At 40.2% G+C, this 72,089-nt stretch overlaps 2 protein-coding genes across 2 annotated transcripts; one reads left to right on the plus strand and one right to left on the minus strand.

Moving 5' to 3' along the window:
* Window positions 1–13,054: 13,054 nt before the first annotated feature.
* LOC138742991 (C-C motif chemokine 28-like) lies at window positions 13,055–16,695 on the plus strand. Its single transcript, XM_069897846.1, has 3 exons — window positions 13,055–13,195; window positions 15,113–15,233; window positions 15,518–16,695. The coding sequence occupies exons 1-3, from the start codon at window positions 13,066–13,068 to the stop codon at window positions 15,618–15,620; spliced, it is 354 nt and encodes a 117-aa protein (XP_069753947.1). The 5' UTR covers window positions 13,055–13,065; the 3' UTR covers window positions 15,621–16,695.
* A 16,148-nt stretch (window positions 16,696–32,843) lies between these two features.
* LOC138742992 (C-C motif chemokine 17-like) lies at window positions 32,844–37,618 on the minus strand. Its single transcript, XM_069897847.1, has 3 exons — window positions 37,429–37,618; window positions 34,698–34,818; window positions 32,844–34,152 (listed from the first exon to the last, which is right to left on the minus strand). Exons 1-3 carry the CDS (start codon window positions 37,487–37,489, stop codon window positions 34,065–34,067), a joined length of 270 nt encoding a protein of 89 aa, XP_069753948.1. The 5' UTR covers window positions 37,490–37,618; the 3' UTR covers window positions 32,844–34,064.
* Between the last annotated feature and the right edge of the window lie 34,471 nt (window positions 37,619–72,089).

Raw genomic sequence — 72,089 nt, forward strand, 5'->3', positions numbered from 1 at the left:
TACACTTCAAGCAGAAATGTTGTATTGCGTGGGATTACTTAGCATTGAGCTGCACCCGGTTGCTACAAGGAATTGGGAGTGTGTATTGAAGAGTGCGTTAGTAACTGTATATTACTTAACATTGAGCTGTACGCTGTTGGTACAGGGAATTGGGAGTGTGTATTGAAGTCCCTGTCTTGTAAGAGTGTGTTAGTAACTGTATATTACTTAACATTGAGTTGCACACTGTTGGTACAGGGAATTGGGAGTGTGTATTGAAGTCCCTGTCTTGTAAGAGTGCATTAATAACCATATATTACTGCACAGAGAGAGATAATTTTAATGCTTAAGCCTTCCCTTATTGTTTGTTGTTGTTTTAACATTGATACAAGTGATTTGCTGTTACTAGGCTATTTTTAAAAAGTGACTAGTTATCCAAAAAATTCAGTCATCTAATTATAGGTGTAGTCCTGACTATTTCAGATAATCAGAGTGTACTGTAGCTACTGTTGCACGCACACTCAGTTGTACTGTAGTGTGTGTCTGGCCGAGACTTCTTGAACCCTACTCCCCATTACTGCAGTGAGAGAGCCCACTGGTATTGGAAATGATTGTATCTGATGTGAATGCGTATGTAGTTTTTTAATACAGTATTGGGTTAGGGTTAAGGGTTAGGGTTAAGGGTTAGGGTTAGGGTCCTGTGGTATTGGAAATTATTGTATCTGATGTGAATGCGTATGTAGTTTTTTAATACAGTATTGTGGTGTTTTGTGTCTTCCCCATTACAATTTCCCCATGTGTACAGTAAAGATTGCTCCTTGTTTGCCAGCTAGTGCCTGGACTTGCTTCTCTGTGAACCCACTGTACCTGATTTGAATTTCCCATAACATCCCTGTAACCCTTCATGCCCTATCTAATCAAATACCTGTCAATCTCTGCCTTAAATACAGCCAATGACCTCGTTTCCACAAGTTCCACAGACTCACAACCCTCTGGCTAAAGAAATTTTTCCACATCTGTGTTTTAAATTGATGCCTTTTTACTCTGAAGTGTGCCCTCTTGTTCTAGTTTCCCCTACACAAATTCAGCGAAATATGTTTTCTTTTTCTTGGATTATTGGATCACTCATGTGAATATTTGAGAAAGGCAATGGTTCCTAGTGATCTAACAAATTGTCTAAAATTCCAAAATGATCAGTGATAGGATTGATATTTTACAGCACATTTCAATTGATTAATTAAATGTGCCTTTCTCTTATTGTTACAATCTAAAGGTACATTTGCTATCTTACTATCACTTCATCCTTCTATACCTGAGTCTACATCACACGTCTTATCAGTGCAATAGTGTTTAATATCCGTCTTTGCAAATGTATGCACGCATTTGAAGACCCCATTATACAATGAGTTTACAAGTCAAAGAGGATGTAAGCTGTAAACTGACCACAATATATCACAGCTCGTAAGGTGCAGCTATAATTAGTGCCGAGATATTGGTGATAATTTCCAATGAAATTTGTGGGCAAACTGACCATTTTTCTTCCATGATTAGATAGCTGACTGTTGATGTACCTAATAGTGGGGAAAAAAAAGTTGCACCATTAGTGGGATTTTGACTCAAGCAAGTTACCAAAGGAATGGACGCACATTAATCATGAATTTCCATTTATTCTTGAAGACATAGTAACCATTGTTTTTAAAGATGGTTTTATAATTTTTAATCAACACCCCAATGAATTGAATCTGTTCCTTTCACAAATAAAAATGAAAAAAAAACACAATGATGTGTACTGATCTTTCACTATTTATTTACAATTAAAATAGTGGAGGGGTTTGCAGATAGACTCAGTTCTGAGGGGACGAAGGTTATGCAGCAAAACAACTCATGAGAATTGGCTCTCTCTTGTCTTTCTGTTTTCCATTATGGCGTGATAGGAAAGTCACATGATTTTTTTGGTTTAACTATTTAGACTCCGTGTCCTGGATTTCAAGGACTATCAACAAGGTTTTCCGGACTGGTTTTATACCCAATTACTAGTTGGTTCCTACTGGTGTTAATACTGTAGTTTACCCATGGACCCAGTCCAGAGTATGTATTATGAAAGGTTAAAAATGGCTGTAGACCAAAAGGTGAATCCCTAAACAGCCGAAGAATGATAAGGCCTCTTGGCTTCCCAAGCCTCCTCTGCTTTTGAAAAAGAACATGACTGATTGTATACTGTGCAACAAATTTGTGTGATCTTCTGGTCCAGATATGGCAACTACAATTACGAGAGGTGTTCCTTGCTCTCCTTCAGTCACATTCAGTGTCCTGGTGGAAATGTTTCCCTTCCATAAGTACTACCCATTATACCTCTGTGTTATCACCTTGATTGATTTCCTGTTTGTTTACTTCTTTCATGTGATATCTCTTGGCTGTCTTAAGTTGGACCTGGTTTTCTTCTTCTCTACTTCAAAGGGAAGTGCATAATTTCATGGTCACATAGCACAGGAACAGCCTCTTCGGACCATTGAGTCCATGCTGACTATCACTTACACTAACCTAGTTTTATTTTCCCCGCAACTCCTGCAGATCCTGCCACATCCTGCACACTAGTAATGATTTATAATGGCCAACTAATTAATCAATCTTCATATCTTTGGGATGCAGGAGAAAACCAGAGCATGCGAAGGCAAACCATGCAGTCCCAGGGAGAATGTTCAAACTCCACACAATGTCGATACAAGGTCAAGAAGGTTCCGTCCTATTTCTGACTGAAAAGGAAACAGCTGTTTTATCCTGACCAGCTCAGTGAATGGTCTGCCCATGTATGTTTCTGCAGCCATGATCAATTCTCTTCCCAGGACTTTTCCCTCACCCTTGCTCTGTTATTCTAATTAATCATTCCAGAATTAGAGAAGATATTGTGCATAAATCTCAATCCCTGATCACCAATCCTATCACTGATTGAAATATGAAGGATACATCATTACAAAACACCAGATGGTTCTATGAAATACTCAAGACTGGAGATGTGTGTTACTTGAAGGGAGATGAGAAGACTGCATGGGTACTGGGAGCTGTCCAAAGGGAAAGGACCAACACTTATCCTGTGGACAGGACGACTATAGTGGGAGATCATATCAGGGGGAGACTGTTGCACATGTATGAAAAAATACTTGGTGCCATCTCTCAGCTGCTGGAAAACCCATGGAAATTGTTTAGCAGCAGGAATAGTCCTTTTCCAAGATCTCGCTGGACTATCAGCAGAAGTGATCAGAAAGTGAAGGGCACTTCCCTAGCTGCAGGGCAACAACTGGTGCAAGAGACTGCTACCCTGCAGGATGAGGCAGACCTATATCCCGGTTGGACCTGCAGATCTGCTTTTGGCCAACTGTCTACTATCCAGATGAATGAGAGCAGCCTTCCACCAATCCAACTGAAGCCATGTGAGAGTACTACGTACTACATTGGAGTAGCTGGACCAGGAAACAAGTATGAAAAGCTGTCAATAAAGTAAATCACGTGGCACTGGGGATTATTAAATTAGCTCTGTTTAGTTCCCTGGTCACATTTTCAATAGTTGAGCAGTCCTGTGGGGTTGCAAACTTGTGTGTAGTTATTGATATTTTGCAATGTCACTTCTGCAGAGTATGGATATGGTCCTTCTCAACATTAGCAAAATGACAGACAGGCACATGGAAATGAACTGCGTTAAGATGTCCATGATATATCACTTCGTACCATGTAGTTTGGGAGAGAGAGAGAGAACATACAAACTCCTTGCAGACAGCATGGGATTCAAACCCAGGTCCAGTCCGAACACCGATGCTGTAAAGGTGTTGCACTAATCGCTACACCAACCGTGCTGCCCCAACGCCAACCATGCCACCTTAGTGGCATTCTGCAAGAAATCCAAGTAGGAGTCCCAAGAGAACATCACAAAGTGTTTATTTTCACAGAATCAAAGCAAAGATCAGCAGCACAGAATGAAACAATGCAACACTCCCCAATGAGTAAAACATGTTCTATTTTTGTTTTCAAGAAGGAACTGTCTGGGAAGTTACATCCACATAACATCCAAGAAGGCTATGATCATACCAAAGATACGGAGAAAGCCACATCAATGGCCTAAACGACTACTGGCCGGTGGCTCAGACATCCAGTATCATGAAATCCTTTGAAAAGTTGTGTGTCAGAATAGGTCACTGCTTAATTAGACTCCAAGATGCACTCTACCCTTTCCACTACTGATCTATTATTGTGCAGTGGAAGGTTGCGATCCCTGGTCCTCCTGAAGCCTACAATCACCTCCTTTATCTTGTCCGTTTTGTGTATCAGGTTGTTAACTCTCACACTACATCACGTAGAGTGATGTTTCGTTCCTGATGAGGCTAACATGTCATCTACATGAACAGGAGTGGCTGAGATGTACCAGTGCTCAACGTGATGGTGCTCGACTTAGTTCAGCCGACTTGGACAGACTGTGGTCTTTGTGTTTTAAAGTCTGGAATCCAGTTACAGAGAGAGATCTGGTGTCCCAGCAAGGACAGCTTCTCCACCAGCCCCTGGGGAATAATCATATTAAACGCCGAGATGAAGTAATTGAACAACAGCCTGATGTAGAGGCGTCGTTCTCCAGATGTGTCAGGACAGAGTGGAGGGACAGGGCTGTAGCATCATTAGTGGAACAATTCTGTCTCTAGGTGAATTGAACTGTGTCCAGTGTCTCTGGGATGTGCATTTTGATGCATTCTGTCACTAGATGCTGAAGGCATTTCCTAATGGTGGAGGTCAGTGCCACTGGGCAGTGGTTGTTGAGGCCCATTACTGTCACCTTCTTTGGTACCAGGATGATGGTGGCTGTCCTTCATTACCCGATCAGGTATATTGTCTGTTCCCGCTGCCTTGTATGGGTTCACCTTGAAAAGTGTTCTCCTCACTTCGGCCGTGGCTATGCAGGGGGCCTTTTCATTGGGGGACATGGAGCTTTCTTCAACGACAAGCTTATTTCTCATCCAAATGTGTGTAGATGTTCAGCCTATCCCGAAGGGAGGTATCATTGTCTTTGACTTCTAAGGTTTTCTTGTAGCCTATTATAGTTTGAATTCCTTGACATATGCTTCTCATTTCACCAGTTTCACACAACTATCTATGGATCTTCTGTGCTTACACAGATTGCAAGGGAGAGTTCAGCCCTGGCTGATCATAGAGCCATCTTGTCTCCTGTCCTGAAAACAGCAGCACGAGCTCAGAGAAGTGCCCAGACCTCTGCATCCATCTATGGTTTCTGGTTACCCTGATTGTGAAGCATTTGATCTTGTTCACATCCTCATTGCACTTCTGATGTCAGCACTGAGCTCGTGTATTCCTTGCTATTTACAGCCTGCCTGAAACAGCTCCAGTTTGTGGTTTCAAAGCAGTGTCACTGTGCACCCCCCTCACCCCCACCCCCAGGTCATGATCTCCCTGCAAATTGGCTTCATTTATTTTGCCAGCGGTCTGTATACCAGGGTTACCAGAATGGATATATGGTTTGAGTATCCAAGGTAGGGGTATGTGACAGCCTTCTATGCACCAGAAAGTCTGTGTATCCCCGATCCAGGATGCAAAGTTGACATGCTGTTGAAATAGTGAGAAAACCATTTACAGATTGAAGTTGCCAGCTACAATCAAGACAAAAATCAGTGAAGGTCATCTGGGTTTCACAGGTGGCATCATAAAACTCCTTGATAGCTCCACCTCGTTTGCTGAAAGCAGAACATCTACTGTGGCAATCAGCTTGGCCGAGAATTTCCTGGGCAGGTAGATGGATCTGTATTTCACTATCAGCTGTTCTATCTCTGCAACAGAGACAATTTGTGCATCAGTTCTCACTGATGATTCCTCCTTGAATCTTACCAGAATCTGCAATGTCTCTGTCCTGAAGGAGATAAGGCCATCCAGCTGGATCACTGAGTTCTGGAGCCACATCTCTGTAATCACAGAGCACAGCAGTCCTGCAGTTCTCTCTGGTTCAGATGCAGTGTCAGTTAATCCATTTCCTTTTCCACCAATCTTACATTTGTGTGTTTGTTTGGTCTGAAGGGGTTAACTCTCAGTTAAACTCTAAACCTAGCCTGCTTGCCATGCTTCTGCCTTCTCATGCAGTGCCTCTGATGGACTCCCTCAAACCTCCAACTCCCTGCTCTGTGGTTTGCTGCAGTCTGTGTTTTCTGCTTCAAAAAGTTATAACCACTGAACAGCTTATATCCGATCTGCTAGTTTGAGAGTCCGGTTCGAGGACAATACGTAATGGGTTGGGGATTTTTACAGTTGTCAGGAGGCGAAGTGGCCATCACAAACTTGTGCAGTGCCATTTTGTTTTGATTAATGAGCTACTCAAGGCTTCTGCAGGAAGTGAGAGAGTCATTTGCTGAACTCGTGACGATGATCTTTGCTACATCGAGAAGGACCAGAGGATTGAATAGTTGTGAAAGTTGCTCACCTGTTCAAGAATGGGAGTAACGAAACAGAAGAAATGAAACGATTAATGAAAGCCAACATACCATATCACTTCTTAATAAAACGTGTGTAGCAGCTGAATGCCCTGTGGACACAATCCCCAAGATCTCTCAGTATGTCCACACTGCTCAGAGTCCTTCCATTAACCTACCTTCAAGTTTGACCTACCAAAATGACCCACTTTGCATATTTCTGGATCAAGCTCTACCTGCCCCTTATTAGCCCAGCTATGCATCTATCAGTGTCCCTGTGTACTGTTGGGCAATCCTCCAGACTATTCTTAGCACCACCCACTTTCGCAATTTACCATCCCACCTTTTATCTTCCTCATCCAGGATATTAATTAAAAAAAATCACAATGATAAGGGGTCCCAGAACAGATCCCTGTGGGATACCTCTGGTTACCAACCTCCATGCAGAATAAGAATGATCTACAACCACCCTCTGCCTTCTCCAGGCAAGCCAATTCTGAATCCACAAAACAAGTCCTCGTTGGATTCTATGCTTCCTGACATTCTGGATAAGCCTTGCTTGTAGAACTTATCATATACCTAATCAAATTCCATGTTCACTACATCCAACTCTCTACCTTCATCAATGTTCTTCATTGCATTCTCAAAAAATTCAATTAAGCTCATGAGGCATATAATTTCTCTGACAAAATCCATGCTGATCATCTCTAATAAAATTCGGAACCTGCTGAGAGCCAGATCACAGGCAGTTAAGTCCGGAGATCCAAATCAATAAAGAATGAGCAGGTATACCCTGTGATAAGCTGTCTCCTGGGCCATGCGGAGATTTTGGATGAAAATGGAAACAACAAGGGACACCCGACAGCTGTAGCAGGGCCTAAATGCTATAACCTGCTACAAAGCCAAATCCAGTGAAGTAGCAGACAGCAAAGCTCCACTCCTAGAGGAACTCAATGTCTCCCACTCCCAATATGATGAAGGAAAGAGCGAAGAACCACCTCTCCACATCCACCCTTATGATCCCATCCTCTCCGAATTGAGGAGGACATGCATGCTGTCTTCAGGAGAGTGAATCCGAGGAAAGCATCTGACCTAAATGGAGTATCTAGCTGAGTATTAAAAATATTTACTTACCAACTGACCAATGTATTCATGGATATCTTCAACATCTCACTCTAGCACGACATGGAATCCACCCGTTTCAAGAGATTCCAAAGAAGAGTGTAGTAACCTGCCTTAATGATTATCAGCCATCTGCATTTACATCAACGGTGATGAAGTGCTGGTATTGAAGCATATCAGCCCTTGTCTGCATTCCAGTTTGTCTATCGTAGCAACAGGTCTATGGCGGATGCCATCTCACTGGCTCTACACAAAGCCCTGGAACACCCGGTCAGTAAAAATGCATTCATTTGGATGGTCTTTATTGACTACAGTTTGGCATTTAACACCATCGTCACCTCAAAACTGTTCACCAAACTCCAATACCTGTAACTCAACACCCTACAGTGTAATTGGACATCCAGACCACAATCAGTGAGGATTGGTAAGGATATCTCCTCCACGACCTCCATCAGTATCGGTGCACCATAGGGCTGTGTTCTTAGCCCCCTTCTCTACTCACTTCACACCTACAACAATAATACCATGACAGATTTGCCGATGATACCATGGTAATGGGTTGTATAAAGAAAGGTGATGAGTCAGCTTATAGGAGGGTGATTGTAAACTTAGCTGAATGGTGCACAACAACAACCACCTCACACTCAATGTCACCAAAACTAAGGATTGTTGACTTTAAGAAGGGAAAGCCAGAGGTCTACAATCCAGTGATCATTGGGGGATCAGAGGGTGAGCAAATTTAATTTCTTGGGTCTCGATCTCAGAGCATCTTTCCTGGACCCATGCTAATGGCATCATGAAGAACACCCCTGCTTCCTCAGGAATTTGTAGAGGTTTGGTATTACACCAGAAAACCATGCAAATTTCTACAGATATGTGGTGGAAAGGGTGATGACCAGTTGCATCATGTCTGGTTTTGGGTCACCAGTACCCCCATCACCCAGCATAAATCACTCCAAAATGTCATGGATGTAACCAAGGACATCACAGGAAAAACCCTCCCCACCATCAAGAACATACAGGGAACGCTGTTCTTGGAGAGCAGCAGCAATCACCAGCGATCCACACCACCCAGGACATGCTCTGTTCTCACTGCTGCCATCAGAAGAGGTACAAGTGCCACAACAACAAACTCAATCAAGGACTCATTAAAGGACTCTTATTGGTGCACTTCATTGATTTTCTTTTATTCTCTCCTATTTGCAGTTTGTTTACATTCGTTATCTGTTTATAGTTCTTTATTTGTTTACATGCATATTCTGTGTACAGTTTTTTTAAACTTGCTCTACTAATAAGTGATAATTCTGCCTCACCTGCATAAAGAATCTCAGGGTTGTATGTGATATTATACATGTACTCTAACAATAAGTCTGAAATCTGAAGCCAATTTCAATTTATTTGTCAAATGATTAAGCTTAGATGAACCCATGAAATGAAAGCCAGTTTTCTTGTCACAGTTATTGATAGTAATATTCAGAGATATTCCATTCACAAAAGTATAAATAAACATTTCATTGAATCAGGAAATGAATATAGGGAAATTGCAGTCAGAATAAGTAACCGAATGTAGTCACTGAAACAGCAATACTGTTTTTGTGGGACATTATAAAGTACATTTTAAAAAGACCAGCATAAAACAGGAATTTAAAAAGAACTCGGCCCACTTTCCCTTTGTTAAAGTCTGTGAGATGTTGTGTAACCTGTTCTGGATATAAATCAGTTCTTATCAATCCTGTAAATTTAAAGGGGACATCATTCATTCAACCTTTTTCTGAAATAAAAATTAACATGCCATGAATCATTATTGTCTACTTGACAGATGAAAATAAAAAGTCATTGCTTTGGTGAGATGTATGTGTGGTTCCCTTTTGCCAACATTCTGCCATATTTAAAACAGCATTAGTGCATTGGCCACAATAACATAGCACTTTGTAATCCCTTTAACCAAAATGGAAAAGTGAACACTGATGGACACGTAGACAGACAGCTTTGCCGTTTACTTGAAGCTTCAAGACCTGCTCTTTCTGATAGAGTCCTTAGTTGTTGGAAACCGGATCAAAAAAATGTGGATGTGTGAAAGGTCTGTCTCTTAATCAGTGAGTAAGTATCAATTTTATACTTGATTAACTACCATAACTACCAATTAACTACCAATTGTATACTTGATTAACTACCATAGTGAAGCATAAATAAAATCCATCAGCCAATCAGAATTTTATATATGCATTCATTTTTTTTGGATGTGGCTGTTCATTTCTGATTGCCCTTGCAAAGTTGGTGGTCAGTAAGTATTATATCCATACAGCTCAAATACCAAAGAGAGGATCAAAAGCTGTCACAATTTAAGAGCACGTGTGCAGATCATGCTTCAATGTGCGAGTTTTTAAGAAAATGTAAAATATGAAATGGATTTTTTTTTTAAAAACTACTCCAATCTAGATGGATTGACAGGATTGGTAGCATCCCCTTCTTCTGATCTTTCAATTTGCGAGCTCTTGTAAAATTTGAATTACCTTTATATTCTTTGGATCTGAGCAGATGTATTTGTTCTCAAGTATGAATCTGAAACAAAACAGATTAGATTTACACTCTGTGCCAAATATATATGTTCCAGGCACACTAATTACATTTTCTTTTTTAAATGTGGAGAGCAAAGTGTGCGGTTGCTACATTTGTACAACAGGCCATGATCTCCTTTTGACTTAGACCTCCTTGCCATTGTCTAACACCTCACTTTGCACATTAGCTATCAAATAGGCTTGACAATGACTACCGCAAGTTAACTGTATTCAAGCAAAAGCATCCTCCATAGCTCAGAAAATGCAACTCATCCTTAATTCCCAAGGGCTGTTTTCCAAGAAAGAGGGGACTTACTTCACAGCAGCAATGTTCCACTGGCCATCATTCATAACCTTGTTTTTTTTTTAATGTCAGGAACTCGCTTTGAATAAATCTTGCAGCAACTTTATTAGAGGATGGATCAGGAGCTAAAAAACAAGCAATATATTAATAAATTATTACTTAGTAGTAGGAATGGAGAGATGCAAGGTCTATAATGAAGGGCAGGCAGTTTAGGATAAATGTCTGTAGGCAAACTAAGGAACTTGTGTGAAAGATGATTGCATCAACACAAATCAAATGCCATGGTGCTCAAGTTATCGGTTTAAAAATCCCCTTCTTCTGCACTAAACTGAATATGCACTCAATATCCAGGAAAAATAATGTTAAGCAGCAAAATATCTCATTGCCACAGTTGGAGATAATGTAATAAAGCTCCATATAAGTATTTTTATGGAGAACAGAGATGTATTTCAGCAGTAACAAATTATCCCATCCTTGGCTTATTGCATTTGCACTTGAAAATTATTTTCCACCTATTTCCTGACATAATAAGATTTATGAAGGGATTTTTTTTATTTCAGTGAGTACATGCATGTTAATGTTATTTTTAATCCTATCATCATTAATTATAAAGTCCATAATTTGTTTTGGGCTCATCTTTAATGAACAGCTTTTAGGGTTAGTGTAGTGCAGGTAATAATAAAGCAAAAGAACTGAAGGCAATGCAGAGTTTGGTTTTCTGCCTGGACTAAACTTACTTAAGGAGAGAAGAACATTCGACCATCAAACATATTCTGTTAGTTATGATTATATGTCCCATCTTCCGTCACCAAGTGGTCCTTCGTTATACCCTATTGTAAGGATAATTAAAACAATGAATTATCAGTGCAGGTTTGAGTAGAGATCAGAACTGAATACAAAGTGCACTGGATCTTCATAGTTCTTTACCAACATGGTGCTCTGCTACTTGGTCTATAGGTAAAAAAGACAAAGTAAACTTCCAGCACCATTCCAGTGAAGAATTCTACAACAAAGTGGCCATTGGAGAGCATGTTGGTTTAGAGCAAGTGTATCATTGCAAAATTAAATGAGAAATTACAACACTCCAGAAGTCAAGACTGGAAACTAAGAAATGTGCACACATTTTTGCAGAAAGCATGCTTCTGTGAACCTCAGTTTGCTCTAGATTTGCTACCTATAATGGTACAGAGGAGGCTGTTCAACCCACTGGGTCCATGCCTGCTCTCCTATAGCATTCCTTTCAGTCCCATTCTCATTCTCCTGTAACATTTTCTCTCACGAGCCCATCATTTTCCTTGCAGTCTATAGCTATTTACCTACAGTAGGCATAATTTGGAGATCCCAGCATGTCTTTGGGATATGAGAGCAAACCAGACCACCCAGAAGAACCCCTTTTAGCCACAGGTAAAACATGTAAACCCCACCCAGAGAGCATGTGAGGTGATGATCAAGCCCACATGACAGGACCTGTGAGGCAGCAACATCAGTTCTTGTAAACGTGCACAAAACTGTACAGAAAACACAATGAAAAATGGGAGCTTACCAATAAACTTAAAACACGACAGAAAGATATTGAATTAATCGGGAAAACTGGCTTACTGGTTAGTGTAATTTTTTTGTGACTCCTCTTTGAATTTTTTAAATTATTGTTGACAGGTAGGTTCAGTACAATGCTCCAAATGGAATTGTGATAAGTACTGAAATATAGCAGCCAGTTAAATCCCACCAAAGATTAGCAGCAAATGGGGTAAAAGCTAAAACTTTTTCCTGAGATGCAGGCTTAGGTTTATCTGGGTCACAAGAGAAAAACCAAACAGAGCAATTAACGGAGAAGGTACTAAACTAATCTGGAAAATCGTTGATAAGGTTTGGAGTTTCCAGAGAAAAACTTGTGTTTTTGTAATATGTTGCAACTTGATTTGGGGTTAGGACACTTAAATTGTGACTTGATCATGACTTCAAGCTCAACAATGCTGGATGGGAAGGAGCCTCCGTTTTCTGACAGCCTTTCACATTCCACAAAGCTCTGTGCACCATATAAGCAAACAGTACCGATGTGTAGAATCAATCATAAAATTAATGTAAAAGAAGCCATGTACTGTTTCCTGTATTTGTTCTGTATATTTTTATGAATACGTTTTATATTGGAATTCATCGAATGTCACTATAGCAGGCAATGTGGACATCAAACCGGTGAATTTCAATTCATTTCTACACAGAACAAATATATTCTCTTAACCTCGAGGAAATAGTAACTCTCAAGATCAAAATTCGAATTAATTCTTAGAGTTAATTCTGTGGTTAAGATGAGGTTTAGATATGCTAATGAGGTGCTCTGACAGTGTAAACCACAGTTCAATAAGAAAAAAAATCCAAACCTGAAAAATGTCAATAATCTTCTTAAATTTAAAATAAAAGTTTGCGCATCCATTAAAGTAAAACAAATTGTACTAATTCCTAATGGTCACAATGTTGCTGCTTTCTTGAATCATTGACTTTTGTGAATGGAATTGTGAAAGAAACCAATAAGTTTAGGAATAAGAAGATTTGATGAATTTGAAGTCTCGTCACAATTTCCACAGAGGTAACAGATCTATCATTACATCACCACTTCCACTTAAGAAGTTAATCATCTGAAAGGATACAAATGACCCTCCATCCAAATGTTTTGCATTTTACCTTTGATACCAGCAGCGAGAAAAACGCTTTCAACAAAATGAATCAGGTTTTCATAGTACTGATTTGTTTCAGCATTGTCTGCTTTGTTGTGTCAGGAGGTGAGTGAAATACTTTATCATGTTCATTGTGCTGATCTGCTTCTTTGTTTTTTCCTTCAAATATGTCATTGTATTTGAAGAGCAACATTAATTATAAATAAGCCCCATTTGCTACTAATCTTCAGTGGGATGACAGTGTGACAGATTATAGATATATTTTTGAGAGATAAATTGGGCCAGGTTTTTTAGCATAGGTCACATATCAACACTTCAAAACAGATCTCATTTAAAATACTGGAGCTCTGCTCAAGCTAGACAGGTCAGCTCCAAGAGCCTTTGCAAAAGCTTTGGAGAGTGCAAAAGTGACTTCACTAATCGATTGTGCTTCTGAAAGGCAACAGATGAAAGAACTTGGAGGAGTAGGTTCTGAGTTGGCAGGCTGTCTGGGAGCGCTGTTATTCTTCTAAGAGGGTCAAGTGGTTTTTTGCAAGCAGAGAGGGAGTCAAACAGGCTTTTCTCAGAGAGAGAGAGAGAGAGAGAGAGATCAGTTCTGCAGTTTTACAGTCAGCAACAGCTGGGACTGGAACAAGACAAGCTGAAAAGTTTGTGGAAAACCCCATTTTGAAGACAGGTTGTGAGTGCTTAGTTCAGCCTGGTCAAAGCCCTTGTGGTTCATACAAGAGGAAAGAACTGGCTGCCTAATGTTGCACTTGAAATAAGAGAAACAAAAAGGAAATCTGGTGACCTGAAAGAAAGAGGTCATCAGGTGGAAAACCCTGATGGGGCAAGTTTCTTCGGCAAGACACTGAAGTAGATAATTAAAAGGAATCAGTTGTGGGTGTCCAGTGAACAACATATCCCTCTCTCTGAAAAACCAACAAGAACCTTCCTGAGCAGTAACCATTTACCTTTCAAGCACCAAAGCCTGGTGTACTTCATAAATGTTCAATTCTGTGCACGGTACAAGAATTACCTACAACCAATAAACTTGGAGGAATGAGAAGCGAGATTGGACTGTGAACCAAAGAACTTTCCTGAATTTGCACACACACTATATACACGTGCACTTAGAACTAGAAGGGGGTCAAGTTAGGTGAATTAAGTTAATAGTGATAAGTTAACATGTGATTCTGTTTTCATGTTTAAAGATAATTAAAAGCAACTTTTGTTTAGTAACCATTTGTCTTGGTGAATATCTATTGCTGCTGGGTTTTGGGGTCCTCTGGGCTCCTAACAACAGTAGCTGGCTGCTATATTTCGATACTTATCACAATTCCATTTGGAGCATTGTACTGAACCTACCTGTTAACAGTAATTAAAAATGCAAAGAGGGACACAAAAATTTTAAATGAACCAGTAAGCCATTTTTCCCCAATTAATCCAGAAAAACCTTCTGTCTTTTTTTTTTTTAATTATCGGTCATTTCCCATTTTTCAGTGTGTTTTCTGTCCAGAGTTTTGTGCATTTTTACAACAGTTAATGTGCTGCCTCACAAGAAATGTCATGTTGGTTTGATCCTATCCTCACACACTTTCTGTGCAGGGTTCACATTTTACCTTCTGGGCTGCTCTCATATCCCAAAGACATTCAGGTAGTTTGACTACCAACTCCCAATTATGCCTATAAAATGAATAGTCTGAGGAAAAATTATTGGAATTAACTCATTTTCAAGTGCAAGTGCAATAAGCCAAGGATGGAATAAGTTGTTACTGTTTAAACAAATCTCTATTCTCCATTAATATACTTAAGATAGAAGCTTATTACATCATCTCCAACGGCGGCAATGACATACTTTAAACATTAAGCTGCAGAGTAGAATAATAAGATTAAAAAACCCTCCTCCTGTACTAAAGTACAACTTGAGCCCCATGACATTTGATTTGTGTTGATGCAATCATCTTTAACGTGAGTTCCTTACAGTCAGCCCACAGACAAAAATGTGCCCCCATCTGTCAACATTTTTCTTCCATTTTCTAGGTCCTATTCCTATTCACAAAAGCTGCTGCAAGAACTATTCCAAGCATATCCCACAAATCAACAAAATTAAAAAATATGAAGAGCAGAAAATTGATAGCCAATGCAGGATTGCTGCTGTGAAGTAAGTATTGCCCTTCTTCAGAGACAGGCCTTAAGGATCAAAAATGATTTGTTTTCACCAAGATGTAGAGAATGCCTTTGCTTGAATACCGTTAATTTGAGTTAGTTATTGTATATTAGTTATCAAATGTACTTGACAAAGTGAGGTCTTGGTCAAAGCCAAAAGGAGACCATACTCTGTTGCACAGACTTTACAGCCACACATTCTACTCTCACTGAACCCAGCATCCTTATTTTGTTTGTCATTATTCGCACTGAACGTAAATCAAACCGGTTTTGTTTCAGATTCACACTTCAGAACAAACACATCTGCTCAAATCCAAAAAACAAAATGGTGATTTGGATTTTGAAAAAATTTGCAGAAAAGGATCAGAAGAAACCACATTGATTACTGGAATTGAAGAGGACACATTTGCCACCAATAGATGGAAGGAGATTTTCAAAAAAAAGTCTCTCATTTTTCTGATTTCTCATATTTTACATGTTTCCTTGAAAACTCAAGCCTGGTGAGTTGCACACATGCTCATGCTCTTAAATTGTGACACAGCTTCATCTACATTGGACTCTCTCTTTGGTATTTGAGTTGTTTCAATACAATGCTTGCTGACCACCAACTTTGCAAGGGCAATCAGGAATGCACATGCACATCCCCCCAAAAAATGAATAAGTTTCTAAAAATCTGATTGGTTGATGTGGTTTGATTACTGCTGCACCATAATAGTTAATCAAGTATACAATTTGTACTTTCTGAAAAAGACAGACTTCTGACACATCTTTATCTGGATCCTGAAGAACTAAAATCTGAAATGCCAGACCTTGGTGCTTCAGGTAAACAGCAAAGCCATCTATGTGGATGTCAATAAGCGTCCTCTCTTCCATTTTGGCCAAAGGGATTACAAAGTGCTATGTTATTGTTGCTAATGCCAACAGCACTATTGCTTTTCCACATGTGGCAGAATGTTAGCAAGAGGGAACCACACATACATCTCACCAAAGCAATGACATTTTATTATTTTTGTTCATTTAAAAAGGCATCTGTCAAGTAGACAATAATCATTTATGCCATGTAATTTTTATTTCATAAAAAGTTTGAATGAATCATGTGTCCTTTAAAATTGACTTAATAATTGGTGGTGGTTCTGCCACACCCACAGGGTAAAGAATCTCAGGGTTGTATGTGATGTCATGTATGTATTCTGACAATAAATCTGAAATCAGATGAGAACTGATTCATGTCCAAAACAGGTTACAAAAGAGATCGCAGACTTTACCAAAGGAAAACTGAGCTGAATTTTTTTTTTTTTTTTAAACTTCTGTTCAATGATCGTCTTTTTAAACTATACTTTAAAATGTCCCACAAATAGAGTATTCATGTTTCAGTGAGAAAAATCTGTTATTTAATTTGACTGCAATTTTCTTATATTTATTTCCTGTTTCAATAAAATGTATATTTATAATTTTGAGAATAGATCATCTTTTCATATTGCTGTCAAAATCTGTGACAAGAAAAAAAATGGATGTATAGGCTTTAATTTCATGGGCCTATTTAAGCCTAGTCAACAAGTTGATAAATAAATTGAAATTATTGAAATATCCAGTTTCTATTCTTGCACTTCAGCTTCTACTAATGATTTCGACTATTGTACAGTTGTATTGTAACAGAGGAAATGCGCATGAGCACTAAGTTCACGGTGGTAGAGGGGAAGCCACATTCTTTGAAGAAGGAGATCTCAGAAGATCTGGCATGGAAGGAGCAGATCTTGTCATCCTGGGAGCAGATGTGATGGAACTGGAGGATTGAGAGAAGGGGATGGAATACTTATGGGGAGGGTATGAAGGGTTGTAGTCAAGTTGGTGCATCTGTATGTCTGTTGAGAGATTGTCTTTCAAGGGAGAGCATTGCTAGATATAGACTAAGTGAATTTGAGATCAGGGTGGAAGTTAGCAGCAAAGTGGATAAAGTCAACCATCTCATGATGGATGCATGTGGTAGCACCAAAGTAGTCATCAATGTTGCAGAGGTACCTTGCTGTGAAGACTTGTGGTATGGGCTATTTCGCAAAGCCAACAAAAAGGCAGACATAGCTGGGTCCATGTGGGTACAAGGGTCAATGGGAAAGCCAAGGTATGCATATGGGGTCTCAGCATCCAAGGTATAATGTTAGATTCTCCACTACATCAATGGCTACTTACACACTCCCCCTTCACTCAACTACCACCAATCTTTGTTAATCAGACCTACAGTGTGCATACTTCAATTCACCTTCACACTGAGCTCAAGTGGAGGCTGCTCCCGCTCTTTGCGACTTGCAATTATTTGTATTCAATCACCCACATCACCCAAGCATAATGCACAAACCCGTCTGATACACTTTCTTTCATCATGGACGAGGGGGTAGTGCACGATTCACCAATTCTCCATGGACGAAGCAGAATTGCCCATTGTCAGCTTCATTGCTGAATCTGCAGCCAGTAGCATGGATGTCATAGTACAGATCTATCACCAATGTATATAGTTACTGTATCTAGACTGTGCTTACAGCGATTGGCTGAGAGCTAAGCCACGCCCATTGTCTGGGCCTTAAAGGGTTGTGTCCCTAGCCAGGTCGGATCATTCCGGACTAGTCGGCCACCTGTGAAGAGCTCCTGTCTTTTGCTAATAAAAGCCTTGGTTTGGATCAACAAGTCTTTGATTCTTTCGACGAGCTCTACAATGGACAAAGCCATTGCAGGAGAAATCATCTTCAAACCCAATCCTCCTCTACACATCCCAATTCCTACTCGGCCACAATGTGTTCTTATTTACAAGCTGTGAATAATAACTGTATGCATTTCTATACTATAGAAAAAAATGTGGTAACAAAATAGAGGGTGCAGAAGAAATTTACTAGCCTGTATTTATAAGGAAGGTTAAATTTACTGGGTTTGTGTGTTTATGAGGGGGATTGATTGTTGCAATCTTTCTCCCAGGACAGGAGAGTCCAGAATTAGAGACTACAGTTTAAGGTGAGAGGGGAGAAATTTAAAGGTGATCTGAGGGGTAAGCTTTTCTCACACAGGATGGTAGTTATTTAAATGATCTAGAGGAAGTGGTTGAGGCAGATACAATTGCAATGTTTCAAAAGCATTGAATCAGAATTTGGATAGGAAAGCCAGAAAGGGATACAGGCCTAATGTGGTGAAATGGGATTAGATAGGCTTTACTGTCAGCATAGATGAGGTGGAACCAAAGACCCATTTCTGTTCTAAATGTTTCAATAATTGTTATTCTCTTCCCAACAACAGGCCCCTCCCTTCCTCCATAGCCATTTTGGTGATTGATCAAATGCAGAGATGAGGAAGTTACACAAGCTCCATTTCACTATCAACTACAAACTCAGGAGTTGATACTGCAAACATCTCAAAAGAATAGGGTGGGCTCAGTAGGGCTAATGATTAGAGTCAGTGCCAGCTTCCCAGAGGGGAGAGGTACAGGTGATTTCTGGCACAGAATATTTGAATGAGGAGTTTGATGAAGCGAGGTCTGCACTGAAATTGATGGAAACAAAAGGCTTGAAATAGCTTCCTGAAATCCTACCTTTGAAACCAAATGATGATTTAGTTCAAATATGTCACAGGAGATTTCACAGAGTGCAGTATTCAGAGACGATTCTGTTCAGTGACAAGGTGGTGGTTACACCACATTCTTATTAACATACTCATTAAGTATTCTGGCCTTTCCCCTTTCCCTCTGCCTTCTGGTCTTGGTCCATTTGGTCTCTTACCACTTACTTACAATTTACATGCTGGGAAACAGTTTAGGTCAATGGGGTTATGAATGTGTGGGACCACAAACTCATGGACTGATCGAATTGAAAAGGTCTGCATGATTCAACTTTCCCTCATTGTACAGTAAGGAGCATCTCAGGCCCAACTCGAATGAGTTGTGACTCAAACAGGGCTGTGGCAGGAAGCTCTCCTCTGTGCATGAAAAAATGCATGGTATCAGTAGACACCTACAGCAACCAATCTAGCCTCAAGACCTCAGCCCACACTCAGAGTACAGATCTCTTCCCCCCCCCCTCTACAGTTTACTCACACTTTCTTCTTTAAGAAGAGCCATTTAACTCTATTTATATTTATTGGAAAATTACAAACAAGAGCTGCAGAGGTGGAGGTGTCTGTGTTCTCCTATTTCTTACCCACATTTTTTTGTTCTCTGCATCATTTCCCTTCTCATATTTTAGCTTAAGGCTCACAGAAATTCATCGAGTGACCACTGTTCAATATTTTTCCTGAGATTTCTACTCAGAGGCTGCTAAAATATTGGCAAGACTGCAAGAATCTCCAACATTCCCAATTCTACGTCTTTCTTTGTAAAATATTTTTTTTATTGATGTTTACATTATGCACAATTAAACAGTACAGTTGTATTGTAAAATTTAAGAGAAAAAAAGAAAACCTTATTAATCAGAACCCCTACCACTAAGCAAGGTTAAATGCTAACCTGAAGGAATCAAGTGACAACGACCTGGAGATGGACAGCACAGCACCAAAGCTTCAGAACAATTCTTTAGGTTAGGATAATAGTCCTTTGTCTCTTGAAAGCTAACATTTAACTCTTTAATGGCTTATCTAATATTTTTCTAAACTCAAGACATAATATCATTCTGTGTGTAGGTGGAGTATTTTTTTTCCCCATTTAATCAAAATTGCACATCTGGCTGTCAAGAAGGTAAAATTTGATTGAGTTGGAGTCAGTAAAACATCAGCTTGACATGATCCAAATAGAGTAATTAAAGGGCAAGGTTCTAATGTGAACTTGAGAATCACCAATAAGGTTTGAAAGCTATCTTTCCAAAATGATTCTAAACTAGGACAAGTCCAGAACATGTGAACCAAAGAAGCATCACCAATTTTACATTTGTAACATAGAGGATTTATATCTGAATTCAAGACAATTTAACTTTAGATACATGTACTCTATGGGCCACTTTAACTTGCAACAGTGTCATGCACAAAAGGAGGTCATATTAATCAAATTACAAATAGTGTCCCACACCTCATTGGAGAATGAAAGATTCAAATCCTGTTCCCAATCGTTCTTCATTTTAACTAACAAGGCTATTTTTAAATCAAGCAAATTATTATAAATGAGATATTAAACATTTAGGAGAAAGTTGTACATCAAGAAAGTGCATCAAGGATGTTTGCCATGGTGATTCATGGAACGTCAGGAGTCTGAGATTGAACAAAATGTCTAACTCATAAATATCTAAAAGTGTTTAAGTTAAATTTTGCCACCAATTGTTCAAAGGAAGCAAAATTGTTTTGAATAAAAAGGTCTTTAAAACAGTTAATGCCCAATCTGTTCCAGTCATTAAAAGGCATCATCTCTCAAAAAAGGTTGAAAAAGATGACTAGATATGATAGGGCTGGCAAGAGAAAAGCTCCGAAATCCAAAAAAAACCATCCAAATTGTGTCCATGTTCTCAAACTATAAAATAACTGATAATAATTAGACATAGAAGATAAAATTGCCAACATAGGAGTACTTCTCGTAAATTTCAGTTCCACTTCTACCCATGAAGGGCGGTCAAATATCCAAGTGTAATAAAAGAAGCAAATTATATATATTGACTGCCCAGTAATAAAATCTAAAATTAGGAAATGCCAATCCACCACCATATTTTTTTTTATATAAACAAAATACATTTTATCCAATAATGTTTAGGTATTAATTATCATTTCATGTGATTTCCACAGATGTTGTTCCTGTTTTCGCCATTTTTAATCATCTTTGGACCATGTACAAATTCGCTGATGATTTGTGTGATTATTTGAACATGTGAAATAAGGACATTTGTACTCACCGAATCCAATATTTCCTAATTTTATTTTTGGGCTGGTAACAAACTGAAGCAGGATAACCTGTCTGTTGTCTTCAACCATGGCCGCCATTGGTGACCACATGCCCCAATGAAAAATGCATCTGATCCAGATTAGAAGGATTGAAGACAGGAATTAGTAAAATTTGGCAATAGTGGGAAAGTGTGGGTATTGTACTGGAGAGTGAGTTCAGTATACAGTATATGAAACAGATCAAGATTATTGAATCACTTGTGTGGATGTTCAAAGACAATGAGAGGAATTCCTAGAGAGGTAGCAATTTGCACAAAATTTCAAAATGATCAGGCATTTTGCCGCACAATTCAACGTTTAATTGAACACATGGCTTCCCTTTATTGATAAAATGTAAAGCAGTGGTTCTCAACCTTTTTCTTTCCACTTGCATACCTATGCCGTAAGTGCTCTGTGATGAGTAAGGGATTGCTTAAGGTGGTATGCGAGTGGAAAGAAAAAAGTTGAGAACCACTGATCACCCGAGTCTGCATTACATGTTTAGGTAAATTTCTTAACAGTGCAAGTGTTAAATCTCAATATTCTTTGTAAAAAGCATTCTGAAGATAGAAATGATCATGATTCACAGCAAAACACAAGATCAGAATCAATATGCACACATTTGAAGATCCCATATTCAATGAGTTAACAAGTCAAAGAGGATGCAAGCTGTAAACTGACCACAAGGTGCAGCTATAATTATCGCAGGTAATTTCCAATGAAATCTGTGGGCAAACTGACCATTTTTCTTCTATGATAGATAGTTGACTGTTGATGTACCCAAGTGGAAAAAACCCTGTTCCATTAGTGATTTCCATTTATTCTTGAAGACATCGTAATGACTCCTTTACTTTTTCATTTGCTGTGCAATAATTTTTGAGCAACTCACAATGAATTGAAATAATCTTTTCACTTCAATGATAAAAACAAAAAAAAAAATCTATTCATCAACTGATCTGTCAACATTTATTTACTGTTAAAAGAACAAGTATCATCTCGGAGCAGTTTACAGATAGAATTCCAGGGCTCAACTCTGAGGGAGCTGAAGGTTGAGCATCAAAGCAACTCATGAGAATTGACCCTCTGTTGCCTTTCAATTTTCCATTGGAGCTTGATAGGAATTTCACACCCCCTGCTCTGCCATTCAATAATAACATGGGTGATATTTTACCTCAGTGCCCCTTTTCTGCACTAATCCCATATCACACAATACCTCTTTTCTCCAAAAAATTACCCATGTCTGTCTGAACATTCCCAACAATCAAAGCCCTCTCGAGTTATGAATTCAAAAGATGCACCATTCTCTGGCTGAAAGGGCATCTTCCCAGCACTTGTTATTCTGCCGCCTAAATATTCCAGCTGCCCAGCTGTGGAGTTTGCACATTCACCACGTTATGTGTACGTTTCCTTTTGAGTGTTCAAGTTTCTAGATTAGTGTTAATTGCTCTTAGTGGAGGTGAGTTAGAGGTGAATGAGGGGGAAATTGGGCATGAAAGATGTAAAAAGATACATGGAAATAAGTGGGGGAACTGCTTCCAGAGCTTGATGTGGAATGGCATGGACATGATAACCTCAAAGGCATCCTTTGTGTTTTATGAAAATCTGTGGGATATGAACACCATGTCTGAGACTCTAAAAAACACAAAATGCTGGAGATTGTTTGGCCTGCTGAGCTTCTCCAGAACTTTATGTTTTTACTTCAAACACGGTGTCTCAGAATTTTGTGATTTATTTAGATCTGAGACTCTGAATGTTGGTCCTGGACACTCTAGCCTGGAGAATCATTAAACTGGTATCACCCCTATCATGCTCCATTAAAAAAATAAATAAAAAAATAAACACAACAGTTGTCAGAAAAATGAAATAAGAGCAGAAATGTTGTAAATATCCAATAGGTCAGGAAGCATTGGTAGAGAGGGAAAAAGACTTAAAGTGAGAGGTTTAACATTCTTTTTGTTTCCTTATTATTCCCAAAGATGTATCATGGTATGCTTGATTAAATTTTTGTCTGGTCAAACAAAGTGTTTTTTTTAAATATAACCCTTCAGTAACCCAAAATATTACCTCATGATGCTGCCCAACTTATTGAGTATTTCTAGTATGTTCTGTTTTTATTTTGTAAGAATTTTCTTTGGTTTCAATTAGGTTACTTTTTATTCTTCTAAACTCATGAGTGTTGCTGCAGACTGCTTAATTTTGCCATTAACTCAATATCTCATCCAAGAAATTTATTTTGTTTAACATTTCTTCTACTTTCTCCACAAGTAGATCATCTCTTAGATAAAGTAACCTGAACTGTATACAATATTCTCATCAAGACTCTATCCCATTAAAATTGCTCAATGTTTATACTCATACTTTCTTGCAAAGTCAAAATTTCCTTGACTTGCTGTCACTGATTGTTAACTTTCAGCAAGTTATGTACAAGGACATCTGGATTCCCTTGAACACTTCTAAACTCTCACCATTTAAACAATATACCGATTTTCCAATTTTCTTTCATCTTTAATGACCTCAGATGCTTCCACATTATATTCCATCTGGTGTGTCCCCAATCATTGATCTAGCCTCTTCATACCCTGTACAACCCCCAGCGCTAAAGCTTTCCTGCATTCCACTTCCAGTTTTGATTCACAAATTAACTTGGATGTACACACTTGATCTTCTCATCCAAATCAATGATATAAATTCTGAACAATTCATATCCCATCATTGATTCCATTTAGAGATTTTCATTGCTAATATAATCCATTTGTCCCTCCTCTCTGTTTATGTCTATTTTTAAAAAAATCAGTCTGCCCCAGCATATTACTGCCAATGCCATGTGTGCTAACATTATTTTGTAATTATTCATTGTTTAATTCGATTGAATATTTGCTCTGTGTTTTCTTGCAAGTAAAGATAACCCTGAAATCCGCATTCCTTCTTAAACATCATAAGGATAATTGAAACAGTACATTTTAAATGGATGAAAAATCCCAATAACTTTGGTGTTACGTGTCAATTTAAGTGTCTATCTGATAGATGAAATTTACTTTGAAGCATATTAATTTGGACATTTTTTATTTTCCCTTGTTGCTTCAAGCACCCAAAATCTATTTTTGAGATTTATAAAAATGACTTTGTCAGATCAAACAAAGAGACATTAAAAGATCTCATTTTATCAAACCTTCTCAATTAAGTTAATCTAAATTAAATATTATTTCCATTAAGCAAAAAGAAACTCAAACAACAAAGTAGTGATAGATTAAGCAGACAAAACTGACATGGAGGTCAAACCCTGATTGCATGCTACTAGTTGAATTAGATCGTCCCCTTAAAATTCATCTTGAATTGGAAATATATAGCTTTTCCATCATTGCTACTAGTTCCTGGGACTCCCTATCCAACAGCAACATGTGAGTGCCTAGAGCAGAAAGGACTGTCGTGGTTTGAGAAGACAGCTCACCATGACCTTGGATGGACTTTTAGAAACAGCAATGTTTTCATTTGTGTAAAGAAATTTCAAAAAAGCCACCTCTACATCAATAGTTGGAAAATGACTAAATTTGTTTTAAAAATAAGAAAATAAAACATCTAGAAATCAAAGGTGTAGCATTATAATTTTGAGAAAGCCATACTTGACCAATCCCACTGAATTCTCTGAAGGTGTATCAGGTTAGGTCATAAATGTATGGTAATTTTATTTATCTATTTATCTATTTATCTATTTATCTATTTATCTATTTATCTATTTATCTATTTATCTATTTATCTATTTATCTATTTATCTATTTATCTATTTATCTATTTATCTATTTATCTATTTATCTATTTATCTATTTATCTATTTATCTATTTATCTATTTATCTATTTATCTATTTATCTATTTATCTATTTATCTATTTATCTATTTATCTATTTATCTATTTATCTATTTATCTATTTATCTATTTATCTATTTATCCACACAAAGTGAAACAGTGTGAACGACGCCAATATTATCCTTAACAATACAATTGGCAAGAGTTTGTCGTTTAGAATAAATCACTCGATTATTTTAGAAAAATCAATTATCATTTGGTGTGATTGATAATTTTGTTGTCATAGAGTCTTATAACCATATAAGCATACAACAATTACAGCATAGAAACAAGCCAGTTCATCTTTCTAGTCCAAACACTTTCTCCTATCTAGTCCCATTGACCCTCAACCAGCCCATAACCCTCCATACCTCTCTCATCCATATACCTCTCCAACTTTTCCTAAAATATTAAAATCAAACCCACATCTACCATTTTGATTGAAAGCACATTCCACACTCCCACCATTCTCTGTGTGAAGAAATTTCTCCTCATGTTTCCCATAAACTTATCCCACTTCAATCTCAATCCATGCCCTCTTGTTTGAATCTTCCCCTATCTCAATGGACACTATCTGTCTCCCTCATAATTTTAATTACTTCTATCAAATCACCCCCCTCAACCTTTTCCTGTAATTCAAACCCTTAAACCCAGGCAGCATTCTTGTAAATCTCCTCTGCATTCTCTCTATTCTGTTGAGATCCTTCCTATAATTCGGTGACCAAAACTGCACACAATATGAAATTTGGCCTCACCAATGCCTTATACAACTTCAACATGACATCCCAATTCCTATATTCAATACTCTGATTTATGAAGGCCAACATATCAAATTCTTTCTTCACTGCCTTATCTGCATGTGGCTCAACTTTCAGAGAATTATGTACCAGAATTCACAAATCCCGTTGTTCAACTGCATTCCTCAGTTGTCGACCATTTAACATGTATGACCTTTGCTGATGAGTCCTACCAAAATGTAGCACCTCACATTTATCAGTATTAAACTCCATCTGCCATCTTTCAGCCCACTCTTCTAACTGGCCTATATCCCACTGCAAGCTTTGATAACCTTCTTCATTGTCCACAACACCACCAATCTTTATATCATCTGCATACTTACTAATCCAATTTACCACCCTATCATCGAGATCATTAATATATATGATCAACAACAATGGATCTACACCAATCCTGGAGACACTCCACTAGTCACCAGCCTCCAATTTGACAACAATTTTCCACCACTACTCTCTGGTATCTCCCATCCAAACATTGTTGAATCTATTTCACTACTTCAACATTCATACCTAATGCTTGAACCTTCCTAACTAACTTCTTATGTGGAACCTTGAAGGCCTTTCTAAAGGCCAAATAGACAATATCCACAGCCTTCCCCTTACCAATCTTCTTAGTAACATCTTTGGAAAACAACATGATCTACCATGTACAAAACTGTGTGACTACTCCTAACCAATTGTTGTCTTTCCAAATAATTGTACATACCATCTCTAGGAACACTCTGCAGTAATTTACCCACCACCCACATCAGACTCACAGGCCTATAATTACTAGGTTTACTTTTGGAGCCTTTGTTAAGCAGCAGAACAACACGAGATACCCTCTAACCCTCCAGAACATCTCCCGTGGACATTGACATTTTAAATATTTCAGAGCCCGCACTATTTCTACACTAACCTCCCTTGGGATCCTAGGGAATATGTTGTCAGAACCCAGAGATTTATCCACCTTTATTCTCTTTAAAATAACCAATACTACTTCCTCATTAATCTGTACATTTTCCATGACTTCACAACCAAATTTCCTTACTTCAACCGGCTCAATATTTATTTCCTTAATGAATACTGAAGAAAAAAAGATTTAAAATTTCTCCCATCTCTTCTGACTTCTCACAGAGCCTACCCCTTGATCCTCAAAGGGCACAATTTTATCCCTCACTATTCTTTTACTTTTAATGTACTTGGAGAAATCCTTTTTATTTTTTTCTGCCAAAGCAGCTTCATCTCTTTTTAGCCTTTCTAATTTCTTCTTTAAGAATTTTCTTTTTTTTTTTAAAATACACACTCCTTATATTCCTCAAGCACCTCATGTATTTCCTGCTGTCCATACCAGTTGTGCACATCCCTCTTCCTCCAAACCAAATTCCCAATATCTTGAAAGCCAAGGCTCTCTATATTGTTTAACCCTTTCTTTAAGCCTCATAGAGACACACCAACTCTGTACTCTCAACATTTCCCCATTGAAAATCCTCCATTTATCTGTTTCCTTCCCTGAAAATAAATTATCCCAACCCATACCCTTTAAGTCCTTTCCCATTTCCTCAAAATTAGCCTTGTTCCAATCAACAATCTTAACCTTAGACCCAGCCCTATCCTTCTCCATTATTAACCTAAAACTATTTTTATGATCATTAGTCCCAAAGTGTTCCCCAACACAAACCTCTGTCCACCTGACCTCTCTCATTCCCTAATAGGAGATCCAATACTGCCACCTCTATAGTCAGTTCTTCTATGCATTGATTTAAAAAAACTTTCCTGAACACATTTTACAAACTCCAACCCATCTAGCCCTTTTACAGTACGAGCATCCTAGTCAATGAGTGCAAAGTTAAAATCACCTATAATCAACACATTATGTTTATTACACATATATGCTATCTCCTTACAAACAAGGCGACTCGTCCACTTTTATCCCCCTGTTCTATCACACCTAAAATAACAGAATCCTGGAATATTTAGCTGCCAATCATGACCATCGTGCAACCAAATTTCATTGATGGTTACAATATCATATTTCCATTTGTCAATCCATGCTCTAATCTCATCCACCTTTCTTACAATGCTCCTTGCATTGAAATATATACACTAGAGAAAATGTCCCCCACATACACTACTTTGATACCATCTACTTTTACCACCTCTCCTCCTTCATTAATTTTAACATTCTGGTTCCTCTCTCCCTTCAAATCTAGGTGCTCTTCTACCCTAATTTCCATACTCTCATTCAGATTCCCATCCCCTGCCAAACTAGTTTCAACCCTCCCCAACACCTCTAGCAAACCTGCCTGTCAGGATATTGGTCCTGCTCCAGTTCAAGTGCAGCCTGTCCACACTGCTGAAGATGCAACTGCGCTGGGTAGGTCACGTCTCCAGAATGGAGGACCATCGCCTTCCCAAGATCGTGTTATATGGCGAGCACTCCACTGGCCACCGTGACAGAGGTGCACCAAAGAAAAGGTACAAGGACTGCCTAAAGAAATCTCATGGTGCCTGCCACATTGACCACCGCCAGTGGGCTGATATTGCCTCAAACCGTGCATCTTGGCACCTCACAGTTTGGCGGGCAGCAACCTCCTTTGAAGAAGACCACAGAGCCCACCTCACTGACAAAAGACAAAGGAGGAAAAACCCAACACCCAACCCACCAATTTTCCCCTGCAACCGTGTCTGCCTGTCCCACATCGGACTGGTCAGCCACAAACGAGCCTGCAGCTGACGTGGACATTTACCCCCTCCATAAATCTTCATCCGCGAAGCCAAGCCAAAGAGACAGACTTTCCCCAGAAGAGATCCCAATGATTCACAAATGTGAAGCTCTTCCCCCGCACCAACTCTATAGCCACGGATTCATCTGCCACATTTTGCCATTCCTACCCTCTCTAGAGCATAGGCAGCAATCCTGAGATTACCACCCTTGAGGTCTTGCTTTTTAACTTTCCTAACTCTATATTCTTTCTTCACGGCTTCATCCTCACTTCTACCGATATCATTGGTCCCTAAGTGGACTACGACATCTGGCTGTTGCCCTCCCCCTCCAAAATGTTGTGCTCTCTCTCAGAGACATCCCTGACCCTGGTATCTGGGAGGCAACATACCAACTGGGAGCCCCTATCTGCTCCCCTAACCAGCAAATTCCCCCTTCCCTTCTGAACCGAGGGGCCATCCCCTACGCCAGAGACCTGACCACCACGACTTGTCCCTGGTGGATCGTCCCCTCCAACAGTATGCCTATTATTGAGGGGAATGGCCGCAGGGTACTCAACACTGTCCATCTCTCCTGTTTCCCTCACAGTCACCCAGTTAGCTGTCTCTTGTCTATTTGGGTGACTGTCTCCCTGTAACTCCAATCTATGATTGCTTCTGCCTCTCTTATGATCCGAAGCTCATCCAGCTACAATCCCAGTTCCCTAACACATTCTCCCAGGAATTGCATCTGGATGCAGATTTGTGAATGCAGTCATCAGGAACATTCCTGTAACCAGAGCACAGGACTACCTCAACTGCCTCCATAGTGTACTATTAAATTAATTAAAATAACCTTACCAACCTTAACTCACTGAGAGCACTTCCTCAGCCTCTGCTCACCAAAGCCTCAGTCCCACTCCTTCACTACACCACTCACTGGGCTGCTCCTTTGCAATAAATCACCCTTTATTGGTCCGTGCCAATTAACTCAATTACCCAATTACTCAATTAGAAAGGTCAAAGTCCTGACCCCAGACCCCTTTTAAAGTCTCCTAAAATCTACTTACCAACAGGATCCCCTCAACCCACCTCCGACTCTGTCTCTCCTCTGACTGGATTAGTAATGTTTAGAAATCACTTTGCAGCTTGTAGGCATCAAATGTGAATAAGTATTATCAGATATAAATCAATATTCATTGATTTTAGGAAGTGATTTTCCTGTTGATGGTATATGACTTTAGATCATTCCTCCTCTAAAATTGTGTCCTTTTCAAAATCTGCTGGTATAATACATTCCTTTTTATCCAATTTTGGTATTACAGGTGTTGGGCACTTTCTAAACTCTACTAGTAAAGATTATGCCCTTTTGTCTAATGTGCATCATTCTTATACAAATTGATTACTTTTTAATTGATAATCAATTAATCTCCCTGACTAAATCATGTGAGCATAAGGAATAATTATTTCTGCTCATATCCCAGTCATTTTGTCTTTGAATTTATATGATAACTCCCCTATATTAAAAAAAAACAATGGAGATTTAATACTACTCTTCTTGCTGACAGACAATGTTTATATTTAATGGAACAACAAATTCAGTTCTTATTTGCTACTAATTCCTCCCCAACGATGTCCAATTTGATTGTCTGTGATGTAATGAATGCTTATTTAAGAGGGCATTTTTTTCTATATGGCTAATATCAAGAAAAAAGACTAAAAAGGAAAGGTTAGATTTAATTAATCAGATTAAGAAAATTGATTTACATTTTGCTCAGAATAAAAATCCTCAATTATATAAGAGAAGAGTAGAACAATAAATTTGATCTTTTCTTTATTTATCTAATTGAACAGCAATTATTAAGGAATAGAAGTTTTTTAATAGTCATGGGGAAAAAATCTAGTAAATTACATGCTGGAAAATTAAAAGGAATTTCTGCTAAAAAAAAAACAAATGAATAAGATTAGCATGAGCGATGATAATATGACAATAGATTATTTCAAAATAAGCGAGACATTTAGAGAATTTTATACTTCTGAATTTGTTTTAATGTCAGAAATTCCTGGATCTCTTTCAATTTCTTCTTTACCTTCCCCAATTGACATTTCTCGCTAACTCTCCCTCTCAAATTGTTTGCCGGTGTCTCCCAGCCACCAGCGGTCAGAAGAATCCCTTGACCCGACATCATTAAGAAGAGTGACCTCCCAACAGCAGCGGAGACATTGGGCTCCCAGCAGCATTGGGCACCGGGGAAGGGGGGACCTCCAGCTCCCAGGTAGCAGCGGGGTCATCAGGTTCTCAGCAGAAGCAGGGACATCAGGCTTCCAACAGCAGCGGGGATGTCAGGCTTCCAGCAGCAGTGGGGATGTTGGGCTCCCAACAGGAACGGAGCCTCAGTGGGGAAGTGCCAGTGATTGGGGGCAGCCAGCAATTTTCTGTGAGAACTTGACATCTCTCATGTTCCCCCACACCTTGATGAAGGGCTCAAGCCCAAAACGTTGGTGATATATCTTTACCATTGCAACATAAAGGCACTGTTTGACTTGTTGAGTTTCTCCATCATTAGTTGTGTTTTTTCATTTAACCATGGTGTCAACAGAAACCTGTGTTTTACCAAGCATTATTTTAATGCTTAAAAAGCCTTCCTTTGTTGTTTGTAGTTATTTATACACCCTTACAAGTGATTTGCTACTGTTAAAGGGCTGTTTTAAAAAAAATGACCAGTTAGCCTGGTCCCTACCATGTTAGATAATCAGAGTTGCACTGTGTATCTCCAACAATAGGGTGGAATGGGAATATCTACTTGCTGCACTAGAAAAATGTGATTTTATTAATGAACTAAATTATTTTATTCATGTCCTAATCACATTGAATCACTTTAACTTACACCAATTAGATATGTTTAATCCTCACAAAGGAACATGGTAGGGTTGTCCATTAAGTCCTTTGCTTTTTGGTATAGTATTGCCGTTGTTCTCTGACAGTGTAGAGAATTTAATGGCATAATTAAAGGAGGAATTGAACATAAAGTATCACTTTACATGGATGATTTACTGCATTTTATTTCAAATCTTGAAATTTCTTTATCAAACTTATTAATTTTGTTTGATCAATTTAATCAGTTTTCAGATTATAAATTAAATTTACTAAAGGTGCTTTTGCAGGTTATCCCAATTTTCCATTTAAAATTGTGAAAGATCATTTCCAATAATTAGGAATTACAATTAAGAAAAATTATAAAAACGTATTGAAAAAGAATTCCTGGGTATTACTCAATACAATTAAACTATTATTATCGGGTTGGTCACCCTTATCTTTTACAATGATGGGACATATTAATTTGATTAAAATGAACATTTTACCTAAATTTTTGTATCTTTTTCAAGCATTGCGAATTTTTATTCCCAAATCTTTTTTCAGTTCTCTGGATTCAGTTATTTCTACTTATATATGGCAGGGGAAGAAACCACATATAAATAGACCAAATCTTCAAAAGACCACATTATCACTTCCAGATTTTAGATTGTATTATTGAGCAATTAACATACGTAATTTACTTTTATTATTAAATTTGGATAAATCAGTGAATCGCCCTTGTGTAGAAATGGAATTGCAGATCTCTGAAAAAAAAAACTTCTATGTTGGCAATTTTAGGATCCTTTTTACCATTTTACTTTTCCAATTTGACATATAATCCCTTATTGAGAAATAGGTTGAGAATTTGGACTCAATTTAGGACATTTTTCAGGCTTAATGATTTTTCACTGGCTAGTCCTATTATAAATAACCATCTTTCTGTCTTTTTTGTATAGGTTTCAAAGAATGGCATAGAATATATATTCAAAGTTTTAATGCTCGCTTTCTTCAAGATAATTTTGCCTTTTTCGAACAATTATCGGCTAAATTTAATCTTTCCAACAGACATTCTTTTAGATATTTACAAATTGCACATTTTGTTCAGTCTAAGCTTTTGGATTTTCCGTGAATTTCCAATACTAATATTCTTGATCAGTTTTTTTTAAATTTACAGTTTTATTTTCATGGTGGATTAACATTATGTATTCATAATAATTTATTGGATTTAAAAATCAGAACCTATGGCTGAGATTTAAGAGCAATTGGAAATGAGATTTGAACATAACATTTTCAGATGAACATTGGTGCTCCACTCTCGGTTTGATTAATACTCTTCCTTTTGAGCAAGGCAGATGATCTTATAACTTTAGTCCAATGGATCCACCAAGTACAGTGGTTGAAATCACGATAAAAGTTGAAGTGCAGGAATGGAAAATGGATGTTTAATTTATTTGGTTATGCATAAATAGACCCATGAAATTAAAGCCTGTACATCCATTGTTTTCTTGTCACAGATATTTATAGTAGTTTGCAGAGATGATTGATTCACAAATTATGAATATGTATTTTATTCAAACAGGAAATGAATATAGGTATAGGAAAATTGCAGTCAAAATAAATAACAGAATTTTGTCACTGAAGTATGAATACTGTTTTTGGTGGATATTTTAACACATATACAGCACAGTAACAGGCCATTTCAGCTCACAAGCCCATGTTAGCCAATTTACATCCAATTAACCTACACCCCAGGTACATTTTAAATGGTGGTATGAAACCAGAACCCGCAGGGAGAACCCACACAAACTCCTTACAGTCAGCTCGAGATTTGAACCTCAGTTCCGATCATTGGTGCTGTAAAAGCATTGCGCTAACCGCTATGCCATTTGTGCCCACCCTAAATAAAAAAATATTATAAAGTACAGTTTAAAAAGAACTGCCTTGAACATGATTCTTTTTAAAAATCAACATACTTTTCCTTTGGTAAAGACTGTGATGGCTTGTGTAAACTGTTTTGAAAATAAATCAGTTCTCATCTGTCCAGACAATTGAAAGGAAATCATTCATTCAACCTTCTTCTGAAATAAAAGTGAACATGGCATGAAACATTATTGTCTTCTGGACAGAGATGCCTTTTTCAATGGAAAAATAATAAAATGTCATTGCTTTGGTGAGATGTATGCGTGGTTCCCTTTTGCTAACATTCTGCCACATGTAGATCATCATTAGTGCTGTGAGCATTGGCAACAATAATAGCACTTTGTAAACCCCTTGGCCAAGATGGAAAAGGGAACGCTATTGACATCTACACAGACAACTTTTTTGTTTGCCTGAAGCTCCAAGATCTGTCATTTCTGATGGAGATTTTAGTCTTCAAGGAACCAGATTTTTTTTTAAAAATTGTGAGATCGAGCCAATTGTACACCTGATTAACTACTAGACTGCAGCATTAATAAACCACATCAGCCTATCAGATTTTTATACATTCATTCATTATTTTGGATCTGTTTACTTTTTTCTGATTGCCCTTGCCAAGTTCATAGTCTACATGTAACATATGGAAACAGCTCAGATACCAAAGGGAACGACAAATTTAGTTGAAGCTGTGTCACAATTTAAGAGCATATGTGCATTTTGTGCTTGAATGAGAGAGTTTTCAAGGAAAGGTGCAAAATATGAGAAATCAAAATATTGATTTTCTTGAAAATTCCTTCGGTCCCTGGGCGGTAAATGTATCCTCTGTACTTCCAGATAATGAGCATCCTTTAATCCCCTATTGCTTTTTTGGGACGTCTTTCAAAATTCGGATCACATTTTTGTTTCTTGGATCTGAGCATATGCGTCTGTTCTGAACTGTGAATCTGAAACAAAACAGATTAGATTTATGTTCAGTGCTAATTATAGGCATAGCTATTTAAATTTAGACATTCAGCACAGTAACAGGCCATTTGACCCATGTGTCCATGCTGCCCAATTTATACCCCATTAACCTAAAACCCCAATACGGTTTTGAATGGTGGGAGGAAATTGGAGCCCTCGGAGAAAACCCACGCAGACATGGGAAGAATGTACAAATTCCTTACGGTCAGCAAGGGATTTGAACCCCAGTCCAGTTCCGAATGCTGGCACTGTAAAGGTGTTATGCTTACCACACTGCCTACAATAACAAATAAAATGAAGGTGCTGGGTTTAGAGACAGTAGAGTGTGTGATTGCAAAGTTTGTGTACCAGAGCATGCTTTCCTTTTGATATTGACCTCCTTGCCATTGACCTCAGTTTGTCACAAGTCTCTTTGGTAGCTAATGTGCAACGACTATCTTAGGATAGCAATTTTCAAGCAAAGGCTTGGTGTAAGTAAGTCAAACTTGATCCCGAAGAGCTGTCACTGAAAAAGAAGGGGACTTACTTCACAGCAGGAATATTGCATTGGCCATCCCTTGTCTGGATTTCATAATGTAGAATTTTTTTGACGTCAGGGACTCGCTTTGAATATTTCTTGCAGCAGCTTCTACGAATAAGAGTAGGAGCTAGAAAACAGAAGCAAAATATTAGTCGAGTAATTTATTACTTAGTAGTAGGAATGGAGAGATGTAAGGTCTATCAATGAAGGGGCGGTAGATGGGGATAAGCATTCTTGTGTGTAAGCTGACTGTAAGGAACTCACATGAAAGAGGATTACATCGACACAAATCAATTCCCATGATGCTCATCGTTGGTTAAAAAAAACCTCTTTCTGTGCTAAACTGATTATTGCACTCAATGTCCAGGAAATATTAAGCAGCAAAATTTGTTATTGACACAGTAGGAGATAATGTAATAAGGCTCTAAGTATTTTTATGGAGAATAGATTGTTTTAACAGTAACAAATTATCCTATTCTTGGCTTATTGTATTTGCACTTGAAACTGAATTATTTTCCCAAACATTTTCCTCACTAATTTATTCTATGAAGAGATTTTTAGTTCAATGAACATATGCATAGACCTGGCACTATTAGGGATGACATGAAGGTTGGAGGAGTTGTGGATGGAGCTGAATGTTGTTGAAGGTTTCAAGAGGATATTGACAGGATGCAGAGTTGGGCAGAAAAGTGGCAGATGGATTTCTATCCGGATAAGTGTGAGGTGATACATTTTGGAAGGACTAATCTGAAGGCTGAGTACAGGGTTAATGGTCAGTTACTTAAGAGAGTGGATGAACAGGGGGACCAAGGAGTCCAAATCCATACATTCCTCAAGGTCACCACACAAGTTGATAGGATAGTTAAGAAGGCCTATGGGATGCTGGGATTCATTAATGAAGGATTAAATTCAAGAGTAGCGAGATCATGTTACAACTCTACAAATCTTTGGTAAGACCACACAGAGTATTGTGTTCAATTCTGCTCACCTCATTATAGGAAGGATAAGGAAGCTATGGAGAGGACGCCGAGAAGATTTACCCAAATGTTGCCTAGATTGGGAAACAAGTCTTATGAGGCAAGGTTAACAGAGCTGGGACTTCACTTTGGAATGTAGAATGATGAGAAGAGACATTATAGATTATGAGAGGCATGGAGATGGTGGTCGGCCAGTGCCTGTTTCCCAGGGCAGGATCAGCAAACACCAGAGGTCATGAGAACAAAGTGAAGGAAGGGAAATTTAGGGGAGATATCAAAGGTAGTTTTTTTTTACACAGAGAGTTGTAGGTGCCTGGAGTGCCTTGCCAGGGATGGTGGTGGAAGCTGAAACATTGGGGCATTTAAAAGATTCTTAGGCAGACACATGGATGAAATAAAAATGGAGAGTTACGGGGTGTGAAGGGTTTAGTACTCTTTTTTAGGAAGAGATATATGGGTCAGCACAACATTGAGGGCTGAAGAGCCTGTGTTGTGCTCTATTGTTCTATGTTCTATGTTTTATGTTCTAATTCTATCATCATTAATTACAAAGGTCACAATTTGCTTTGGGCTCATCTTTAATGAAGGGCTTTTCAAGTTAGTCATAAAGCTGAATGACTCATGGCCATGCAGTGCTTGGTTTACGGCCTGGAAAAAACTTACTTAAGGAGATAAGCACATCAGAGCATCAAACATATTCTGTGGCCTGCTGATTGTATATCACATTTTCTTTTAGTTGTCTCACCCAGTGGCGTTTGGTGATGCCCCATTGTAAGGATAATTGAAACAAGCCATTGCAGGTTTGAGTGGATATCAAAACTGAATACAAAGAGCACTGGAACCTCACATTACTCTATCAACATAGTGCTTTGATCTATCAGAAAAGAAGATAAAGTAAACCTCCAGGACTATTCAAGCAGAGGATTCAATTGCAGAGCATGTTGGCTTAGAGCAAGTGTATTATTGAAAAATGCAATGAGAGATTACATCCATCTACAGAGAATAGTTTTTTTTTATATATTGAGACTGGAAACTGAGAAATGTGAGCACAGTTTAGCAGTAGGTATTATATTTCTGTTTCCTCTAGATTTGCTACCTACTATGGTACAGAAAGAGGCGATTCAGCCCACTGGGTCTAAATCCGCACAAGTCCCATTCTCACTCTTAATATCCTGTAACCTATTTTCTCACACAGGCCCATCATTTTCCTTGCATTCTATGGTCATTTACCTACACTAGAGGCATAACTTGAAGTGGCCCAGTTAAGGTACCTACATGTCTTTGCGATATGAGAGCAAACCAGAACACCCAGAGGAAACAGGTAAAAAATGTGAACCCCACACACAGAGAGCATGTGAGGTGAGGACGAGACAGGACTTGTGAGGTAGCAACGGTAAACCTGTTGTAAAAATGTACAAACCCAGTACAGAAAACACGATGAAAAATGGGAAACCACAGTTAAATATAAAACAGCACAGAAAGATATTCTGGATTAACTGGGGGGAAATACAGGTTTGCAAGTTCATTTAAAATTTTTGTGACTCCTCATTGCATTTTTAATTATTGTTTATAGGTAAGTTCAGTACAATGCTCCAAATGGAATTGTGATGTATTGAAATATAAGCCAGTTACTGTCAAATCCAACTCAAAAATTAGCAGCAAATGGGGCTTATTTATAATTAATAATACTATCTCAGTGAAATTTTAAAGCTAACTATGTAGAAATGCGCAATAAACACATGATAAAGTATTTCACTCACCTCCTGACACCACAAAGCAGACAACGCTGAAACAAATCAACACCACAAGAACCTGCTTCATTTTGTCGAATGTGTTTTCCTTGCTGAGGGTGTTAAAATGTATAAAGTATTTGAAAGGATGGTCATTTATATCCTCTCAGATGATTAACTTCTTCCTCTGCTGTGTGGGGAGGTCTGGTGCCTCTGTGGAAATTGTGATGAGACTTCAAATTTCAAACCTTCTTGTTCCTAAACTTAGTGGTTCCCTTCACATGTGCATTTACAAAAAAAAAAATCAATGATTTAGTAAAGTAACCACATATTGGCCATTATACATTTTGTTTTCATTTAATGAATGGCAAATCTCTTTTATTTTAGAAAGAATTTGACATTTTTCATGTTTGGATTAATTTCTCATTGCCCTGTGATTTAATATGTCAGTGTATCTTATTAGCATAACAACACCTCATCTTAATAACAGAACTGAATTTTGTTCCTGTGAGCTATCCTTCAGGTTAAGAAAATATATTTGATTTGTATAGAAATATCAATTGAAATAAGCTTAGTTGTCATTAGGACAAGTGAAATTCAAAATAAAATGTATTCATAAAAATATATTGAAGGACTAAGCAAAATGGAGCATAGCTTCCCAAACATTCATCATGTTATTGATTCTATACATTTGTTCTTTGAGCACATTCTACGTTCAGAGTTTTGTGGAATATGAAAAGCTGTCAGAAAACTTAAGCTCCTGCCGATCCAGTCCTGCCTAACGAGAAATCACAATCAAGTCGCAATTTACATGTCCCAACCCCAAATCAAATTGCCACACAAGTTTTGACTTCAGTCTATAAACTGAGCTTATTCCACCAGGGAGAAATTTGAGAAAAGTGGCAAAACTAGTTATCAAAGAATTAGGCAGGGTATTGAAAATCCCAAGATTAGGCATCCATTTCCTCTCAGACAGTGAGTAGACCCTTTCAAACTGCAGTACCTGGGTAGCCCTCCTCCTGGGACCCGGGTGCGATTAGTGAGGCAAAGGTATTGGAAGCACCTTTTAAACTGCAGAGGGATCGACCTAGTAAAGTTGCCAACCTGGCAATTTAAGGAGAATCCCGCGCCCACAATGACACATCATGCACTCACCAGAAATACTGCCGGATGCTCAGAGGGTGGCTGCCTGGTGTCGCACGTGCTGACATCACCAGAATAAATGGGTCGGCCATTTTCACTTTCAAATCAGCAGTGGAGGAGACCTAAGTAAGTTTAACCTACCTCTGAGGTAGGTCAGGGACCCGGGTTCCAATGGGGTCGACCTGGTTGGACCCTTTCAATCTGCTGCGTAATTGGGGCACAAACAGTGCAAATTGCCTGGTTAACCCCTTTTACATGGCAATTTGAAAGGGCCTATTAGGTAATGACATATAGGGATAATAATGGCTTTCTATAATTGCACTGGGAACGAATCATTCATAATTCTGTTTCATGAACATAAAGCTTACATAGAATTTATAGAGATAAACAATTTGACCCAATGGATTTGTATTACTGCTCATGTTCTAAAGAACCACTACTCCTAACTCCAATAAAAATATCTTTCTAATGCTCCCCTTCATGTTTATCTGGTGTGTCTCCCAACCACCTCAATATTCTGACCTAATCATTTTCTATTAATTTATTACACCCCTATTGCCATTTCAATTTATGTGACTATCTTCTGTATTCTTTTCTTTTCTTTCTTCTTTGGCTTGGCTTCGCGGACGAAGATTTATGGAGGGGTATGTCCACGTCTACTGCAGGCTCGTTGGTGACTGACAAGTCCGATGCGGGACAGGCAGGCACGGTTGCAGCGGTTGCAAGGGAAAATTGGTTGGTTGGGGTTGGGTGTTGGGTTTTTCCTCCTTTGTCTTTTGTCAGTGAGGTGGGCTCTGCGGTCTTCTTCAAAGGAGGTTGCTGCCCGCCGAACTGTGAGGCGCCAAGATGCACGGTTGGAGGCGATATCAGCCCACTGGCGGTGATCAATGTGGCAGGCACCAAGAGATTTCTTTCAGCAGTCTTTGTACCTCTTCTCTGTCTCGGTGGCCAGTGGAGAGCTCGCCATATAACACGATCTTGGGAAGGCGATGGTCCTCCATTCTGGAGACATGACCCACCCAGCGCAGTTGGGTCTTCAGCAGCGTGGATTTGATGCTTGCGGACTCTGCCAGCTCGAGTACTTCAATGTTGGTGATGAAGTCACTCCAATGAGGATGGAGCAGAGACAGTGCTGATAGAAGCATTCTAGGAGCCGTAGGTGATGCCGGTAGAGGACCCATGATTCGGAGCCGAACAGGAGCGTGGGTATGACAATGGCTCTGTACACGCTGATCTTTGTGTTTTTCTTCAGGTGGTTGTTTTTCCAGACACTTTTGTGTAGTCTTCCAAAGGCACTATTTGCCTTGGCAAGTCTGTATAATCCCTCAGAAAATAACATACACATGTAAACAAATAAAGAACTGTAAACAAATAATGAATGTAAACCATCTGACTTTTCAATACAGAGAGAATTAAAAAAACAATGAAGTACAAAAGTAAGAGTCCTTAAATGAGTCCCTGATTGAGTTTGTTGTTGAGGAGTCTGATGGTGGAGGGGGAGCAGCTAATCCTAAACCTGGTGGAGCGGGTCTTGTGGCACTGATACGTCTTTCTTGTTGGCAGCAGCAAGAATAGTCCGTGTGCTGGGTGGTGTGGATCCTTGATGTTTGCTGCTGCTTTCCAACAGCAGTGTTTAGATGTCCATGATACTGGGGAGAGATTTGCCTGTGATGTTCTAGACTGTGTCCACTACCTTTTGCAGGGCTTTATGCTCAAGGGTATTGCTGTCCCCTTACCAGGCTGTGTTGCAACTGGTCAGCACACTTTCTACCACACATCTTTAGAAATTTTCCAGGGTTTCTGGTGTCATACCAAACCTCTGAAAATTCCTGAGGAAGTGAAGGCTTTTGTCACGATGCCTTTAGTGTGTTATGTCCAGGAAAGATCTTCTGAGATAGTGACTCCCAAGAACTTAAATTTGCTCACCCTCTCCACCTCTCATTCCCCAATGATCACTGCATCGTACACCTCTGGTTTTCCCATCCTGAAGTCAACAATCAGCTCCTTAGTTTTGGTGACGTTGAGTGCGAGGTTGTTGCTGGTGCACCATTCAGCCAAGTTTTCAATCTCCCTCCTGTATGCTGACCCATCATCTTTTTTCATACAACCCGCTACCGTCGACAAATTTGTAGATGGTGTTAGTGTCGTACCAAGCCACATAGTCATCATGTGAAGAGAGAAAACTAGGGGCTAAGAACACAGCCCTGTCTTGCTCTGGTACTGATGGATACCAATTTTTTTTTATGTTATCACACCCAGAGAATTATACTCTGACTTTAAAGACTTTAAACAGGTTAGGTAAGTCGCCAAGACCTGATGAGATTTACCCAAGGCTACTGTGGGAACAGAGGGAGGAGATTGATGAGCATCATCACTGGGGACAGGAGAAGGACTGGAAGATTGGAGGTTTACAAAAGTTGTTCACCTGTTCAAGAAAGGGAGATAATCCATGAAATTATCTTCCAGTGAGTCTTCCTTCAGTGGTCAGCATGCTGTTGAAGAAGACCCTATGAGATAGCATATACAAGCACTTAGAGAGGCATAATCTGATTAAGGATAGTCAGGGAAGGTCATGCCTCATGAGCCTGATTGAATTTTTTGAGGATATAACAATGAACAATGATGAAGGTAGAGAAGTGGATGCAGTAAATATAGATTTCATTAAGGGATTTGATAAAGTTCTCCATGGAGAGTTCATTCAGAGAGTAAGGAGGATAGAATCCAATGAGGTCTTGCTTTGTGGATAGAGCTTTTAAACACAATTGTTTAATGATTGCACAAAATATTTGGTGAGGAGGAAGTGTTATTAAGGTAATGCAATTATTTTTGTTTATTTATCAACTTATTTTTTCCATCTTAAATGAAGTCACAAAAATTCATAGCTTGTAGTAGAATACAGATTTGTGGGGCAATATAAAATACATTTTTAAAAATAGTACTGAACAATAGGTTAAAATTTCAGCATTTATTGCCTTACAAGGTACAGTGTGAAGGCTTTGAGTTATTGTGCATCTGGCTTCAACATGAACCTTTTTTTTGTTAGTGTAGCAGTTAGTGCAATGCACCAGTGACTCAAGTTCGCATCCGCCGCTATCTATATGTTCTCCCTGTGTTCCCTCCAGGTGGTCTGGTTTCCTTCCATTCTTCAAATTGTACAGGGGGTAGTAGATGAATTAGGTGCATTGGGGCAACATGGGCTCGTGGACTAGAAGGGCCTCTTATCCTGCTGCATGTCTAAATTAAATTTTAAAATTAAAGATGCTGCCTTCATTCAGTCTGCTACCAAAATGAGCTTACATGGCTTTAATGCCTTTTATACGTTGACAACACTATACAATAGGGGCAATAACATTAAATGGTCACTGCTAAATATATTGCAACCTTAGTTCCATGCTAAAAGTTTTTCAGCATTTGAATATATCATGCAAGCATATTATTAATAATATAGGCTTACTGATATATAATAGCGTGGAGATACATGCAGTTAAAAAGATTCTCAGTGATATGAAAGGCTTTCAGAAAAGCAGGAATCTTATTTCTTACAGAAGCAGAAAGCAATAATTTAGCTGCATATTTTCCCCTCCCCTCACACAAAGGACAAGGCCTAAGAACACTGACTGGAATTCCACACAGGCAGCATTGCTACTTGACTGAGGCTCTAAGATCCATCATTTCAGATGGATTCATAGATCCATCAAGGGTCCTGGTCCTCAAGGAAACCAGATGAGAGAATTACGTGTGAAGGATTTACCTTTAAGCACCCACAGTCCATCTGCCATAATCGTAACATTAATCAAAGTGAATAAGTCAATCAGTGTGTGCAAAAATAGAATTCACATGCAGGGTGAATGACATGATACTGATGTCAGTGCAGAAGATTTAGTTAGTTGATTTGAAGCTTGCTTGCATTTAAGAAGTTCCCTTTTCTGTAAAGCGAGACATTGGAAGTGATTTATGCTGTGTAAATATTTTCACCATCTACTTTGCTCACAGGGAATGGAAGTCATCTTCATGTTTTCTGATTCCTTTGGAATAGCTTGTCAATCAACTCTTTAACCTGTCCATTGTTTGGATTTGAGCAGATCCATTTTCCCTTCCTTGTGATAAATCTAAAAATGCTCAGAAAAGAATTAGATTTATAAATGTCTACTCCATCTGATTTGACCTCTTATTATGGACACAGAAAGCTACTATTTGGAGAACGGCTAGGTCTAGGTACTTACATCACAACATTTTTATTGCAACCTTTACCCTTCATCTGATTTTCTAATCCTTGATATTCTTCAAAATGAGCACACAGTTTCTGTATCGATAACAACAGTTCTGCAGTATTGTGGAAGGGGCTGAAAAAAAAATAGAATATGAAGTGCTGTAAGTCTTTGTTGTTGCCCTGTCAAAGCAAAAATGTTATTTCAATAAGACTGTTGGACGTGCAGAGGCAGGACGTGCAGAGGCAGGCTTAGCCATAAGTGATTTGTTTTATACCTAACAGTTCTCTACACATTCTAGCTATCTGAAGATTAGTAACTGGGTCAATTTAATACTAAATATCCTTCACAAAAGTAATTCTACTAAGTGACTGCTACTTTAATTGGTACTTATGTAAATATGTAAGGAGCTTTAATTCAATGAAGTTGTGCTATTGGATCATATTTCTAATCACAACTTGAATTATGCTCATTGTTAAAGAACAGCTTTTGTAGAAGATGGAGGTAAAAGATGATTTAAATTGATCTATTTTGTCATTTAGACATACAATGCAGTAAACAGGACCCTCTGGCCCACAAGCCCATGCTTTGCAAATCTCCCAATTAACCTACAACCCATGTAAGTTTTGAAGGGTGGAGAACATGGAATAAACCCACGCAGACATGGGGAGAACTCCTTACAGACAGTGATGGATTCGAACCCAGGTCTCTGGTGCATGTATTCATGTATTGATCTCCACATTATGGCCGCATCTGTATACGACCACCAACAGCGCTCTCTCTCTCTCTCTCTCTCTCTCTCTCAATACTGGTATACCTAGTCTCCGCTGTTGTTAGTACTATTGAGGCAAAAGCTATTGGTTTTCCTTCTTGTACTAATGCTGCACCAAGGCCTCTGTTAGATGTATCTGCTTGCAGAGTGAGGGCTTTTTCTCTATCATAGTATCACAACTCCACTTCTCTGCATATTATTTCTTTGAGCTCGTCAAAACTTCTCTAATGTGGTGATAACCACTGAAATTCCACATCTTCCTCCTGCAACTCTCTGATGTTTGCTGTGTGGTCTGACATATGTGGTGTGAAGGAACTCATGTATTGGACCAACCCAAGGAAACTTCTGAGTTCTTTTTTGTCCTTTGGGTGCTCCATCTTGGCAATGGCTTTAACCTTCTCTGAGCTTGGCTTTACCCCATCAGGAGTGTACACCATTCTGAAGAATTGCAATTCCTTCTCTTTTATAATGCATTATATTTAATTCCAGCTGTGTCTGCATTAAATTTAATTCCAGTTCCTCTTGTTCTCTCCATGGCCTCATGTAGATGAAGATCATGAGCTTTTCCATCTCTGCTAAAAACCTGGACGTCATCCACGATGCCAACAGCACTTTTACACTCTCTGAAGGTCTCATTAATCTTCTGCTGGAACATGTCCTGGCTCACTTTTTGGCCAAAAGGTAGTTGCAGGAACTTGTAATGACCAAATGGAGTATTGAACATTGGTAATAGTGTTGATCCCTCATCTCGTTTCACATTTCAGTATCCATTCTTAGAATCTAGCTTGCTAAAGATTTTGGATCCTGTTAGTTCTGCTGTGATATCTTCTAGAGTTGATGTTGGGTAGTGACCCCTTTTTATTGCTTGGTTTAAGTCTTTATGGTCCAAACATATTCTCAAACGGCCATTTGTTTTTTCTTTGATCACTATGGAATTTACCCAGTCAGTCGGCTCAGTCACTTTGACTCTGACTTTCTGCTTTCCATGTCCTTTAGTTCTTACTCCAACTTCTTCTTATGTTCTACTGGTACTTTCCTTGGAGCATGGATGACTGGTTTGCAGTTTGGATCTATGGTGATGTAATATTCAAAGTCTCCAAAGCATCCAACTGAGTAATCAAAGCATTCCGGGTACATGCTCATGAGCTCAGCCTTGTTTGCGACTGGAGGTCGGTTCTCCAATGGAGTGTCTCTGTTGATCCTTTTGGATATCTTCCTCATCTGGATCTCATAATCGACAATAGTCAATTATAACTCCCGGCAGCTATCCAGGCCTAGAATTGCTGGTACATCTGCATCTACCACGTAGAATGTATAGAGGATGTTCTTTCCCTTATGGCAACCATTGATCTTAGCTCTCTCTAGTTGCTTGATCATGGGTCCACCATAGGCCGTTAATGTGACATTTGCTGTTTCCAATGCATTGTCTTTTAGTTACCCTTTTATTATACTCTCTGGGAACATCTGGAGGTAGAGTCTGAATGGAAGGACATTGCTTTATGATCCAGTATCCAGCTTCACCTTTAGGATAAATATCGTAGGCATGTTCTGGATTGTCCTCTGTATTTGGATCCTTGTGTGCAACTCACTTCCTTCTTTCATCTCACCTGACATCTAGTGAAGGTGTATAATTTCTAAGTCTAGTATCTGGGTGTCAGAGTCCTCATTGTTGTTTCCTTTTATGTGGAGGATCTTCTCCTTGTCTTTTCTCTTCACTGGTATTACTGTTTCCTTCATACCAGATGTACATCTTTGCCCAGTGGTTTGCTTTACCACAGGCTCTACATTCAGAACTGTATGCGGGGCATTTGTTTCAGTCACCAAAGGGGTGTTGTCTGCCGCACTTCCTGCAGGTCTTGGGAGTTTGCACTTTTCTGATTGTGTTCTTTTGGCATTAACTTTTCCTTCTCTTTGCTGTGGGTGGGTCTGCATAGATAGGGATTTTGTTTGCATCCTCATAGCTTCGAAGGCTCTGGCTGTGTCTATAGCTCCGGCAAGCTTCAGGCTATCCTTCCCTATAAGAGACTTTTGCATTTCAGGATGGGCACTCCTCCATATTAGTTGATCAACTAATCTTCCCTCTATATCCTTAAATCTGCATTTTGCAGCAACAATTTTTAGTCAAGTGAAGACGTTATCAACAATTTCATCAGTCTCTTGCATTAAACCTTGAAATTCATTGTGTTTAATTCTATGATTAGACCTGAGTTCAAGATGAGAAGTGAACTGCAAATATCTGCTCTGGATCATTTTTCTCCACCTCTGTAAACTCCCAGCTACTAAATAAATCAAAGCCTCGCTCCCCTGTCCAGAGAAGTATATAACTGACCTTCACCTCTGCTGTTGCAATTTTAAAATAGCTTTTGAATGGTAAATTGCACATCTGCTGAAACTTTTTAAATGATTCAACAATGTCTTCAGCCTCCCTGTCCATCACTGGGTGAACTGCTGTTGCTCCAGCCATTTTTTTCCAGTAATGTTTTTTTTAATCTTCTTCCCCTTCATCTTTCAGTGACTTACAATCAATTGTATGGCTTAATTCTTGTTCTCTTACACCGCTGCCGCCATGTTATGTCTCTGTGATACTTGGGAGGCTTCTTAAATAATTTAGAGATGCAAGATTCAAATAACAGATGCCCTCCACCATCTCACAGACACACACCATTCCTATACATACACCTCACAGTGGTGACTACAGTTACTACAGTGAGAATGGTGTACTCTTATGCAGATACAAAATAGTTCACATTGTCCTGACTATATAACAATGGTGCAAAAACAGCTTCTTCCTCTCAGCCATCAGATCTCTGATGCACTTTCTCTTCCTTTGCACAATTTTTCAAAAATGTAATTTATAGCATTATTTGAATCTGTACTGCTGCCGTAAAGCAACAAATTTCGTGACATGTTCGTGACAATTCTGATTCTGAACTACTGGGAAAGCTAGAACTGTAAGTTTGTTTATCTGTTCAGTGGAGACTAATTGGAATTTCACATACTTTCAAATAAAACTCCATCCAGACAGGCAATAATTGCAACTGTGTAATAAATATCTACAACATAATTTCACTTACTTCCTGAACTCTTCTTCTTTGGCTTGGCTTCGCGGACGAAGATTTATGGAGGGGGTAAAAGTCCACGTCAGCTGCAGGCTCGTTTGTGGCTGACAAGTCCGATGCGGGACAGGCAGACACGGTTGCAGCGGCTGCAGGGGAAAATTGGTTGGTTGGGGTTGGGTGTTGGGTTTTTCCTCCTTTGCCTTTTGTCAGTGAGGTGGGCTCTGCGGTCTTCTTCAAAGGAGGTTGCTGCCCGCCAAACTGTGAGGCGCCAAGTTGCACGGTTTCAGGCGTTATCAGCCCACTGGCGGTGGTCAATGTGGCAGGCACCAAGAGATTTCTTTAGGCAGTCCTTGTACCTTTTCTTTGGTGCACCTCTGTCACGGTGGCCAGTGGGGAGCTCGCCATATAACACGATCTTGGGAAGGCGATGGTCCTCCATTCTGGAGACGTGACCCATCCAGCGCAGCTGGATCTTCAGCAGCGTGGACTCGATGCTGTCGACCTCTGCCATCTCGAGTACTTCGACGTTAGGGATGAAAGCGCTCCAATGGATGTTGAGGATGGAGCGGAGACAACGCTGGTGGAAGTGTTCTAGGAGCCGTAGGTGGTGCCGGTAGAGGACCCATGATTCGGAACCGAACAGGAGTGTGGGTATGACAACGGCTCTGTATACGCTTATCTTTGTGAGGTTTTTCAGTTGGTTGTTTTTCCAGACTCTTTTGTGTAGTCTTCCAAAGGCGCTATTTGCCTTGGCGAGTCTGTTGTCTATCTCATTGTCGATCCTTGCATCTGATGAAATGGTGCAGCCGAGATAGGTAAACTGGTTGACCGTTTTGAGTTTTGTGTGCCCGATGGAGATGTGGGGGGGCTGGTAGTCATGGTGGGGAGCTGGCTGATGGAGGACCTCAGTTTTCTTCAGGCTGACTTCCAGGCCAAACATTTTGGCAGTTTCTGCAAAGCAGGACGTCAAGCGCTGAAGAGCTGGCTCTGAATGGGCAACTAAAGCGGCATCGTCTGCAAAGAGTAGTTCACGGACAAGTTTCTCTTGTCCTGAACTAGTCAAGGTGATAACACCAATATAGATCAGTACCACCAGAGCTAGCTTCATTCTCACAAAGTCTTTCCACACTGGCAATGCCAATGTTTAAATGCAAAATGTACTTCATTTGCAGCCCATATACTGTATACCACACAATCAGCTTCCTTTCTGAGGTGGGTTCCTTGAAATGCCTGCAGAAGCTCTTTAAAGATAACCAAATCTGATCACTGTCTTTGCTTCTATTTTTAACTCTGCCTTATGTTGAACAACAGACAGAAATTAAGCCATACAGAAGTGAAGAATAAGATGCTTAGCAACAACAAAACTCTATTCTGAGGAGACACCAGGTTTAAGGTAATAAGTCTCAGTCTTTAGACATACAATTAATGGATGTCATATATGTTAATCATATGAGTGTGGCAGCACACCATTAGGCAGGCGAACCGACCCTGCAGATCATGCCCGCGGTGGGGCAGGTGGCCAAATTGGCACCAGGCTCAGAAGCCCGCGCTCTGTGGCCCACGTGACGCCCTGGTGACGTCAGAGACCCTGGCGTGGTTCTCAGCCAGGTCCGGGCTGGAACATAAGACCACCCAGGCAGACCTCAATTAACGAGCTTTTGCTCACTGAACTCAACCCATCTGGTTGTGAGATCATTCAGTAAGTAGAGTAGCCGCCGCTAAATGAGCAAAATATAACATGAATTTTACTTTAGCTTTAGGGTAAATCCTGCCAAGATTAGTTAAATCCAATTTTTTAATGGCAGCATTTAACTCAAAAATGGTCCTAAAACTTCCACTATCCACTTGCATCTTTTGAAAGGTCTCTGTTCAAAAACATTCATTCTGTTTCTCTTAACACAGACGCTGCAGGCCAGCTGAATAGTTCCAACATTTTTTATTGTAATTTATAAGCAATTCATACACAAAAATCACCAGGAGAAAGAAGGTGACCTCAGAACTAGGAGCAGGAATACGCATCCTATCATCATTTCACAATACACAAACTATTCCACCTCAGACTGCAAGAAACTGCAGAGGGTTGTGAACACAGCTCAGGCTATTAATACACCTCCCTCCCCTCCATCTATACATCTATAAGCCTTGGACAATCAGACAGCATATTAAAATACTCATCCTGGTCACACTCTCTTCACCATCCCTCCCATTGTGCAAAACACATGACTGTATGAAATCATGCTCCACCAGATTCAAGAACAATTTGTTTCATACCATTATCAGACTTCTGAACGACCTTCACAATGGTAAAGCCTTGGCTCTGTACCAACTGATCATTCTCTGCAATTCTACAATTCCATACTCTGTCTTACTTGTTGTGCTATGCATGGAATAACTAGATGGACGGCTTACAAAACAAAGTGCCTCACTGCATCTTGGTGCATGTGGCAATAAACTTGAACTTGCATCTTGCATTAATCTCAGAAGCACGATACCTTTGTGACAAGCATCCTTTATCTGCAAATCTGAAGTGTTAATGGTATGACCCACTCAAGAAACCTCAAGGGAGATAAACTGAAGGGTATTTAGAAACAGAATCTGCAAAGCTTGAGATCTACTCACTGAGACTCAACTTATTCATTTACACTTGACTCATGGAAATCACAGATATCAACTTCAAACAGCCATCAATTAATTTAATCAAGAAATACATCAATAGTCTCTTTGTCTCATTTAAAATTGAAGACAAATCTATAAAGTAGCCCATTTGATGTTTCAGTCTATTCAGTCTAACTTTGTTGGTTGCTATCAGCACTCAGCTTACAATTGAAGTTGAGCGAAATCGGCCATGTTAATTTGAATGTCTACATTCAGCATGACTTGTACTGAAGGAACAAAAAGAACTTTAATGGAAAAAGATATTTTGTTCAAAGAAAAGTCACTAAATCAATTATTCACAATGTACTTACCAATGCCAGTGGCTCTTAGATTTTATACTGCTCCATGTTGCTGTGAAACCTTACCACAGTGTTAGTGGTCAGCACTCTGTTAGTGCTGTTGGCTGTAGGAAAGTTGACCCGATTCTTGTCGTTAAGATGTCTTCTCAAAGTGTCCATGATGAATTTGTGAGGGGCTAGATGCAGAGTGCAAAGTGCAAACTTCTACCTCTAGTCTGGGTGCCAGAGGGAGGAAACACCTGAGATGTAGCAGATGGAGGAAGGATCCTTGCATCCTGAGAGGACACAGGGATATCACTTCTCACTCTGATGCTGGATTTTCCTGGCACCAGGTGGATAACAATGTGCGCATCTAGTGTTGCTTTGGTTGTGTAGCTGTCATTTTAAGTCATACAGCGTGCTCAATGTACACACACTGACCAAATATATCCCACCACCATCATCATAACATCCAGAAACCTGCCAAGCCCAGTAAATGGACCATGGAACATAGCCTTCTGCTCCTTAATAGTTCCACCAATGTACGACAGGTCAGTTAGCTGCTGGTCCTGAGAATCAGCCTACTGCTCCTTCAGGGAGTAGAGCTCTGTAAGGGTGGGACTGGGTATCAATAATGTTTACTTGGCTTTACCATTGTCTAACACATCACAATCAAGGCAGAAAAGATTCATCTGTCTCCGTATCATGTCAAAAGGAATTTGAAGTGGGCTTCTCCGAATTGCTGAAGTATCAGCTACTTGTCTAAGTGCTAATGACTTTGAGAAATTCAACTTTTAACATTTGCTATTCCAGAAAAGGAGTTATGACTAAAATATGTTGGTGTGGTGGCCCGCAATTGTGGAGATCGGGCCGGCACATCGCGCGGCAGCAGATGCAGACAGAGATCGCTAAAGCGACTCTCAGGACAACAAACCGGTGGGGGTAGAAGCTGGGGCAGCATCAGACCAACAGCCTTAAAATTGCCTTGGTCAAGCTGCCCAGCTAACTCAGCAGAAACAGGCTGGGGAAGAAGGGCATTCATATGCATGGATGTTCCCGCCCGCTATTGTTATTCATACGGCTGACTCAGTCAATCAGCAAAAAACGGCGGGAACTTGAACGGTATAAAATTAGCCTTTCCAGCCCTAATAAAGGAGTGAGCTTAACCTGCCACTCTGTGCGTGTGTGTGTGTTTCTTTGTAGCAGTCGGCTACACTGGAAGACATGTTGATGTAGGAAAAGTAAGGCACACTCATAGCTAAACCGTCCCGCTTCTGAAAATCAGAGAAACCGTGACGATGAAGATTACTTACTTCCTGACGTGTCAATGAAAGAGGATAGTGTCCCATTTGGGAGAAACAGATACCATCTTAGGAAGTCCACCATAGAAGGGGAGGAACGCACCACCTACTCTGTAAAAGAATTTATAAAATAAAACTATGATTGGCCTGGGGACTGTAAAACAATTTGGGTCAAAGTAATTCCAACATAGATCAATTACACTTTGCAAAAATTATTTTTCAAAAGGTTGCTTCCTAAAAATAAATTGGGGATTATGAAAGACAATTTCAAACTGAACACAAAGATAATTTCAGATTTGCTGTATCAGGTAGGAAGTTGGAGAAACATTAAATGATTTTTTCTATTGAAGTTAGCATGTTTAATCGCATCATGATGCTGACACATTGCATTCATTCAACTGGCCTAAAAATGTTTTCCCACTGATTTTCATTTGTGGTCAGCATCTGATCCCTCTCCTCTCAATAGTTGGCCAGCAATGATGGATTCCAGTTGCCCTGATCCCATTTTTCCATGGTTGCAATGTCCTGGTGAAACCTTTCACCATGTTCGTCACTAACTGCCCCAAGATCAGCAGGGATGAAGGCGAAATGCGAGTGCAGAAAATGAGTTTTCAATTACATGTTGCACTTTATCATTTTGTCTTCTTGAAGTGGACTTCAAATATGACAGGAAATCACAAAAGTGGGTTATATCTAAAAGATAGTGCATGATAGGAACATTTTAAGGTGATTTGGTCATCAGCTGCCCAAAATACATAAAATACACCCAAAAGTGTTCAAGAAGCAAAATCTTCATCATCCAGTGTTTATTTTAGATGCTTATTTTTCCTCTATGTCAAAGGAATTTTGTAAAACACATGACAAATGTAACATGGTTTTCAAACAATAGTTGGGAACAATTGTGTTAATCATGGAATTTATTTGAGTGTGACATATTAGATATGCATTCTGTTTAAAATAAAATCAGAATAAGAATTGAAAATCTAAAAAACTGTGATTGCTGGAGATCTAAAAGTAGAGCGTGCTCTAAGTACCCAACAGTTCCAGCAACATCTGTGGGGAGAGAAACAGATCTAAGGAGTCTTCATCAGAACTAAATATATTTTTTCTCAGCTTTCCAGTTCTGATGAAGGGTCATTGACCAGAAACATTACAGTTTCTATCTTTCTAACATTTTATGTTCACATTTCAATAATAGAATTACATAATTGTGACCTGTCACTATTGATGATTGCCACCATCAGTCAAATGATTGAGGAGATATATGACAGCCGTGAAAACAAATTAACTTTGTAATGAGATGTTAGTGTCAGAAACACAAGTGAAAGGAAGCTTCACTATCGTTAGACTAGTCTCTGGTCACAGTTTACAAAGGTACCGGACACCTGAAATAAAAACAGAAAATGCTAAAAATATGCAGTCGGTCTGGTAGCATCCATGAAAAGGAACACTGAATCAATAAGCAGCTTGGTAAGTTTACCCACTTCCTAGGAGGGTTGGCAGAGGGCAAGGGCTAATGGCTCAAGTCAATAACCTTACATCAGAATGGGGAATAGATGGAGATAAGCATGCTTTCAGGTACAGAGAAATAAAGGAAAATAACAGAGTTTAAATGACAAATTAAATTATGGTGTGAGGTGACAAAAGAATAGGATTCAGATTGGAGATGATATTGTACGGTAGAACCAGCTGCAAGGATTTGATGCTTTATGGGCCTTTGATTCAATGCTATGTTTACAATAACTATACGGTTATGTAATCTAAACTCCTTCCAGTGCATCGAGGGTGGACACGGATGGGTCCTCCTTATTCAAGCAAATCCTCATTCTTCAGTATTTGTTAAGAATAAAACCATGAAATGCTTTGAGAGCTGCTTTGTGTCATATTTAAATATAGTTAAATTGAATTTCCTTTGGGCTTGCTTAATATTAAATGATGTATTTAATCACCAATTAGAGGGGAATTTACAAAGCATTTACAGTGGAGAATGGAAGACTGTGATGCATGAAAGGGCATTATTTGTGTGTGGTGAGCCAGCTCTAAGTGTCCATGTAAGGCTTAGCCATGGAACTGCACACTGCTCGAATAACCTGATTCAGAAGAGATGTGAAAGGCAGAGGTGTCAAAGGTAAAGATGAGAGGAGAAGTTGGTCAGGTACCAGTAGCTTTGGCCTTCTTCAAAATTAAAGTGAATGGTGCAAAGATGTCTATGCTTCTGTTCTCCTGAATTCATGCCCATTTAAACACATTCCTTAGTTTTGCTCATTTTTCTGCAGTGAACAGAGCAAAAGTAATGGAAAATTCACAAGGTTTACGGGACCTATCTAAACAGCGATGCCTCTAGTCATCCACGTTGCTCTGTCAGGTGAAAGCAGTCAAATGGAATCTCTCAGGGAAGAACATGCTATGCCATTTTTCACAGCTAAATCAAGGAAATAACTGAAGGTGGATTATATTGACAGTCTAAATCACATCTGAGGGCTACTCACAAGATCATACAACATAGAAACATACAGCACAGTAATAACCTACTCTAACAACTCCCTAGAATTTCCCTCCTGCATAATCCTCCATTTTTCTCAGTCCACATACCTATCTAATAGCCTCTCAAAAGATCTTAATGTACCTGCCTCTACCACCATATGCCACGCACCCACCACTCTGTGAAAAACCTCTCTTATATTCCCCCTGAACTTGTTACCAAGCACCTTAAAATGATTACCCTTGGTGTTAACCATTTCAGCCCTGGGAAAAAGCCTCTGGCCAATCATTACCTCTCATCATCTTATGCACTTCTATCAGGTCCCCCCTTCATCATCCATTGCTCCAAGGAGAAAATACCAAGTTCACTCATCCATGCAATCCAATCCAGGCAGCATCTTTCTAAACCTCCTCTGCACCCTCTCTACTGTACTTTCATCCTTCTTGGAGTGAGGTAATCAGAGCTGAACATAATTTGCCACGTGGGGGGCTAAGGTTTTATTCTATTTAAGCTCTATTTCAACCATGCATTATCAAATATTGATTCACTTTAGTGATGCTTATGTATTTAATAACAAAATAGTTTATATCTGATTGTATCCATACACCATCGTTAATAATGGTTTTCTTATTTAAAATGCAATAAATGACTGGATGCTTGAGAGTGTGATGTGTTTGAAATATGTTTTGAAATCCGTAACAACCTGTGAACAATAGGAGTTTTTTTGACTGAACAACCTTACACCCTTGATTTTAAAATAGTTACTGCTTTACAAATGCAAGATTACCACATTATTGCATTAAAGCTTGTGCTACCTTTTTCCTTTCAGAGAAAATCAAATGTCGGCTAGGTGTGGAGTAACAATCCAGCCTTGATGATGGACATTGATAGCCCCTGACTGGAGTATTATCCTTGTTATTCTTAAGTGCTCCCTCCAGCTGGTATTCAACATGGAATGCTGATCTATTAAGTAATAGGGTGTGCAAGATAATGATCCCTAGTAGATCTCCTTTACTTGATGCACAAGATTTCAGGAGGTTTGAAATTAGTGTTGAGGTGATTCCAACCCAGCTGGGCTTCACTGTGATGCCTCTGGTGTGTTTGCATGACAGTAAGAAGGAACTGTACTAGAGGAGGTATGAAGTTAGTGTCTGGGCATTAATATCCATATCAGATTGTCACGTGACTTGCCTGAGGATCAATATTGTTAACATCTTTAATATCGACATGCAGATCAATATTTGTATTAGTTGGTTAATATTATTGATATCAATGTTCTACTTTTTGATTAATCTTCGTTTTGATTGTATGATGATTGAAAATTCTCAAAATAAAATATTTTTTAAAAAGTTTTCCTCTATACAAATTCCATTTACCAGCACTGGCTCTACAGTCATCTCTTCCTTGGCAATTCAAGAATTATCTGTAAAATATTATGAGTCCAGAAACCCCCAAAACCCAGCAGCAATAAATATGCATCATGACAAAGGGTTACTTAAATAAAAGTTGTTTTTAATTATCTTTGAACTTGAAAATAGAATCAAAGTTTAACTTATCTCTATTGACTCACTTAACCTACTTAACCCTCGTCTAACGCTAAGCGCAAGTGTATGTAATGTGTGTGTAAGTTCCGCAAAGTTCTTTGGTTCACTGTCTGATCTCACTGGTTTCAAGCAATTCTTGTACTGTGGACAGAAGTTACCTTCTCTAACAAACCTTTCCCAATTTATCTCCCAAACACCTCTATATACTCTGTCACAATACTTGTTTAAAAATATGACAGGCTCTACCTCCTCCACTCCCACCGTCAGTGAATTCCAGAAACACTTTCAGGTGAAAACATTTGAGATCCCCTCAAAACCTCCTGCCCTTTAATTGAAACATGCCCTCTGGTTTGGGACACTTCTAACAGAAGGACAATTTTCTCACAATCTATCCTATTTATGTCTCTCATAATTTTTGAACCTCAGTAGGTCCCCACTCAGCCTCCTTCATTCCAAGGAAAACAAACTCCGTCTATCCAGTCTGTCCTTATGACTGTCACTTATCAGATCTGTCATTTATCAGATCAGCCATGATCTTATTGAATGGACAAGTAGGCTCAATGGGTCGAAAGGCCTTACTTCATGTCACCATGATTAGTAAGTACACACCTGACACAACTGAAATGCTTCACTGCTGCAACACCTTGGGGAATTTTCTGTGCATGCTCTCCAGTGTAATCACATTCTTGCTGTTAAGAACAGGTGCTCCAATTTACAATGGGGTTATGTAAGTCAAAAAAATTACAGGTATACCTTGTATAACTCTGACAATGCTGTATCAGTCTCCACACTGATCACACTGCCCAGCTCTCCCCCCACAACGCTGTATTAGTCCCCACATTGATCCCACTGTGATGCTCTCACCCCACAGTCCTTTATCACTCCCAACATTGATCCAACTGCCCAGCTCTCCCCCCACAGCGCTGTATCAGACCCACACTGATCCTACTGCCCAGCTCTCCCCCCACAGTGGTGTATCAGTCCCCACAGTCCTTTATCACTCCCAACGTTGATCCAACTGCCCAGCTCTCCCCGCATAGCGTTGTATCAGTCCCCACACTGATCCCATTGCCTCACTCACTCACGACAGTCCTTTATCACTCCCAACATTGATGCAACTGCCCAGCTTAATTTAGGACTGAAGGTTGGAGGTTGAGTACAAAGACAAATAGCTTGTTTGAGCAAATATTCAAATTTTCCTTCTTTAGATTTCCACATTAAGAAGATGGTGTCAAGAAATAAGAGTCTAGAATTGAGATTTTTTTTTCATTTCAATCTCGTCATTCTGACTAAAAAATGCAGGAGATATTTATAACCCCAGTTAGGCTCAAATAGGTCAAATATTATCTGGTGTTTTGATGCAGGGACATTCCAGTTCTGAATGTTTTAAACATTACATTATGCCTTCACACACCATGGGAACTTTGGCTGAAAGTTTTTTTTTTGTAAATAAGAACCAAAGTAATTGCATTCTGGGGATTTTTTTTTCCTGAGTCAATTATCTTGCAGTTAAATAGCACTCATTCTGGGCATCATGAACTGAGTGTATTAGATCTTTTTTTTTTAACCAAAGTTTCCAAAAGTAATTAACTTATTACAATGCATTGTGCTTGTGTTGGTTTCAGCATTATGTTTTTGAGATTGCTGTGAGCTATGATGTTGTTTCATGAAACAGCTGTCTATTCTATTGCAGAAGTTTATACTTGGCAGGGTTTTTAATTAATTTCACTTGTAGATTGCATGGGTAAATTTGAAGGGTTTTATGTAATTGTTTTCGATTATTAGGTGATATTATTTTTCTGATAGAGTTGTCTTTTAAGTTTTGTTTTATATTGATGAAAAGTATGGTTTAATTTCAATGCATAAGATTTGTGTGAAGTTTGAGTTTACGTCTGTTGTGAAGATGCATTTGAAATGATGCCAGTACTTTAGACATTTGGTGTTAATTCCACTCGGAGTGGTAGTATTTCCTCTGTTAATTCTCACCCTCTCACACATGCCGGTGATGCAACATTTCACATTGCTCTGTGTAGAATATCAAGGGTAGGGTATTTTGTATTATAAAATGTATCGCTATATTCTTTAAATGATTCAGCTGTATCTTTTTATTAACACAAGAGCAGTAGCATTCAAAGCTCTTTTATGCTGCCCTGCTATTGGTATGTGGATTTAAATCAGGATTGGTGGGTTCACAGAGAAGCGAGTCCAGTCATAGGCTGACAAGCCAAGTATTATCTTTATTGTACACATGGGGAAATCGTAATGGGGAAGACACAAAACAACATAATACTAAAGCTACATTGGCATTCACATTGAATACAGACATTTCTGATACCAGTAGTCGCCTATTCTCTCTCTCTTTTTTTACACACATGCAATAATATTTGATAACTAAGACTCTTACAACAGGGACTTCAACATACACAATCCCAATTCCTTGCACCAATGAGGTGCAGCTCAATGCTAAGTATTCCCACACAATACTATGGTTGCGCTGTAAGTGTAGTGCACACCTTACCAATGACTCCTCCAGCGATGTCCACAGTTTGCGACCTGGCATAGAGCAGCATTCGTAATCAGGACCAAGAAGCAAAGAGTCTGGTCGGTTACACGAGGTGAGCTTCCAAAGTGCAGTAAGCTGGGGCCTCTTTAAATCGGTAAGTGATTTATCAAGGCCAGTGGTCAGGTGTGCATAAATGAGTGGGCAAAGTCCAACCTTGATTGGCAGGTGATGCGACTTCGGACTAGATTCCAGATGGACAAATCACAGGACACTCCACAATTCACACTATACTCCATCCCTTGGAAATCACACCACTCGCCAATAATCTATAAAGATGATCAACTACATTATGTACAATGGTTAGCTGAAAAAGAAAATAAATCTTCAACTGACAGGTTACAATCAATACTAAATGATGCGTACATAAACTACGCAAATCAAAATATACAATAAATATAGTAGTAACACAAGTGCCTTTATAATGAGGGACAAGGCTCATCAGCAGGGGAAGGTGATGTTTCTGGAAATGACAACGCTTTACCAGCTCTCTCCCCAATCAAACAGGGTTGTTATACTCCCGATGAAGCAGAGAGCTGTGGGAGCTGCTCCCCAGTGTGAGAGTGGAGGAAGTCTAGCATGTATGTGCACCTTTGCCACCTACATCAGCACCAATGCCACTCCATCTGCCAGCAGCAGTGGAATACCATCCTCCCAGTGCCATTAGCCCTTCTTTGACCAGCACCTCCCGTGCATTGGCCATTCATCCTGGCACTCCGCCGTCATTGTGAGACACACAATCCAGTTGTCAGCCACCGAGCGGTCCCATGGGGAAGCAGGGGTCAACCCAGCAGCATGCCAGTACTTCCCCAGTTTCTGAGTTACTGTCTGGCTACAGGATGACGCTCCTGGTCACTTCCTCTCTCTGCATGAACTGGTATCTACCAAAATAGGTGAAACATATTGCTTGCGCTGGCTCTCTTAATGGACTCACAGGGAGAGTCAGGACTGTATATTAAGAGTATTTCAAAAAAAGGTTTCTGAAGCACTCACCCCATGTGGAATTATTAGGCATGGTGTTATGGGAGAGTGGAGGAATGCCATCATTACCAAAAAGGTTTACATTGTACAAGGGTTTATATAAGATGCTCCTGCTGCTGCCATTGGCTGGTGGTAATGGGTGGAAGTCAGTCAGAAGCACTGATGAGAGCGCAGCAGTCTGTAGTGGTGTTGCCGCGAGCATCTCGATGCTGTGTCCTTCCGTTGTGCTATGCTTGTGGGCTATTAATCCATGGCAGAGTGTGGGGCTGTGAATGTATCCCTGGGGCAGCAGACAGAAGGTGAGAAGGTGTATCAGGTAAAAGCAAACTGGTCCTGTGAAGAAAGACTTAAGCGGATAGAAAAGAATGCATTGGTGAGGTTCACCATGGTATACTAATGCTTATTGTCCCTGCCCCGATGTCCTCCACCAAGGTGACCATATCGGGAATAGCCATGGTGAGGAGAGGGGGGGGGGTAGTTGTGAGTTTGTTTAATCTCCTATTGTCCACATGCCGTTCTTACAGACGGGTCAGATGGGACTCTTGTTGGGGGACACAGCGGGCCTAATTATTCCCTCATAGTACATTCAGGTCCCATTCCAGGAGCGTGGGGAACTTGGCCCTCACCGCAACTACCACCCGATCACATAAAGTGGTGCCTTCATCAATTCCTTCAGGTGACAACCACAGGAAGGTGTTCACTGTCTTCTGTGCAGACAGGCTGCCCAGAGCATTGGCCTCCAGATGGGAGGGATGGATATGGGAAGCCCCTTCAACCCATAGCCTGAGCAGCTATGCAGCATGGTGCTGGAGATATCTGTCTCCCAGCCCAGTTAACTCCATTCTGGAGAAATCCTGGGTCTCTATAACCTCATCATGGCCATTCGCCCATCCACTCACCCTCTCCCCATTCACAGTACTGCGAAGGGCCAACAAGGAGTCTTTGTGATGGGTCTGGGACTGTATAGTCACTGGCTGGACTTTCTTGATCTCAGGTATGTAGGGAGAGTATATGTGAATAGGACTCAGCCTCGTCATGGTCATCATCGACCATCCACATGTCTCCATTCCCCCCACCATATGACGCCTTCTCCTCCATGCATGATAATGGCCATTTTCTTAATGGGATCAACCTGCCAGATGGATCGGTGGGCCAGCTGCAGTTGCTGCAATTTGACCAATCAGCAGGCAGACTCAGTATATTTGGCTTTGGGGCTGCCAGTGAGCACCCAGGCAGTGTCCATTGCCTCCTGCAGGGATCCACGTCGGTGTTTCAAGGAATCGATCTACTCGTCTTTCTGAGCACCTATTTTGTTAAATTTTGAGTGATATCCCACTGGCGCCTCAACAGGGATATCAGCAACTCTAGGACTCCTGTTGACTTCAGGAAATACCGATTCCTCCAAGAGGCCACGTGGTGCCCAATCATTTCCCCTCGGGGGCCCAAGCTGTTGGCTCAGTCGACGGGTTTTGTATGGCCCGCTAGCCATGCTGTTAGCTTGCTGAAACTCTGACTATCGTCTGTCCACCCGGAGATCGTAATTTCTACCCTTGATGTTTCCTTGCAATTCACGGGTGGCCTCTTGCTTCCCCCATTCGTGATGAGGTACATTCCCACACATACTGATTAATACCATCTCTCATATGGTTAGTTATTGTGCATATGTCAGGCTGAGTCTCCTTGAATTCTGTTCGCAGTGTCACTTGTTATGTGAAGCCCCTTTCACACTTGCAAGTGATTCCAGGAATCAAACGCCAATCGGCCTTTAAAATGGCAAGTGTGAAAGCAAAATCAGCTCAACGCCAGTACAATCCTTGGCATCTGCAGATCCTGGCGTTGCAATCAGGCAAGTGTGAAACGGATAATTGCACCAGTAGAAGGTAGAACAGTCCTAACCCCAGGAATGGCTCCTTGCAAGTGTGAAAGTGTTCAGTGTCCCAGTTAGGAGTGGTCAAGTGAGAAAAGCCAAAGCCCCATTTCTATCCCAGGACACTGAATGGCCAATATAGTGGGATGCAAGTGTGAAAGGGACTTGATATTTAAATTAGGTTTGGTGGGTTCACAGAGAAGAGACTCCAGACACGAACTGACAAAGGATGATCTTTATTGTACACATGTGGAAATCACAAAACAACACTTGATATTTAAACTATATAGGCATTCACAGCAGATACAGCAATCTCTGATACCTGTAACCGCTTATTCTCTCTTTTTATTACACACATGCAGTAATATACAGTTACTAACACACTCTTACAAGATGGGGACTTCAATACATACTCCCAGTTCCGTGTACCAATGAGGTGCAGCTCAACACTAAGTCTTTGTCTTGTCTTTGGCTTGGCTTCGCGGACGAAGATTTATGGAGGGGGTGAAAGTCCACGTCAGCTGCAGGCTCGTTTGTGGCTGACAAGTCCGATGCGGGACAGACAGACACGGTTGCAGCGGCTGCAGGGGAAAATTGGTTGGTTGGGGTTGGGTGTTGGGTTTTTCCTCCTTTGCCTTTTGTCAGTGAGGTGGGCTCTGCGGTCTTCTTCAAAGGAGGTTGCTGCCCGCCAAACTGTGAGGCGCCAAGATGCACGGTTTGAGGCGATATCAGCCCACTGGCGGTGGTCAATGTGGCAGGCACTAAGTACTCCCACACAATACTACGGTGCCGTTCTAAGTGTAGTGCACATCTTACCAACCGTTCACAATCTGCCATAATACAGCAGCATTCGGAGTCAGGACCAAGGAGCACGGGGATTTTAAAGTGCAGTAAGCTGGGAAGTTCGGCCCAGGTAATCAGTAAATGATTTAAAGGGGCCAATGGTCAGGTGAGCACTAATTGGTGGCCAGAATCCAACCTTGATTGGCAAGTGATGCGACTTCTGACTAGGTTCCAGATGGAGAGTTCAGGTTACCCTCCACAATCCACATTCCCATGAAGTTCCAGAAGGATAGGCCACATGACCCTCCACAATCCAAACTACAGCTATTTATTTTGTTGACAGCTGGACACACACTGACTACTCCACCCTCCACATTCCCACCCTATCTTTCCAATCCTACAATTCACCTACTATCCTAAAGCAGACCATCTCTGAGAAGGTTTAATGATGAGCAAATGTGAATTGAGAGCACTGTCGATATTTGAGAAGGAGGTGATGTTGCCGTTCTACACTGATGGGGGTTCACAGATGAAAGAAGTTGAAGATTTAATTTTAATATATTTTTATATATTTCAGCTCATGAGTCCCTGGTGTCCAATTTACACCCCATTAACCTACATCCCCAGTATGTTTTGAATGGTAGGAGGAAACCGGAGCCCCTCGAGAAAACCCACATAGACCTGGGGAAAATGAAAAATTTCCTTACACAGTGTGAGATTTGAATCCCAGTTCAGTCTTGATCGCAGGTGCTGTCGAGGCATTGCACTAACTGCTACACCAATCATGCTGCCCCTTTGCAGTTGCAGAGGGATGGACAGAGTCCCAGATCCATTCGTTTGATCCTATGTTTTGCTAGTATGATGGCTTTGAATGCTGAGCTGTCATCCAAGATCAACAACATGATGTAGGTGTTCTTGTGGTCTGGATGATCTAATGCAATTGAGATTGCATCTGCCATTGATCTGTTGTATGAAAGGCAAATTGAAGTAGGCCCAGGTCCTGCCTGAGACAGAAGTGGCCGTACTCCATAACTAACCTTTTAAAGCACTTTGTCACAGTAGATGTATGTACCACTGACTGATAGTATTGAAGTTCTTCTTGGGCACTGGAATAATGGGAGTCCTTTGGAAGCAGGTGAGGACCTCTGACTGTTGCAGTGAGAGGTTGATGTCTGCAGTTGTTTCACTCAGGTTTTATGGACATGGCCAGGTATGCTGAATGGGCCAGGTTTTTGCCAACATTTGCCCTTTTGAAGGTCCCTTTTCACGTCAGCCTCAGACAATTGGAGCGCTGTATTGCCTGGGTTGTGGGGGTCCATGAGGATGCTTCATTGTTTTCCCTTGCGAAGTGAACATAAAAGATGTGGAGCTCATCCAGAATAGATGTTTGTAAATTGATGACACCGGCTTGTTAAGCCTTACAGAACGTAATGGTGTGCAAGCCCTGCCGTAGCTTCAGAGTGTCCGTCTAAGGCAGGGGTGTGAAACTCAAATTCACGGAGGGCCAAAATTAAAAACTTGTACTAAGTCGAGGGCCGAACTAAATATTTATTGAAAATTTTCAACAACATCTGCATGTTTTCTCTTCTTTCAACATATGTAATGTTAAACTTTTTCTTATTAAAATAAATGTTTAATAATAGTTTTGGATAAACTCTTTCCAGAAGCATTAACAAATGAGAAATAAAATATTCAATAAATAATATTTCTCTATAGAAGATTTGTCAAATGTTGCTAGTGTGCTGTCAAAATCTGAGGGCTATTGAGAATGTGGGAGAATAACATGATTCCTGAAACAATCAAATGGGTGACTGATTGTGGGAATGAACTCTAGCAGGGTTATTTGCCCTTTTTCCATTGGTACAGATATCCTTTGATTTACACACTTTTCAAGTTTTATGCCTAATGAGCTTGTATCCAGGTGCAGGACCATTTTTAACCAGGAATATATTTATCACTGTGACATGAAACTATTGGAAGATCGCTTTATCCTGAGATTAAAGTTCATAATACTTACTCAGGCCTGTGTGCGGGAGGGCGGGGTTTGCGGGCGATCGGGTTGGACAACGACAGTGCAGGGGCATCGGCTCTCGCTGCAGGGCGGCTTCTCGGCGGATCAGCGGCCCCATCACCGTGAGTCGCGGATCGGCCTGCGGCAGCGAGGGGGAGTGGGCAACGGTCCTCGCGAGGTCAGGCCCGAGACCTCCGGTTCCAGGCGCTGGGAAGCGGCCTTGGCTTCCCCTGACACCGGCCAGGCCCCAAAACCAGAGTCCACGGTGAGACCCTGCAACGTAAACAGAGGAGGTGGGGGCGATTAGCAGGCTGACGCCAATGCATTCTGGGATTTGTTGTATTACTGTGCATGCGCTATACTGGCGCGGCGGCCAGCGGGCCACCTCTAATACATTTTTGAAATGATCTTGCGGGCCAAATATAATTATATTATATTATATTATAATGATCTTGCGGGCCAGAGTTTGACATGTGTGGTCTAAGGCTCCAGTTCAGATTTGAATGTCTCTCTGCATTCGTAATGGCCTTCTGGAGGTTGTTCCTAGACTTTCTACATATATATCTCTGAATCACCTGACCTGAATGCCACAGATCTCTTCTTCAAATATTTGTGCTCTCTTAGTTCATCCATGGCTTCTGATTGGGATATGTGCGGACAGCTCTAGAAGGAATACACCTTCCCAGACATTTTCTGAGAAAAACAGTAACCTCTGTGGCATATTCATTTAAATCCCAATTATAGATCCCTCTAAACCTCACTTATTCAAGTACATTTATTAAATATTTGTATTTTCCTTCCTCCGCTACCTCCTCTGGCAGCACATTCCAGAAATCAACATCTCTTTGTGTGAAAGACACATTCCAGTTTAATGCTCTGCCTCAACAGAGTAGCAGGGACGAAGTGGCTCAATGTATTTTGGCTTCTTTTGCTGAGACTCTGACAGTTCCCCACTATGTCCCATTGGACAACCAGCCGGAACTATAGTGGCTCAAAGCAAGAGGGTTGTGTGCTTTAAAGCTGGCACCTGTTGAGCTAGCGCTGGACATACAGTATGCAACCTCCTCCACTATGTGGGAATAACCATCCACCAGCTTTCTGCAGTCCCTTGGTGAATACTGTATAGGTCCAGTGAGAAGCTGGAGGAGGGACACAAAGGGTCGGGCAGCATCTATAGAGAGAAACGGTCAGTCAACCTTTTGACTTTATCAGATTTTATTTTCATATTTGTAAGTACAAAATACAGGTACATTGAAAGTCTAACTTGCTGAAGCTTCCCAGGTACAGAAAACAGACAATGCATGAAAAGAGAAATAAAACATTATAATATTGAAGGAAGAGAAATCAATCAATATTCACAGCTGGTCAGAGTGCAAAATTTGTGGTGAGTCAATAGTTCAGAATGATTTAGGTGGTCTTGAAGTAATTTATGGTTAGGTTAAGATGGGAAGGTTTAAGAGCCTGATAACATTTGGGAATAAAAAACTCTTCCTGAAACTAGAGATGCCAAACTTCAGAACATTGGTCTGCAGGTCACAGCAAGAGAGAGAATGACGAGGGCAATGGGTGAGCTGCCTTCTTGAGTCAGTGTCTCGAGTTGATATCTTCAAGGCACATCAGTGCATGCGATGGCCCTGGCTATGTCTGTCACTTTTTACAGCCTTCTACATTCCTGGTCATTGATGTTTCTAATCCAGCCATGATGCCACTGGTCATCTCTACTCAACAGGACTATTGCATGGTCTCAACACAGCAAGCACAAAACTTTCTGATCAGAACTGTACTAAAGCAATCTATCATATATCTCTCGTGACAGCACAATCAAGTTCTTTGACCATTATCTTTCCCTCTAAAGCAAAAGATAACTTTTGGTAAGAGACAGGCACTTTCTCAACAGGTCATGTGGCAGTAAGCATGATGAATCAGTTAGCATGCATTCATCACTGTGTGCGGCTTCTTGCCTCTTACTGAGAAACAATCATTCTTTTACCCACTTTTGGTACAGCAGCTTTAGTCTATTGTATGTTTATAGAAACGGTTTCCTGTGCTGCTTTGTGACCACACACAGAGCTTGCATCCAGCAGGACATGTAACCTCCATCTGCTTGGTGACTGCCTTTAGCAATCATAATTTCTGTGACGTTACCTTGGTGAAAGTTGGTGTCGAGTTCCTAGTGGTCACCTATAAGTGAATCATTATGGCTGCGTGTGAAAGTTCTGACACGTCATGCTGTGATCACCTTCATTTTCCAAGCATGTAATTTGCATTTTTTTTTTAATCAGTTTTTTTCTAGCTTTCAGCCCTTATTTGTTCAGCTTCTTATTTAGTTCCTAGCAACAAAGTCCAAACTTCTGTGAGGAGCAGAACAATAATATCCTGAGCCCGGGAGGGGGTTAAGTTACAACTGACAGCGATATAATACGGTCTCCTAACAACACAGGCCTTCGGGGTCCTGAACTTTGTGCAGTTCGTCACCAATCCAAATGTTATAGATAGAGATTCATTGGGTCATACAGCATGGAAGCAGCCCTCTGAGCCCACCAAGTCAGTGCTGATCATCAAACAAATATTTATTCTTATCCCACTTGATTCCCCCTACATTGCTTTCAACTCTCCTTGGATTCTCTCACTCACCTAGCTTTCTGATCAGAACTGTACTAAAGCAATCTGGGAGTAATTTACAGAGACTAATTAACCAACTACTTGCATGGGTTTTTTTGGGTTGGGTAACAACCAGAGCAACTGGAAGAAACCCATGAGGTCACAGGGAGAACATACAAACTCCACACAAACTGCACCAGAGCTTGGAATTGAACCCAGGTCATTGGATCATTGAGTCAATGACAGCAACGTTTCAGAACTATTCCTAAAGTGAAACATTTCTAATTCTTTGGATTTGGAGCACCATTTTCTGGTTGGAGTGGAAGACCACAATCCAAAATTGCTGCTGGCTCTTCCATGAACATGATATGCAGTCACTTTTCTCCCTCTGCCATCTGGTAGGAGGTACCATAGAACTATTCAGAATGGGCAACAGTTCAGGCCATCAAGCTCCTGAATTCCCAGAAAATATGTGGATAGGGGACCATGGAGTTTTATTGTGTATGTCTTAACATATTTAGGTAAAGCTGCTCCATGATCCTAGAGAAAAACTATCTCATCTTTACCGTGCATTACATGGTATGAACGACAAATAAAGGTGACTTGACTTGACGTGAGGCTGTGCTGCAAGGTCTTCCATTATGCAATCTTTGATGTTTCTTGCACAAAATTCAATGCTTACGAGGCTCAAACGGAGATAGAGCAACACTGTTTTAGGAAGATTGCTCATCCCTGAGAAAATGTTTGATGGGATTTCTTCTTGAATCACACAGTACATTTCTTGAAAGTGCTAGCTCAATGATGTTAGAATGAATTATCAAAAAATCAACTCCATAGATGCAAGTAGGTGAGTATCTGCTAAATGTTTCTCAGAACTGTCAAGGAAAGATCATAACTAGCCTAGAACAATGGAGTTAGTTGTTTGAGATGGGTTTATCACTGGCACACTCAGAGAGAACTTGAGTGCTTTCCTTGCATTAAAAAAACAGAACAACAAAATGGAAAGAATATATTTGTAACATGATATCTCTATGTACTTATTTTTCAGGAACTCAGAAGATTAAAAAATATTTTCAGATTATAAAATAGATTTGAAATTCATTAATTTAACTGATTCACATGTGTACACTGAAGGTTAATTTTGGTCACAATTTTCAGCAACTGTAGAATAAAAAATCTTCAGAAATGATTAAAGAGTGGTTACATCACTGGAAGGTTCAACTACTGCTACAGTTTGAAATGTCTTGTTTTCAATGGTCCATAACTGAGCTCTGTGAATTAAAGTGACGTTCAATTAACGTCATTCCTCTCCTATCTGTTAATTATTCAGTCATACCTATCAGAATATTTTTGAGGTATTTTATTCTAGATATTATCTCATCATTTTGCAAGCTATGGTCTCAATAGCAAGAATGCATTTTAACACTGGCCATCAATGAAGTTTGAAAGAAAGTGGTTATCATCTGGAGAACCCTGAAGGGGCAAGTTGCATCAGCAAGACACTGAAGTGGCTGATGGAAGTAAATGTACAATAAATCTCTCTCTGAAAACCGATAAGAACCTTCCTGAGTGGTAACCATTTACCTTTCAAGCACCAAAGCCTGGTGAACTTTCTAAATTTTAAATTCTGTGCACAGTATAAGAATTGCCTGCAACCATTGAAATGGAGGAATGAGAAGTGAGATTGGACTGTGAACCAAAGAAATTTTCTGAACTTACACACGCATTACATACACATGCGCTTAGAATTAGAATGGGGTTAAGTTAGGTTAAGTAAGTCAGTAGTGATAAGTGAAAGTTTGATTCTATTTTCATGTTTAAAGATAATTAAAAGCAACTTTTGTTTAAGTAACCATTTGTCTTGGTGAATATCTATTGCTGCTGGGTTTTGAGGTCCTCTGGGCTCGTTCCACATGTTTAAGAGTAATTAGAAAAGCAGATCTTTTAGAACTTGGTAGGAGGAGGTGAAGTATGGGTACAAGATCCAAGGTTCCTTTATTGTAATAGTACAGAACATGGAATTACCTTCTGCCTGCTGTAAGGCAGACAAAGAGTCACCTTTAATGTTGCCTGGTGAGTAAGAGAGAAGCAAACGAGAGCACCTTCAGAGTCACTGAGTGTCTGTGGATTCACTTCCAGTACTCCAGCGGCCTCTGCAGCTCCAAAGACCACAGTTCGAGCCACCAGTAACTTGAGCTCAACACCCAAACTTCTGACGTGATCAGGAATTCTTCAGCGCCCAAAGCCCTTTGGATGCCCTTCTTGCCCTCAGCACCATCTTAAATCGAATCGAATTCCGGTTCCGATACCGTTAACTGGCTCCCATGAACCAGTTTCAAGCAGCCCACAGATTGTGCCTTTCCCCTGTCCATGTCGCCCACAGCCCGTGTGGGCGTCCCTGCCACTGAGCTCCTTGCTGATTAACTGCTGTGGTCATCTCCTCTGCTTCTCCTTCTCAATGGGAATTGGGGGTGGGGGGGGCGTGGAGGTATTGCTCCATTTCTGACACTACGTCATTTGCTGCTCCCCAGAGTCTGCAGTCTCTCATGGTTGCTGCCGAGCAGAGGCACCAACATTTTGGCCACAGACCACATGGATGCAGGATTTTGAAAACACAGTTGACTCCTTTAACAGGCCATTTAAGGCCTGTAGGAAGCCATCAGCATTAGGATTGGGTGGTTGGACCCTTTGGAGCAGCGCTGTGGTTCCACTCCCAGGTTCGCAGCAGCAGCAGTTCCTCCATTACAGCAGCTCTGGCAGCGAAGGAATGCAAGAGTTGAAGGCAGGGGGAGGGGGGAGTGGGGGGGGGGGTGGGTAGGGGTGGCGGGTGGGGACGGCTGAAAGGGGATTTGAGTGTGAGTTAGTTTTGGCAGCAGGATATGACAGAGGGAAGACTCAAGTTTTGAATTAAGGAGCACTTAAGGGATGAGTACAGTATGAGGACAGGTAAAGATGATCTATCTTTGTCTAAGTGATGGCGACATTCAGAGGTACTTTCATTCAGCATTTCAGAATATTAAGGGAAGATTGTTCAAACATTACATCTCATGCAATGGAAGGAGATTGGGAACAATAATAAAATAAGATCTGAACATGAAGTATCTGTTAGCATTTGACTTCTTTGGTATGCTTTGTAATTCAATGATCTTTCATCTTAGATCCACTAAATCCATATTCCTTGATTTCCTCAATATCCACAAATCTATCAGTTCTTGCCTTGAGTAATCAAATCTCCAATTTTCTTACAAACATCTGATTCTGTTGATGAATCTCCTCTGAATGGCCAACCTTTTATTTTGTGGATGATGACCCTTGATTCTGTATATCTAACCAGAGGAAACATCAACCTGAAATACCGCTTGATAATTTAACACTTTCTAGTCAGATCACTTTGAATTTCTCCAAACTCAAGAGCACAGGCCGCTTTTTCTTAAATTCTTCTCACGTGACAAACCCAGAATGGTCACTGAGTGATGTAAAGTGAAAGAAATAATCTTGGTCCTAAGTAAGAGACAAACGTCTGTAGACACAGTGATTGAAGTAAAAAAATCACAGAGCTGGAAAAACTCAGCTGGTGAAACAGTGCACTTTAGGTAGCAAAAATAAAGATACATAAACAATGTTTCGGGCTTGAGCCCTTTGTCAAAGTAAAGATCACCTTGATGAAGAGCTCAAGCCCAAAACATTGGTTATGCTTCTTTATCTTTGCTATAATCACATCGGGTATATATGTACCAGGTGTTCCAATGTTACTCAGGTCTAATCTTCACTTAGAAGCCAGAAAGGGGAAAATGTGAATTGCAGGACTCAGATAATAGATTTGGAAGTGTTGAACCACAAAGACCAATAAGCAGGTCATCAGCACAGAAGGTGGAAGAAGGGTTTATGCACTCTGTGGACATTCAAGTACTAGAGTGATAGCGCAATGAAAGGTAATAAATTGACTAGGGGGCCTGATTGATACATTGTGTCATAAAATATGGTCATCAAAGGCAAGAAGAAGAAACCTTGCTACTTTGGAACATAGTTTTGAACATTTTCACAAATTATTATTCATGATTTCACTGAAAGAAAGAGGCAGAACGTCTCATTCTGCATCTATTTCTTATATTCCTGTGTTTTCATGTCAACAGAATGTACATGCTATACATTAACTAGAAATAAAACCAGTAGATAATCAGAGGTATAAATTTAAAAATATCTTTAGGTACAAAGAAAAGAGGATCATCTTAGGACATGGGGGTGGACAGTTGTGGTTCTTCCTTGTTCTTGTGTGGTTCTTGCTCAAATCGAGTGTAGAAGGCATTGAATTCTTCTGGGAGTGAGATTTTGGTGTGTCCTACCACACCAGATTTGTTTCTGTGACAGGTTATATCTTCTTTCAGTAATATGCATGTTACAAACCATGGATGCAGTTTTAAAAAACCTGGCTCCACAAGAGAAATATATGTGGAAAGGCCCTCTCTATATTTTAATTGCCGACTGCCCAGTTTGTCCTCCGCCTAGTTTATTTTGGTTCATTTTTTACTTATCTTAGATGATACAAATTGGAATGTAAAATAAAAACAGATAATAATAAAGATACTCAGCATGTTGGGCAGTAATGATCAGCATTATCTGTACTTATTTCAGAATTTCAGCACCTACAGGTTTGTTTTTGCTTTTTGGGTCACAAAATCATGGCCTTGTTGTTCTATTTCATAGGGATTGGTTTCATTAGAGAGTACAGTGAATGGATAGGTTTTTAATATCAGGAATATAAGAATATAAACACTTTGTGTTTTTTGCTCCATCTAGTCTTTAGTAGTTGAATACAAAAGTCCAGCCATCCACCAACCATTTGACTGTCAGCAGATGGTGATTTTGATATAGGAACTTTCTAAAAATTCTTTTTACAAACCTTACACTGGATAATGGAGAGATAGTTCTGCAAGAAGCAAAGAACAACCCATATCAATCTCATAAACTGTTGCAGCTAGCCTGTGGCACCTGCCACCCCCTCAGTGAAGGCTAAAGAGTCTGCGAAACTAATGCAGCATGCCCAGTGGGTCTGCACTGTAATTTCTACCTAATTCCCTCCTCAACTGCCTTGGGTTGGGGGTGGTAGGATTTCCTTTAAAGTGAATACATGAATGCCCTGAATAGTTTGTAGGATTTCTGTTCAGCGAGTTAGTGCAGCTTTCAGATGAGCGTGCTTTTGCAAGCCATCTACCTACAGCCCCACATTCGTCTCTTTCAGGTGCTCAGACGCAGATAATGTTAAGGAAAATGCGGCTGGGGGAGTACAGCTGGGATGTTCAGGTGGCTGTGGAGAAGATGCCTTTCTGTCACCCGATCGTGCCGGCTGTAGGAGAGCCAAGTCCGAGCGAATGCCGGCTCCTGTGGACTGTGGCCATAGTCCCACTGCTGCTTTCAGGTGCAATGGGGGATTCTCCAAGCCAGAGAATATACCTACAGGTGGAGGGTTAGGTAAGTGCTCCTCTTGGCCAGGTTCTGGCCACTTTCAGGTGGCCACCTGACAGCCGCATTGGGGTAGAATAGGAGGCTTGACAGTTGGGTATTCTGGCCACCTGAAAGCGGCTAGTGATAAACAACATGAAGAAGTCAAATGGTCAGTGGGGCATTTAAGGCCAAATATCGTGGTGCACTGAGGTAGCAGCAAGCAAGCATAAAACTCAAAAGACTGTACAACAGGCTTTATTTCAGTAAAGGTCTGAACACCAGTTCAAGCCTTGGTGGCTCCCCTTGTGACTGGCTCAGGAGGGGCTAGCTGAGGTTTATATTCATGTCGGCTGATTGAGCCAGTCAGGTGGAATCAGACCCTTAGGTGGTCTATTCAGATTAGCTGATTGACAGCCGGCCAGGTGGAGTCAGCTCCTTAGGAAGTCTTCCTGCAGGTACAGAGATCGCCCCCTGCAGTAGGCTGGTGGTCGTATCACCACATTCACCCCCTTCTTAAAATTGTTCTGGGGGGTGGGGGTGTGTAAACATTGCTGGGTGGTATTTACAGATTCAGACAGTCCAGCGGCAGATGGATTCTCTGAGACCATCGCAGGTCAAAAATCGGCGAGGGTGTGGTTTCTGCCTGAGGGTTGGCTGGGTCCAGCGTAGCCGTGGCGGGTGTCGGTGTGGGCAGTGTGGTGTCTATCTGTACGTCTGTCCATGGTGGGAGAGGGGTGGCAGGGTGGATCCACCAGGAGTGGGATTTTCTGGAGAGGTGGAAGGAGGAGGTTGGTCCACAGATCCTGGGTGGGCCAAGGGGAGGTTGGGGCGGGTAGTTGTGATGCAAATGGAGCCTAGATGCCTTCTGCTAATAACATTTCTCTACTTTGCATTATTTCACCCTTGTCATTCCAGGAAAATTAGAAAAAAAAGTATGATTCATTTAAGTTGGCTCTTTAACATGAATCAGGAGTATGAAGTTTAATTAATGCCCTGATCCTGTT

This window comes from Narcine bancroftii, chromosome 9 (genome assembly GCF_036971445.1).
Source record: "Narcine bancroftii isolate sNarBan1 chromosome 9, sNarBan1.hap1, whole genome shotgun sequence".
NCBI classification, from domain to species: domain Eukaryota; kingdom Metazoa; phylum Chordata; class Chondrichthyes; order Torpediniformes; family Narcinidae; genus Narcine; species Narcine bancroftii.

Bases quoted from the DNA above. Each gene is read 5' to 3' on its own strand.
- LOC138742991 (XM_069897846.1), top strand. From the start codon at position 13,066: ATGACCCTCCATCCAAATGTTTTGCATTTTACCTTTGATACCAGCAGC. The intron at 13,196-15,112 runs GTGAGTGAAATA...TCCATTTTCTAG, and splicing joins CTGCTTTGTTGTGTCAGGAG to GTCCTATTCCTATTCACAAA. The intron at 15,234-15,517 runs GTAAGTATTGCC...GTTTTGTTTCAG, and splicing joins TGCAGGATTGCTGCTGTGAA to ATTCACACTTCAGAACAAAC.
- LOC138742992 (XM_069897847.1), bottom strand. From the start codon at position 37,489: ATGAAGCAGGTTCTTGTGGTGTTGATTTGTTTCAGCGTTGTCTGCTTT. The intron at 34,819-37,428 runs GTGAGTGAAATA...TCTGTTTTCTAG, and splicing joins CTGCTTTGTGGTGTCAGGAG to CTCCTACTCTTATTCGTAGA. The intron at 34,153-34,697 runs GTAAGTCCCCTT...GTTTTGTTTCAG, and splicing joins TGCAATATTCCTGCTGTGAA to ATTCACAGTTCAGAACAGAC.